Below are 60,948 nucleotides of genomic sequence, written 5' to 3'. Positions count from 1 at the left end.
TACACAAATTTAAATAAGCCTTCATATTCTGCTGCTGATAAAAAGGAAGTTTTAAAATAACCAAGTTTGAGATTAACTCTTTGGCTCTGCACAGCAGAGCAGTGACAAATCTTTTTGATGCAACTGGCAACCTGTTTTGATTTACCTGTTTTAACCAGATCACAGTTGTTTGCAGTTTATCTAGGCACTTTTCAAATACAGACTTCTTTAAATTTCAGAATGCTTTCAATAATCGACTGTTACTAGGGCTGTCTTTAGAAACACACAGAAGAAGAAACTAGAGGAGGTGCCAGTTCTGCTACTGACATAGCTGCTGCCTAGAGAACAATGTTGTGATTCCCTTAGCAGCAAAGGCACACTTGTCCTGATTTTTCTCAGAGAGACCCGAAATGCAGGTGTAAGTGGAGATGTGGGTAGGGTGGAGCACTTTCAGCCTCAGCTTATGGTATAACCAGTGCAGATGGAGAATATAATTTGAAACAACCTGTAACTAAGTTGTGCAGAGGGGCTGTTTTAGCTCCTACCAACCATGTATTGAGGGAAGCATGGAAGTATGTTAACTATTCAGGCTCCAGTTTAGAAAAAGTAACATTTAGATTTTCCAATAGTAGAATTTATGTGATTGTAGCTCTTTCTAATTCTATTTTTTTTTTTACCTTAGCAGTGGGTTATGCTGGTGGCATTTTTTTTTTTTTCTGCTAGATGCTTTGTCTGTTGTGGTATGTAAGTTGTTTCTGAAGAATTCACAGAATCATAGAACAGTTTGGGTTGGAAGGGACCTTAAAGATCATCCAGTTCTAACCACCCTGCCATGGGCAGGGACACCTCCCACCAGCCCAGGCTGCCGAAGGCCCCATCCAACCTGGCCTTGAACACCTCCAGGGATGGGGCAGCCACAGCTTCCCTGGGCAACCTGTGCCAGTGCCTCACCACTCTCATGGTGATGAAATTCTTCCTTATATCAAACCTAAGTCTGCCTCTCTCCAGTTTATACCCGTTCCCCTTCATCCTATCACCACAAGCCTTTATGAGTAGCCCATCTCAGCATCTTTTGTAGCCCCTTTCAGGGACTGGAAGGTCGCTATAAGGCCTCCTCAGAGCCTTCTCTTCTCCAGGCTGAACAAACACAACTCTCTCAGCCTGTCCTGGTAGGGAAGGTGCTCCAGCCCGCTGATGATCTTTGTAGCCCTCCTTTGGACCTGTTCCAACAGCTCCATGTCCTTCTTAAGTTGAAGATTGCAGAACTGGGCACAGTACTCCAGGTGAGGTCTCACAAGAAAGGAATATCCAAACAAGTTTCACTGCGTGTGAGATATCTTTAACCACGCTTCCCTCACAGTGCTGTTGCCTGGCACACACAGTGCTAATGTCTGGCTTTCAGAAAGTTTGGAAACGGGGACCGTGTCTCAGCTGGTGCTGTTCAGCACAGTGCCACAGGGGTCTAAATGAGAACCTGTTCCAAAATACCACAGCTCTTTAAAAACAGGTAAAAGAAATGTTGTAAGACACAGTTACAGAATAACTTGTTAACGGTAGAAGTCTCTGCTGAGCCAGAGTTGCTGCTCCACAGCTGCTGTCCTGAAACGGGAGGGTTTTTATCTAAATTGCTTTAGCCACAGCCTCTTGTGAGCTATCAACAATTTCCTCTGTTTGTTAAAAAGTATGCATTAAATAATATGCTTTTTTTTTGGTGCATTAAGCCTTCCTAAGAAGGCAGACTTGGCACAAATCGGTGTGTCAGCCTGCTGGGCGGGAGGGGGCCGAGAGAAGCGCGTTGCCTAGGTGGCTGCCCATGGCTCATTCCAAGGTCCAGGTGCCTGTGCTGGAGGTGCTGCCGGCGAGGTGTGTGCGGCGGGCACGTCCCTGCCCGCGCTCCCGGGGTGGACCTTGGCCTCGGCTGTGCCGCTTGGACCTCAGCAGGTCACAGCCCGTGGGACAGCGGGGACAGGGGCTGCCTGGGGGCTGCGGAGAGGGGGCCGGGCAGAGCGCAGCAGGGACACCTGTGCCCTTGGGGCAGCGCGGGAAACACCCTGTGCCTCCATGGACGTGCATGATGGGTGTGTGACCCCTTGCTCCTCGCCAGGGCGCGGGGCAAGCAGCTTTGTAGCCTCCTCCTGTGCACACGAGCGGGGCCGCATCCGTGCTGGTCAGGGCTCGGGACAACCACGACTTTTGCAGCCTCCCTTGTGCCCACGCGCGGGGCTGCATCTGTCCTGGCCACGGCCCGGGACAAGCAGGAGTTTGGCAGTTTCCCCCTCTGCCCACGAGTGGAGCTGCATCCAAGGCTCGGAACAAACACTTCTGCAGCTTTCCCCTCTGCCAGCGTCTGGGATCCCCTCTGTGCTGGCCCGGGCTCGGGACAACCACGACTTTTGAAACCTCCCCCTGTGCCCACGAGTGGGGCTGCACCCCTGCCAGGGCTCGGGACACCCACTTGCGCAGCCTCCGCGGTGCCAGCGCTGGGGACCGCTCGGCGCAGACTCCGCCGCGGGACGCCCCGCTCCCCGGAGCCTCCTCGGGCCCCGACGCCTCTCCCGGGGCCGCGGGGGCGCCGCCGCCCGCCCCGTCTCTCCCCACTACGCCCCCCGGGGAGGGGCCGAGCCGCGCCAGAGCCGCTCCCGCCGCGCCGAGCGCTGGGGCAGAGGCGGCGGCTCGGAGGGGGCTGCGCCGCGCTGGGTCGCACCGGGAGCGTCCCGCAAGGGCTGGGAAGATGCTCCGGGGCGTCGCGCCCGCGGTCGCCTTCGCCGACGACATCCTGGGCGCCTTCGGCTCCAACAGCAGCCTATCGGCCGGGCAGCTCTCGGCGCTGCTGCAGCGGCTGGGAGCCGCGCCGGGAGCAGAGCTGCCGCTCACCCACCTGCACCACAACCAGGTACCAGGGCTGGGCTGGGAGCGCACGTCCAGGGCGGCTCCGCAACTTCCTAAATCCAGTCGCTTTCGTGCCTCCTTACGCTGAAACGGGGAGGGAGAGGGAGCAAAGGTCTCCCGAGGCGCCGGGCAAAGGTACCGGTCCACGGGGAGAGCGGCTTGCGGCAGGGGAGACGCTGCCATCCATCCGGGAGCTGCTGCCGGCGGGGTCAGCTCTGCCTCCTCGTTGCTCAGCTGTTAAACCGGCCCTTTTCCTGCGCAAATAGCATCTGGGTAACAGCGAGAAGTATTTTGATAGTCAGCTAGTGTTTTCCACCCAAAGCTGTAGAAGCAAACGTTCGGGACTTGTTCAAACACAAGCTGTGTCATAGACGGGTCTGCTTGCGTAAAGAAACTTCGGTGAATGTTCACGTCTTCCATCAAAGCTGAGTGCAAAGTGTACGCTCATCAATTCCATCTACTGACAGCTGTTTAAAGTGGTGTTTAATTTATTATTAGAATGCCGCTTTTCGTGAAAATATTTTGTTCTGGTTAGTGTCTCCACGCAACACTCGGATCTCATTGCTACTTGTAAAGTATATAACTTTAAATCTCTGTAGTGTTCTAGACTAAGTTTGCTTCCTTGAAGGGTACTCTTGAGGGTGGTAGAGATTTCCCGAAGCTCGGGAATCATGGACACAAAGTCAGTCAGGAAAATGAAGGGCAGAGATGACTGCTGTGGTTTGGTTCAACTCCCTAAGAAACAGAAGACCTTGAGGAACTTTTTTTTACACTGGGAGTAGTAGCTCTTTTGCTTGTTCTCTGAAGGAGACAAACCTTGGATAAGCTCCTTTTATTTTACAAACAGTGCAATTCTGATGTCTTTACCCTTAGCAGAGGTTTAATTGGGAGTTAACGCCACTGAAATCAATGTAGTATTCAGTATGAGCATGGCAATATTTGCCAGAGTTACAGCTTTCAAATCTCACAAATCAAACACTGTTCTGACACAGCATGTTGAAAACATAAACATTCCCAGCCACACACACTAAATACAAGTTTGCAATGTTTAACATGGCTATGAAAAGGAGCTTTCATTAAAAAGGCATAGAAATGGGTAGATTCTTCATTCCTTCAGGTTTTCCCTCTGCAAAATCACGTCGCCCTCGTACACAGACTTTGGCACAGGTTACAGACGGAAAAAAAAGTAGTGATTTCTTGTTACTGTAAAAGCATGTTCCTCATGAGTCATTTAAAGTTTAACTGAAACAAATTTTTTTTGCAGGCTTGTTCTAGTGAAACACATACTTTTTTGCTGAGTTACTTGTGTTCTTTCTTAGAATTGGTCTTAGGGCTGCTCCCATCAGCTTGTACCATTTAAACAAGTGCCTTTTACCTCTTGGCTTTTGATTTCTTGTGGGTGTTAGGTATACCGATGACTTCAGGCTGGTGATGCGTGCAAATACATACACATACCAAGTTAATCCTATGTGATCATTTTCAAATATTGTGACTCTTTGTGCTTACAAGTTGAGATTATCTGCTGGTTATGGCAGAAGACATAAAATGGCCTAAGCTAACTTAGGGAGGGAAGTAAATATCTCTGGAGAGTGATTCAGGCCTTTCTCGGGTAGGATGAATCCATTAAGGCTGCATAAATATGTGACTGCAGGAGGAAACAAGGTTTATCTGAGACTTTTTAAGTTCTTAACTTAAGTGTCCAGAGCTAGTGGGATGACTCCCAGGCCATTCTTCCAGTTAAGATAACACACTCCTGCTCTATCCAAGCCTGAAGTAAGTTTTAGTGGAGAGCTTATCTGTAAGAGACAGGTGATATAGCACTTCAGAAACTGGCAGGAAGGAACAGTGTCTTAGTTTTATCTCAGTATTAGTGTTTAGTTTTAATGTTTCGTTCATAACAATTTTGGTAAGCTACTTAATCCTACAAGGGAAGATCCACCAGAAGCTGATCAATTTTCTTACAAACTGAAAGAGTTTGGATGTGTGAGCCAGAAGGAGATGGATGCTTGATTTCTGTTTTACTTTGATACCAGGCTGACTTGAAAAGATAAGGAAGAAGAAAAATGATTTAATTCGTTGATGATGGTGTTTGAACGAATATTCTTTTATACACATTTATGGTAACATGTCCTATCATGTCCATGAAGAAGCTAATTTTTTTCCCTGTAGTACACCATCCCCCAGCACCTCACATTTTTTGAGTACTGTTTTGGAATTTTTGATTGAACTGTTTCTGTTTACTTGCTCTTGGACTCCTATTTCTTTTTTTACTTTTTTTTTTTTTTTAATTCATCATGCACTTTTAAAATTCTCTTTATTTTGTGTTTGTATTTCTTCTGGTCTTCAACTTTTCTGCTATCACCTTTCTTTGATACATAAGCTAAGGCTTCCTGTCAGAAAAATAAGTAGTAACTGAGCAAACTCAAATGCTGGTTGCTGCTGTTTTTTCACATTTTACTGTGGAATTTCAACACTTTTTGTTTCTACTACTAGGGATAAAATTAGCAATTTCAGTGTAATAAACGATAACGTGTTTATTCACTCTGTATTTTACACTATTAGCATGATATAAAGACTTGGAACTGTACTTGATCTGTCATTGGGCTCATTGTAGTATGGTAGCTGTATATTTGTGCTGGAGGATTGAGTTACATGATCAAACTTCTTGGTCAAAAAATACATCTAAGTATTAGGCATTGGGAAGAAAACTTGTTAACACCACTTTTAGTTTGTGCTTAGACATGATCAGTAGGTGATAAAATCATACTCCAATTTCCTTCTTTGACTTTTCTAGATCTGTATTTATGCTAGTCTATATGTTATGCCCAAATACTATGTCTTAATGTAATGCACTTGCATTTTTAAACAAAACATTTGGACAAAAGTAAGTTGAAATCTTTATTTAACTTCACGATCTAATATAATTAATTTTCACCTTAAGATAAATTGAAACACCAGTAACTTCAGTGTTTCAGATAGGCTAGAAAAAGGCTGATATCTGCTTTGATTTTGGTTTTTTTTTTTTTTTTGGTAGTGTTTCACTAGTTACAACTTGTGCTTTTTGAAAGGAGGAGGAATGGGGTGACAGATTGTGGTTTGTGGTCTTGATCTAACACTGTGATCTGATGTTGCCTGGCCAGCAAAAAGATAGATAAGTGTATTTGTTCTGCCCTCTAAGTGTCTTACTTCTACAATATCTTCAGTGAATTTCAGTATTCATGAACACTTTTCAGCTCTCAGCATGAACGTCTGCCTTGAACATGCTGGTATGTGTGAAATCCCTAAAGCACACAAGTGCATTCAAGCAGCTTCATCTGCTTTGACTCTTCTCTCATAGAGTGCTGCTCATTAAAGGCATGGTCATCTCCTAGCATACAGTTCTTGCCTGTGCTGAGTGACAAAAAGGTGTCACCACCATCAGTTTTAGATGCTTTAATTTCTTATGAGTAAGCTGTCTCTATTTTGCCTGATTCAGGCTCAGGTTAGGTGAAAAAAATGCTGGTCAGATAGGTGTTGACTGCATTCTTCTTTTGCTGTCGCTGCCGTGTGACCCACTGCTCAGCCCTGGCATGGCTAGGCTAGTATTTAATCTGGCAGCACCGAGAAACTGCAGGCAAGGTTGCCATGGAGTGTCTTAGTACTTCACATATGGAATTTTGCAGATAAAACAAAGGGATAGCAAAGATAAGAACATGACAGAAGATCTGAAAATGGACTGAAACTTTTTCAGGACAGTTGATACTGTAGCATCTTTTGCTAATTTTCCAGTTACAGGTATCTCTGCATTATTTTTGTCTGAGCAATTACCCCATCCTTTCCTTCAGAGGATGTGGTGAGCTAGCATCATTTATAAAGATACTTGATAATTTGTAAAGAGATTGTAGATGGTTAGGCATCACTTTGTTTACTTTACCATATTAAAAAAATGTCCCATACTGGTCAGTCAGTTTTGGGAGAGGCTTACGAGGAGAAAAGTAATATCTGTTTGAATAACCCAATTGATAGTTTAATTTTTTTAAAGTCTAAATACTTTGTAATTGTATAAATAATACGGATTTAAGTCTTTCCTAATTTTGATGAAAATAGTTTTTAAAATTATTTTTTAACAATTCAGGGATTTGATCCATTATGTCATATCTTTGCAATTATTTGTTAAAACATGGAGTGATGCTCATGTTACAGACAGTCCCCTCACCGAAGTGCTATGACAAGGCTTGCTGAATAGCAGGGAACAGACATAACAGAAGTCTCGTTGAGCCAGGACACCATCCTCAGTCTGCTATTCCATAGGCTAAATTTCCTTTCTGCTGAGATCATCTGTCAGTCTTACAAAAAAAAATAGCTTATGTTTTTAGAGCAGTGTGGCTGTCTTAATGTATTTATCCTCCAAATATACATGCAACGTGAGTTGCTCCAATCCAAGGCTTCTAATAGATTTTATCTTTTAATTAATCCTCTAATTGTCCCAGTGAACTGATGCAAGCGTGCTTTTTAGCTCTTAGATATATGTAGGAATTTACTGAGAGGATGAAGTAACTTAAAACAATGAATAATTTATAGGAATCATTATCCTCTGGGTTTGTCCCTGATCTAATTACTAATAACAGTAATTAAATAAAATGCTGTTTCTCATCCTTACATAAAAGGGCTTTTGTATTTCTGGCTTCCTTGTTTGTATGTAACCGAAGTTACAAGTCTCAAGTTTACTAGTTCATGCTGTGTCTGATTTATTTTCTCTCCATAATCTGTTATTCTGCCAACAGCATGGTTTGGTTTGGATTTTTGTAAAGTAATGGTAATACAAATATATTAGTATTTTACAACACTGGTAATCCATTCTGTATTTCTAGGAATGCGATAAAGATGATTTCTCTTAGAGATAGTTGTGTTACAAGTTCTCAACTCCTACTGACTTGTTTTTCTAAGGTCTTTTTATTGCAAACTTCCAGAAATGCCTCTATGATCCACTAGTTCAAGAAGCACCATGTAGGAGCTCTTCCTGTGAATCACAGCTATCTTCTCTTTCTTTGACTCTGGACACGTTAGCCATGTATTTTGCATTATTCCATAATGCAGAGTTAATGGTAAGATGATGAGGCACATAACCAGTTTAGAAAGCTCCAGAGGTTCATCTATTGGGTTGTATTAGCAGTGATGATTTCTGTGTGCAGTACTTCCACTGAGATTAAATGGAGCAACGTAGTTCAAATCAAAAAAATACATTTTCCATTATCCAGCTATATTTATTTTGTATATGATTGACATTAGCATTGACATTGAAAGATGAAAGTATACGCCCATTGCTTGTATATAGTTGAGTCTTCAAGATCTCATGGCCTTTACAAAATTTGGACTTCTCTTTAAGTTCAAACATGTACTTCAGTGCTTTGCTAGACTGGGTCACTAAAGAGGAAGGGCAGAAACATCCTGGATGTGATTTAGCTGAAGCTGGTGGAATTGCTTGCATGTTTTCATCCTCCAAGCTAAATCAGTAGTAGTTGCATTCAAATGATATGTGCATGCCTTTCACCTTTTGAACAGTATTAAAAGAATATTTATTAATGGAAGTGGAAGCAGCTCTGTTGAAGTAAATGACTTGCAGTTGTTTTGTTTTATCTCTTGAAATAAAGAATTTGCTTTGTGAATAATAATCTTGAATTATTAGAGAAGTGCAGTGGAATCCGAAGGCTAGAAAAACTGAAAAGAGGAAGGAGTGACTGTTTATTTTTATTTTGCTAAGGCTTCCAGTGCTGAGCTTTTGCAACCACACTGAGATTTGCTACAGGGAGAGTTACATTCTAACTTGATGTCTCATATACAACAAAAATGTTTGACTTTTGTTTTGTCTTGAGACTAAACCTTCATATGTGTTTCTTATACAGCAGTAAGCCAAAACACTTTTGTTTACACTAAAACGCCAACATGCTTTCCTTATTGCTCATCGTAGGAAATAATGAATGTGAATAAATAGAAAGCGTTAGGTAAAACTCTTCATTGGTATAGAACATTTCATATAAAATACTCACTTTTTTTCTGGAGATATATATTTTAAGATATTGCATGGTTTGTCCTTTATCTTTTTGGTTGAAAATAATGAACAGAGCAACCAGCCCTGACCCTGGCCTTGTTTAGCATTAGCATTTAGCATATTAGTAAGTAATATACGTTTATCCTTGACCTGTTAAGTACTGTTATGTCCTGAGCTGAAGGCAAAGTGGAGATCCAGAGTAAGAGTTTGTCTTGTAGTATTGGATGGTTTCACAAAACAATGTTTGCTGTCAAGTGCTATAAAAGGAATAAAAAGGGTTGCATGTCACTAATGTTTGGGTCATTTTTAAACAGCTAATTTGGGGAAATAATTAAAAAGCATTGTCATAAATTAGAAGTGGTCACTTACATGAATAAGCAGTCATTGAACTAACAATAATTTTCTGACATACTCTGTCACTGAGTTTTTAACTGTGCCTGGTCTGCCCTTTGATTTAATTATTTTGCGGTTACATGAGATTTTAATTACATTGAAGCTATTTTTCCAAATATATTGTAAGATTTAACTGCCCTGGTTCATATGACATATGATTTGCAAAAGTCTATTAAAAAATGTTTCATTGATTTTATGATTTATCTTAGAATACTTTGAGTCACTTCTGCTTCACATTAAGCAAACGCAGTATTTTCATGTGTGCAAACACTGCGTACACATCTTTGAAAACGCAATACAGTATTTTCATGTTGTAATTCTTGGCTTTCTCAGCGTATTTGATCTTTTTTAGTTTGCATTAATGTATTAAGTTGGCAATATCCCTTTTTGTTCCAGTGCTTGACTGGTGAAGAGATTTTTTCTTTGCATGGGATACCGAACAACAGTTATATATCAAATTCAGACTTCTCTACAATATGTCCTGCTGTTTTGCAACAGCTGATTTTTCACCCATGTGATCACCAGGAAAACTCTGTGGATACATCTAAACCACATTCTTTGCAAGGTTAGTTAATATTAATTGCCTTAATGGGGTTTGGAACGGGTTTTCTTGGTAGAACAGTAAGCATTTATCTATACTTAACAGGAGTGTCTTGTTTGGGAGGGTACAGTTGTAAAGTGGGAACATAAAATTAAAACGGTGTTTCAGGTCAGCAGATTATCAAGCAAACATCCTATCTCTTAACAGTGATCTATCCAATTGTTTTAGCGAAAGGTGAAAGAATCTTTCTGACCTGTTGTATTTGGATAATAGTTTATGCCTTGAAGCATAAGAACTGTCGCTAATAGGTAGCTAGTAGGAGAGAAGATGTGAGTACAGAAGGGAAGCTTTGCAGGTGATTTGCAGTGGGAAAACAGATTTAGTGGCATGTGCATGTACCAAGGCAACTCAAGGTAAAATTATTAGGGGACTGCATTGATTATTTGCAAGTGGGAGTCATGGCATTAGGGGAGCCGGTAACTATTTTATTGAGGAAAAATACTATTCTTTCCAAACTTTTAACTCCTGCTTTTATGTTATATTCTGTGCTGACTCCTCCACATAGATCATTGTCACGTGGCTGAGTAGCCTAATCTTCCTTCCTCCTATTTTTCTTACTATTATTTCAGTATGTATTATGCACAGAGCTGTACAGTGCAGTAAAAAATGTAGGGCAGGGAAGATTCAGCTGGTTAATGAAGTCAGTCGTTGCACTGACAAGGATCAAATACGTAATGGTCTATTTATTTGATTCAATACTCCAAATAAATTTATTTTTCCAAGGGAACCAGCTAAATTGAAGTTAAAAGTTAGGATGTTGGATGAGCAGGTGCCTAATGGCAGTATTTGTGAGCAAAGATACAGCAGTGTTTCTTATAACTTTTGAAATATTAGTATTAATAATTTTCTGATTAATATAGATGATATTTATGAAGAATTATAGATAATTCATAAAACTTCGCTGTGTCAATGAATAATTAGATTTATATTTGATTAATCACTGAAACCGTGGCAGCAATTTACCATGGTTATTCTAGATTGCTTATACCATATGAGGGCACATATTGTTCAAGAAGTCCGTAATATCGGCACTGGAGGCCAGGATCTGTCTCTCTCTCTTTTTCTGTATTATTTTTATTTTGTTTGTTTGTGGCTGTTTAAGTAGGTTGCACATGGGAAGCTTGACCTATTTACACCACTGAAAAAGCTATTTAGACCGCCTCTCTTGTTTTTCTTTTATCCTGCCAGCTCAGAAGCCATGTCCAGTAGCCAGATAAGCAAGGCAGCCTTATCCCTGACCCTCCCACACAAGAAATCTGCAAAGCCTATGGTTAGGGTATTTTAAAATGACAAGAGTATGAGACTGTGACACATAGCGGTGCTTGTTTTGAAGTGAGATTCACAGAAAGACTCAGTGTCAAATACGGGTTTTGATTTATACGTACCCCAGCCCAATCACCAAATGAATGTCTATTGTGTCAGCATTGCAGCCAGCTGATTTCAGTTATTGCCCATGAAGTGAAATCCTCTGTGCATGTCTCCAGCTGTGCTTGTGTGAATTTTCTACCCAGGGTTTCCCACAGACTGAACGATATTCTGTCTTTTAAAATACAAACAGACAAGACATACGGAAGAAATTAGTATAATAAGCTTTATAGGACTGCTACTTGCAATACAAAAAAAAGTGCCGCCAGAGCAGAGTAAAACTTAAAAGGCAGCATGTAGCATGCCTTTTTCCTTGGGGTTTGTATAACTCACCTCTAACCTAGCTGTCCTTAGGGGCACATTCATGTCCTTCCCTTTCTTGCTTCTCTGGAAGGTAATAGGGAGGTGTATAGAGCTGCATGAAATAACTGGAAATACCCAGTGATGAACAGGTTCTTTGTTTTCTAGTTGACTGCTTTAGAAAGGTATTTATACCCTTAAGTTGTCTTTATCCCAGGGCAGGGCTAAAGGAGAGGCTGAGCCTGCCTCAGGAAGACTCAGAGCAGTCATCCTGACTTCTTGTAAGGAATAATGTTGAGCGATGGTGTTCTAAGGAGAGCATCTTACTTGCACTCTTGCTGTTTCTTTTTTCTTGTGGCTTTGGGTATCTTGGCTATCTCTTTGTTGGGTCTACAGTTCTAGAGACAGAAAGAATAATGGTAGTTAGCAAAGCCTGGCCGTGCCACCAGTTTCAGGGGAAGAGAGTGTGTGTCCTAAGCAGAATGTGCTGCTCTGATACATGAAGTCAGACTAGCCAGCTTTCTTGGATACATGGACTCTGAAAAACCTTAGTGTGGCTAAAGTCCTAGTGAACAAAACTGATTTTAAGACAACAGTGCATACCTGCTATTGTGAAATAGAGTTCATATGCAGTGACTTTGGCAACACTGATTATCTTGGAATTTTATCACCTTTTTTTTTTTTTTTTTTCCTCCCCAGTTTGTGGTCTTTTTCTTGACGTACCAGTTCCTGTAATTGTGTAATTATGGAGTAATATTTTTCTTTTGTTTTTCTTTCCAATTACACTTCAGGTCTTTCTTTCTGAACTCAAAGAAAAGCTTGCCACAAGACTCAGCAGCACTTTCCCGGAGAATGCATCAGAAAAATCTTAGATTTATTTTATTCCTTTAAAGATTTCATTAGTTTAAACTTGTCCTCATTCTACTGAGGCTCATTGCAAGATCTGTGGGATACCCAGAATGAATAATACTTAATTTATTCTTTCATAGTCTTACATTATTTAGTGCTTATTTTTGTGTTTCCTTATTCTTCCACTTTGGATGAGTTAATCAGAAAATATCACTTTGTAAAATCCCAGGTTCTTTGGGCCATGCATATCTAGGACAGAATTTTCAAAGTAAAACCACATCTTTCTTCTATCACCCCTAATTTCTGCTAAATCAGGAAGGAGAAAGGCTTTTCTTTTTACATTTTTTTGGTGACAGAAGTGGTTATTACAAACCAGTCGATTAGGGTATATCCTTACTCATGAGCACAGGCCCTTTAGTGTATTATGAGACATCTTCCATTGTATTGAGTATACAAACTTGTGACAGTTGTTTCATTTATAGCGTGTAATTCAAGTTAAATATCCCAGTGTGTTTTGCTGTTCTGATCAATGACTACTGGCAAGAAAGTGAGATCATTTGTTAGTGAAGCTTGTAGTATTGTGAGAACTTCTTTCACAATTTGGCAATAAACAATTTTTCAATTTTTCTTTTTTTTTAAGTTTCATTTTTGTTTTATTTTGTCATCCACTGATTCACACACAATTTGTAAATTTATCACCTTTTTCTTTTGTTGTAGAAAGTTTGTATTGTTACTGGCTGTTTTTATTGTTATTTTTGAAACTTGTAATTCCTGTGTCTGCTAAAGTAATTTAGGCAAGTCCACTTCGTATCAGATAAATGGGTGCTTTAATTTGTTAAATCAGTTTAAAATGTGTGTTTTGCACAGAATAATGTGTACGAGTAGTCCATATACTAAATTGAGAGAGACTCGTGCTTCTATGGTAATCCCAAACTGCAAACAATGGTGACTCATGATGGCATTGGAAACCCTTTTATTTATTATAGACTTTATTTTAAAAAGTTACTTAACAAGCTTAGCTGTAATTTATTTTAATGGAAATTAGTACATCTTAGTACATCTTCTTACACTATTCTGCTTGAGAAACTGGCTGCCAATGGCCTGCAGTCATCCCCTCTGCTGGGTAAAAAAACCTGACCGGATGGCTGGGCCCAAAGAGTGGTGGTAAATGAAGTTAAATTCAATTGGAGGCCAGTCACAAGTGGTGTTCCCCAGGGCTCAGTGTTTTGTTCAGTTCTGTTAAATATCTTTATCAATGATATGGATGAGGGGATTGAATGTACCCTTAGTAAGTTTGTGGATGACGCTAAGCTGAGAGGAAGTGTTGATCTGCTTGAGGGTAGGGAGGCTCTACAGAGAAATCTGAACAGGCTGGACTGATGGGCTGTGACCAGTGGTATGACATTCAACAAGGCCAAGTACTAGGTCCTGCACCTGGGACACCACAACCCCATGCAGCGCTACAGGCTTGGGGAAGAGTGGCTAGAAAGCTGCCTGGAGAAGGACCTGGGGGTGTTGGTTGACAGCTGACTGAACATGAGCCAGCAGTGTGCCCAGGTGGCCAAGAAGGTCAATGGCATCTTGGCTTGTATCTGAAATGGTGTGGCCAGCAGGTCCAGGGAAGTGAGTGTGCCCCTGTACTTGGTGCTGGTGAGGCTGCACCTTGAATACTATGTTAAGTTTTGCACCCCTCACTACAAGAAGGAGATTGAGGTGCTGGAGCGTGTGAAGGGCAGTGAAGCTGGGGAAGGATCTGGAGAACAAGTCTTATGAGGAACGGCTGGGAGAACTGGGGTTGTTTAGCCTTGAGAAAATGAGGCTGAGGGAAGACCATCTCTCTCTCTACAACTACCTGACAGGAGGTTGTCATGAGGTGAGTGTTGGTCTCTTCTCCCAAGTAACAAGTGGTAGGATGAGAGAAAATGGCCTCAAGTTGCATGAGGGGAGGTTCAGATTAGATATCAGGAAAAAAATGCCTCACTGAAAGGGTTATCAGGCACTGGGGCAGGCTGAGTCACCATCCCTGGAGGTATTTACAAGACAGGTAGATGAGGTGCTCAGGAATATGGTTTAGTAGTGGGCAGGTATGTTTGGACTCGATGATCTTGAAGGTCATTTCCAACCAAGTGATTCTATGATCTACCCATATCAAGTTGTGTGTTTTTTTTCTCTCTCTCTCTGTCTGTCTCTCTCTCAAAAGTGGCAAATGAATCTTGTAACTGGCATCAATTTACCTTTTGCAAATGCTTCTAATGCTTTCTGTGCTTGACATAATATTAGATTCATTACATATAAAAATTGTGACACTACGCAAAGTAGAGCCATCCCAGTTGAGTATGAGGAATCTAGCTTAGTATGTTTGCAAGAAAGTTGAGCTGCAGATGATGATCTGGTTGCTTAGGTTTTGCTGTGCAAAGAAGAATTTATGGTAATTTCTCTACATACATAGTGTAAAGCCTATAGTGATGCAACTTTCTGGCTTATACCAAACTCTTCTCATATAGCAAACAGTGTGTTGGCTTTGATTATTATCTGTGGTTATAGACAAACAGTTTTATAGAGATATAAACAGATATATATATATATATGTTTTATAGACAAAGCCACTGCCTCTGTGGATAACTGTGTGGTTCTTCGGTGCCACTTGAGGCAATGTTGTTGACCTTTTCAGTGCAACCTTTAAAGCTTTTCTCTGTATTCACAGGGAACTTGAGATGTCAGTGGGTAAAAGAGTAATCAGGCAATAGAGGCACCACTTTGGGATACTTGTGAACAGCAGCAACAACCAACCCCCATCCTGCCCTCTCCTTCTCCTGCTCCCCGATTCAGACTTGGAATAATTATTGTATGGCTTTGTACAAGTCCTGGTCTCTGAACTCAGCATATCTGACGCTATGCTTATGATGAAGGAAGCTAAATTATGGTCAACCCTGGTGCATTGCCACTTCTTAGGAAAGATTTTCTCCATTGTGCGCCTAAATCACATGCCCATATTTTTGAACCTAGAACCCCTTTTTAATGTGCTTTCTTTTCTGCTTATCAGCTTGTCTTTCGTATCAGTTATCTGCCACCTCACCTGTTTGATAAGCAGTGTTTTCAGCCACTGGAATGACTTTGAATTAGAAGAAAAGAGAGAACATTAGGAAAAGAAGATTACCACCTCAGGATGATTTGAAGGAGTCATCATTTATCAGGAAGGATTTTGGGATCTAGTACAGCCAAGACGGCAGACTTTCTGTTTTGGAGTTCCTTGGGAGTAAATGACAATTGGATCTAACCCTGGGACTAGTAGGAAGTTTTGTCTTATGTCATTGCTATAGCTACTTTAACTGTTGGACTAAGCCTTAATTTTTGCTCTTCGCTGACTGTAGTGAGATCTGATTTATACTGGCAACAGATAGGCTATCCTAGATCTTATACTAGCACAGTTTCCATAGTCCCAGACAATGCTTCCAGATACTTCCATTCTGAAGGTATGCATCTTAAATATCTATACATTTTATTTTTTTTTAATATTCGTGAAGTATAATTTCAACCAGGGAACCACCCTTTTTTCCAATTCCATGCCAATTTATCTGTTAGAAAAATTGCAAAAAACCTGAAGTAAGTGTTATACTAAAGTATTTTATATTTGTTTGTTTGTTTACAGTTTGGGGATTTGGGTTCCTGGCTGTGACTATCATTAACTTGGCATCACTCCTGGGATTGATCTTAACCCCCCTCTTAAAGAAGTCATATTTCCCCAAGGTTTTAACCTACTTTGTGGGCTTGGCCATTGGTACTCTCTTTTCTAATGCAATTTTCCAGCTCATTCCTGAGGTAAGCAAGGGGAATCATTATTTGTTTTTGAATACTAATTTCTAAAGCATATTGATTTCAGAAGCATGCTGCACTGGGGTTCTGTGTGTGGGTTGCAGTCTCCAGACTTGTGGGTAGGCTTCTGTGCCATTAGCTACCATCTCTTTCTGGCTTGTTGAGCAAAACCGTCAAGCTCTATGTCTTGTTATGCCGTGGGAAAGACCAAGGGCTACACTGCCTGTAGATAGAGAAATGCTTTGGATAAAATTCGAGTGAAGTATAATGGGTTACAGGTTAGACTCTCCTCATCTTGGGCTTTACTTCTGCATTCTGCATGCAAAGTTGTCCTGAATTAAATCATTGTTAACATTTAATCCAAGTTAAAAAAGTATGAAAGATCCTGATCTTTTTATAATTTCAGCCTCATGAAAACTCGTGATTGGTAGGGAGACAGTCTGTATTTCAGAGGAGTATCTGTATGTGTGTGGCGTTTGTTTGTTTGTTTCTCTGGAAATGTGCTAATATTACAGACTAATTTGCATTGCTTTTTCTTTCACTGTTAGGCATTTGGGTTTGACCCCAAAGTAGATAACTATACTGAGAAGGCAGTCGCTGTGTTTGGTGGATTCTATATTCTCTTCTTTGTGGAAAGGATTCTTAAAGTGATACTGAAGATCTATAATCAGGTAATGAAACATATTGCTAACAGAATGAGGCTTGCCTTTAAGTACCTGTTATATTTCATGAGATACTTGATAGCTTAATAAAGTGTGAGGAATTTTCCATTTTATTCAAGGAATTCAGCCTTACCGTGTGTTCCATCTGTTTAAAATCCATATAGATAGGGGAAGCAGTCTCACTTTTTTGAGGGAGTTACAAGCAGAGCTGGGAATCGAATCCAGATGTGAGCATGATCTGCTTTTACTGCCACATGCTCTAGTTGCTCTCAAGAGCCAGGTTGTTACCATGCTAAGTACATCAGAAAAATAGTGGAAGAGATGCTGAAAATACACTCTGCCCCTGGAGTGTATTTGGGCAAGAAAAATCAGTGTGACACATATAGCTTTTTAGTCATCTGTAAAGTTTAACTGATGACAGTGCCTGAATCTTCCCCTCAGTAACTTCAGCTCTGAGTTTCCCCACGCTCTGCTACACAGACCTGCTTTAGTGACACCACAGTTATCCGTATTGCACAGGGCTCTGCTTTCTTCCTGTGTGTCAGAGTATTTGTTTTTTGTGTAACCACATGAGTGAGGCTGACTTTAGCTCATAGAAGGGTCTCTCAAAGCTTTTGATCCTCTCTGCTCTGTTCTGTTCATATCTTACCAAGGAGACACCTGCCTTTCTACTCTTACCTCACTTAAGGTTCCCTCTCCCAAGCTGTTGCAGATATTTGTGGTTAGGAAGATCACGGTTCCTCATTTGTAATAACTACACAAAAAAAACCCAACCCAAAATAATTGCCTTTTTCTGGGGAACAGTTGAAAGAGTGTAGTAAGCTCTATTTTGTAGGCAGCCGTGAATAACTAGTGAATGTTGATCATTTTTAGTCAGATGTTTAGCTTGGGACGTTCTATATGAGGGCATAAAAATGAAAATTCAGCACATATTTTCTGATTAGCTAAAAATAAGAGATAATTTAGGAACTTAGATATGTTTAGAGGTCCTTTAAACAGTGAAATATTTACTACTGCTAATTTAAACATCGACTTGGTGTTGAAAGCAAGGCAGCGTGAATATGATGCCTCTACTTTTAATTTTTTGGTCTCTTTTATTTTCGTTATTTTGCTTTTGTTTTAATTCACTGCCTACTTATTTATTTGTCACCTAGACTGGCCATAATGACTCAGAAAATGGCGAAAAGAATTGTTCTCAGGATAAGAGTAACCTTCCCAAACCACTACCATCCAGCAATGGGGGTGCGTGTTATGCAAACTCAGCTGTCATAGAGAGCAATGGAAATCTTGGTTTTGATAGCATCAGTGTGGTCTCAGCACAGGTATGAAAATTGTGTCTACTTATTTATTTTATGCCTGCCAATTACATAAGCATATCTGAGTGGAGAGATAATATGAATTTTTTGTTTTGTTTAAAAAGTGACAGTGTGTGTTAGTGTTGCAGGATCTATATTGTCTTCCTGAGTACAGAAAGCTCTGTGAGAGTGGCTGGTGTGTGTGAGAACCTGGTTCATCTGAATCAATGACTAATGAGAAAAACTAATACAGTAACTTTTGAAATATAAATATATTTCATGAAATATATCGTGAGTACTGCTTTTGCTAGCCCAGTATGTTTGGATACTTTGAGAACTGTGGAGGTAATATGTTGAGACAGAAGCCGTTTTGCCTTGTTTAAGTATTATTCTCTTTCATATTTGTTCTCTATATTTCTCTGTTTGTTTTCATACTACAAATATGACTCCCTTCTCTCTGAGAAGAAAATGGAAGCAGGAGGAGAAAGTTGGTGTGCTTCTGTACTCTTTTCCTTGTACACAGACAAGCAGTACTGTCCCTTATTTTAAAAACCAGAAAACCACATAGGAACAATTCTCTGCCTAAGGAAGATTTTTTTCATAGTAGAGATTTCTGGTTTACCACTGATGTTCTTTAGCCAGTAACTTGGTTGTGGGGAGCAGTGAGGGACAGGAGGGGAAATCAGAGGTAGATCCTAACAGCTATTATGGAGAATCTGAGTTCTGCACTGACCCTGCAGGCTCACAGGGCAGTTGAGGCACACAGGTTCAAGTACCAATATTGTACTTTTTCTTACTGTAGAAGCATTCTGAAGTGTGGCGGATACTGGGCATTTTAAAAACTAGGAGAAACATGCTTAATTAAAATTGCATGGACAGCAAGAGGGAAGTAGTATTATGAGTGTCCCTAAATTGTGTTTTGTAGATTTATAAAACAAACAAAAGAACCCTCCATTATCCGTGGAGTCATTTCCAGTGGCATGGGTGTTGTTTTTCTGCCCTGTTTACCAGAAGTTTTATCTGGACCTATTTTGACTATCCATCTGTTTACATAGAACATAAACATAACAAAATCATACCATAAATTATTATAATAAAAGGTAACTGTGTAGCATTTATTTCTAGCAACTGATTTAGATGCAGGACTCATGATCATAGCTGCAGGTCACCCCAGGATACTTTGTGGAATACTCATACCTCTCTTTTTCCATGCAGTCTTGATGTAAGAACTTAAAATGCCACAAAGGTTCTTCTCCTCAACTTATTGTTCATATGAAAATTCATGCTTTCCATTCTTTCTTCCTGTCTATTTCTCCAAAACCAGGAAGAGAATATGTTGTATTAAAACCTCCTGTTTTAATACAACAAGGAAATTCCAGAGGGAAAGAGCCCACTGTTGGAGGTAGCAACAATAAAAGCCATCATGACTCTTCTCCTCATCTGGGCAGGTTCAAAGCGGCCAGGTGGCCTTCGGAGTTGTTAGGGTTGGGGGAGGAACAGTGTGGCTGAAGGGTTTCAGGGCAGCTAGGGTAGTGCCGTGAGGGCAGGTATGCATTCAACTTTATAGACATTTGGTATATATGAGGGAACCATTTGGTATAAGCCAACAGGTATCTTGTAGATTTTAATGTGTCCTCATAATATAAAGTTTATTAGAGAGGGCAAACACAACATAAGCAGAAATCATCGTCTGGACTTTAAGGAGGGAATCTGAAGTCTGAATGTCCCAAAGTGTGATGGCTGTTTTCATCCACGAGGATCAAGCCATATTCACTCTTTTAAGGCCAGAACAGGCTGACTGCCAGTGTAAATATAAATGTTTAATTAGTCAAATACTTTCAGATTTCACTTGCAGCAGCAATTGCAACCTCTTTTGTACTGACCCCAAATTAGTATCTACTATGTTTTAAAATTATGCAGTTTCACAATGGTAACTTTGAAGAAAATGTTTTTCGGAAACAAATTGCTGAAATGTCTGTATCCTCAAGAGCACAATGTTAGAGTATTGTAACAGAACTTTACAGTGACTTTTATTTAAGCCCTGGAGACAATGTCAAGATTTCTTCTTGGTCTTATGGGTACTTCCAGGGGACCCAAAAGGACATGTCTGGCTCATGTCTGAGAGAGTCAGAGGTGCATTAGAAATAGCAATAGTAATCTGATAAGATATTGTATAAAATTGGATAAAATAAGATATAATTTCTGAAGTTTGGGAACAAAGGAGAGGATATTGCTTTTAAAGAAAAAAATTGTTTTCAGAAGAGCAAAAATGCCAGGGATATTTTTGGTTTATCGTCAACTGTGGAGATACAAGTAAAACAACTGTGGTAATAATTAAAGTCAGACCTGATAGTCCACCTGGATATTACAGAGCTCCTTAGCTGGCACCTCTTCTGTGACATCTGCTGAACTACTGTGGTAAACTGGGAACAGTCCAGCAGAGACAGTCATTGTACATTTTCACCTTGGGATCCAATGTAATTATGGGGTAAATTTGTCGCTAGTCTGCCTTACCTTAAACATTAAGAATATGTATTGGTCGTTCATCTATGTCTATTGGACATGTAAAAGTTCAGAATGTAAACCCAGTCAGGCAATATCATTGTAATTTAAGTAGCTTGTGAAATAAGTGAAGACATTATAGAAAATAGATTACAGGCAAGAATTATTATACTTCAAAGCTACACAGAAGACTGCAGATAGCTATATATATATATTACAGAAGCCTCTCTCGGAAAGCAATTCCAAAATGGCAGTTGTTTCTATGTTGTGAAAGATTGGATCAAGAAAGTAATTTTTAGAAGTAAATCAACCCTGTTCTCCTAAATTAATTGTAATCATGTAAAAAAAGAAAAAGCCCATTAAAAACCAAACCAAACTTGAGCAAATTTCTAGTCGGTTCCATTCTTGACAAGTTCAGCAGCAAATTCTTAATAGCATCTTCTTACTCGATGTTTATTTTCTTCTTACATACGTAGAAAGTTCAGCATGCATATTTGTAAATTATTTATTTCAAAAAAAACCCCCTTGAGATCAGATTTTTTATGATTGACATACATATATGCAATGCTTTGGATTGCCATTGGAATTCTCAGTCGTGCAACTGGTACCATAAAATGGGTCCTTTACTTAATTCTGTGGCTAAGCCAGTTAATCCTCTACAGCCCTTAGAAAACTGTAGTCCTCTACATGGTTCTGGCATGAAAACAAATGTCCTTTGATGGGAACAAGCATAAATAACTATGTATAAGTGATGGTTTTTCCCGTTTATATTATTTGCTCAATGTTTTAATTGCTACCCCTCATTTGAAGTTGCTAATACACCCTTTCAAAATACAGTCCCCTGATATTAGTGTTGTTGCCTTATCAGAAAGTACATGCTGCTGCTCTTAGGGGTTTTGTGTGTCTGTGGTTTCCAAAAGATGTTCTTTTTTTAGCAGAAAAAAAGTATAGAATCATAGAATCATCAGGTTGGAAAGGACCCACTGGATCATCGAGTCCAACAATTCCTAACGCTCGCTTAAACTATATCCCTAAGCATTTCATCAGCCTGTTCCTTAAACACATCCAGGGAAGGTGACTCGACCACCTCCCTGGGCAGCCTGTTCCAGTGCCTGATGACTCTTTCCCTGAAGAATTTTCTTCTGATATCCAGCCTGAACCTCCCCTGGAGGAGCTTCAGGCCATTCCCCCTTTTCCTGTCCTCTGTCACTTGGGAGAAGAGGCCAGCTCCCTCCTCTCCACAACCTCCTTTCAAGTAGTTGTAGAGAGTAATAAGGTCTCCCCTCAGCCTCCTCTTCTCCAGGCTAAACAACCCTACTCTCTCAGCTGCTCCTCATAAGACTTGTTCTCCAGCCCCTTCACCAGCTTTGTTGCTCTTCTGTGGACACGCTCCAGAGCCTCAACATCCTTCTTGTGGTGAGGGGCCCAGAACTGAACACAGTACTCAAGGTGCGGTCTCACCAGTGCCGAGTACAGAGGGAGGATCACCTCCCTGGACCTGCTGGTCGCACTGTTTCTGATACAAGCCAAGATGCCGTTGGCCTTCTTGGCCACCTGGGCACACTGCTGGCTCATGTTCAGTCGGCTGTCAACCAGCACCCCCAGGTCCTTCTCCTCCGTGCAGCTCTCCAGCCACTCTTCCCCCAGTCCGTAGCACTGTATAGGGTTGTTGTGCCCCAAGTGCAGGACCCGGCATTTGGCCTTGTTGAACCTCATGCCATTGGCCTCGGCCCAGTGGTCCAGCCTGTTCAGATCCCTTTGCAGAGCCTCCCTACCCTCCAGCAGATCGACACTTCCTCCCAGCTTAGTGTCATCTGCAAACTTGCTGAGGGTGCACTCAATGCCTTCATCCAGGTCATTGATAAAGACATTGAACAGGGCTGGACCCAGTACCGAGCCCCGAGGAACCCCACTTGTGACTGGCCTCCAGCTGGAGTTAACTCCATTGACCACCACTCTCTGGGCCCGGCCATCCAACCAGTTTTCAACCCAGGAGAGTGTGCGCCTGTCCAGGCCAGAGGCTGACAGTTTCTGAAGCAGAATGCTGTGAGAAACTGTGTCAAAAGCTTTACTGAAGTCCAAGGAGACTACATCCACAGCCTTTCCCCCATCCAGTAGTCGAGTCATTTTGTCATAGAAGGTGATCAGGTTAGTTTGGCAAGATCTGCCTTTTGTAAACCCATGTTGACTGGGCCTGATCACCCGGTTCTCTTGCATGTGCTTCATGATAGCACTCAAGATTACCTGTTCCATGACTTTCCCTGGCACTGAGGTGAGAGTGACAGGCCTGTAGTTCCCCGGATCCTCCCTGCAACCCTTCTTGTAGATGGGCACAACATCAGCCAGCCTCCAGTCTAGTGGAACTTCCCCAGCCAGCCAGGACCGCTGGAAGATGATGGAAATGGGTTTGGAAAGGACATCTGTCAGCTCCTTCAATACTCTTGGGTGGATCCCATCCGGCCCCATAGACTTGTGAGTGTGTATGAATTATTCAAAATGAAAGACTTTCTATTGTCTCAAACTCCCTTTCCTCAGTGAAGGTAGAAACTTGGTTGGACTTGATGATCTCAGAAGTCTTTTCCAACCTGGTGATTCTGTGATTCTATATGCCCAAGAAAGAAGATGTGCTTTTGGCAGAAATCAGAACAATCTAGAAAGCAATGCGTCCATATGTTCTAAGGCAGAAAAAAACATAGGGCAGCAGAACTTCAGCTCAGGGAGCTGGGAGAATAGGTGGAAGAACTTAGCTAATTGTATTTGGGTTTTCTCATACTCATGTTTCTTTTTACTTCCAGTCACCTAATATGTGTATTTTTGTAATATTTTGTTCTTAAAGTGAGGTTCAAGTTGTCTTTGTGCATTAAGAGAGAGGTTCATTAGTTGTGTTTCTGTCTTAGAGAGAATTAATAAAGGTACAAATTGATCATCCCAAAAATATGATTTGCATTGCTTGTATGTTAGATGAAAAGTTGAGTGGAAAACCTCCAAAGACTGAAGGCAAGCCTGTAGTACCAGTCTAAAATCTATGTGATTGAGTTGGCAGGGAAACTCCCAATTTGTGGATACTGTTGCTCATTTTCAAATCATAAAATTTTTATGTCAGGCCTTCCTGTGCACTGATTAGGAGTGTGCTTTGTGGCAGTTGTGGTACTACTGAACTAAGGCTCTGTTAGCTATGAGTTCCAAGTAGTGAAATATGTATCTGATTTGGAAATTCCTGAGCTGTACTTTTGTCCTGTCCCAAGGCAGCTCCTCCATACAAGTATGTAGTATGTCAGATAGTAGTCTGGTGAGCAAATCATGAGACAGATGTTACTGCTCTGTCATTAAAGATTTATAAGAATTTATTAATAATCATATTTCCAAGAAGTTCAAAATTCAGTTGCCTGGTAGCATTTGCACGTGATATAGCAGAACTAAAACAATTTCTAGTGTTCCGTTCCAAGAAATTTTCCTTAGTTATTAAAAAAATCTGTGACCTTTTCCTAAGGAGTAAGAGGCATACCTCTACGTCCTTCAACAAGAGCAGTAGAGGTATATAAATACATCTGTGGGTGCACAGCTGTATATGTTGCTATATATATTGCTGCTTATGCATTCTAGTAAGTAAGCACAAATTAATGCCTTATATGCAAATCTCTTTTTGGGGGAAGGAAAATACTAGAATGCTTGCAAATATTATTTAACTACAATATATGTGTGTAAAGAAATTTATCAGAATGGGTCATCTAGAATTTTTTAGGGAAGGTTAGTTTGTGCTTCTAATTAAAATGGCAGTTCCTTATATCAGCTTTGAGTTTGTCATTATTTCATGGCACTGTATATCTAAATTACTTCCACTTCTAGGAGCCTTGTCACTCTCAATCTGTCACAGATTCCAGAGAGACATTGAGACCACTATGGTCTACACCGCTTTCTGTCTCAATGGGAGGGCATTCAAATAAAGCTTTGTAGTCAGAAGGGTGATTGGGCCCTGTGTGTTAACTTGTTGAAGCTGAAAACACTTGCTGGCTGTTACCTGTGCTTTTTGCTTCTTGGACCAAGCATTTTCAAACCCATATACAGTAGTGCTATATTTTATATTTAGCATTCATTTAAAGGTAGAAGCATGATTCATTGGTTTCTTGATTCAGTATTTTGTGTAATTGCTTTATCATGTTTTTTTTCTCCAGGAAGAAGCCACCCAAGGCAGGTTATGCAAGTGTCTCAGTGAGCGTCCACTGTCAAAGATTGGGACCATTGCTTGGATGGTAACACTGAGTGATGCCGTACATAATTTCATAGATGGTTTGGCTATTGGGGCTTCTTTCACTTTGTCTCTACTTCAAGGGCTTAGTACCTCCATAGCCATCCTGTGTGAAGAGTTTCCTCATGAACTGGGTAAGGAGCTTCATTCAACACGTTGTTTACTGTGGAATCACCATTGTAGGAGGTAGTGCTGGCCAAAAGTTGGCATAGATTGAAAGAAAGGTTAGACAAAATTCATCGAAAACTTTCCAAGCTCCAAAGTACACATCTAGCACAAGAAGTTCCCAAGGGCGGGTGGGTAGAAGCTGGGAATGTATATTAGAGAGGTGTTAATTGTCCTGCTCATATATGCTGCATATGCTGTTTGCTTTAGAATATTTGCTTTAGACTATTTGCTTTAGAATATTTCAGTTACCATAGTATTGGAAATCCTCATTATTTACTTGAATGAATAAAAACAGCAGGAAGTTACAATTTATGTACTAATCATGTCTTTTCTTCAGACTTCGAGATCAGAAAAAAAATCACAGTATTGTTTTCTAAAGATGGTTTTATTTTTATTTTCTTTTTTTTTTCACTTTCTTTCTTTTAGGGGATTTTGTCATCTTACTTAATGCAGGAATGAGTACTCGACAGGCTCTGTTTTTCAACTTTCTGTCTGCATGTTCCTGTTATATTGGTTTGGCTTTTGGTATATTAGTAGGGAACAACTTTGCTCCTAACATCATCTTTGCCGTAGCTGGTGGAATGTTCCTGTACATCTCTCTGGCAGACATGGTGAGATATAATTTTGTTTCAGTTATTTATTTTTCTGCAAGAAAACAAAGACTGCACTCTGTCTCCAGCAAAATTTAGTATTTTTTTCCTTCTTAAGCCAGTGTCATCTACTAATTATTATTAGATGTTAAATTGTTGATTATACTCTTAATGGAGGCACACAAATTATTAAGCTTATTCATGAAACACAAAGGCTTTTCACTTCACAGATAGGGTTGATCAGATTATTACTAAAAAGGAGTTTTAGAGAGACACAAGCTTTTCATGAATTTGTGGTAGTTTCGTCAAAGAGTAAAAAATGTATAAATACTTTGATTTGACATTTTGAAGTGGCAAGGTATTTTATCTAAAAGAAAAGCAGAAAAAAAGGGTGAACAACATGAAACTAAGTGTTTAGTTTTGTGTTGAGTGAAAGGTATTGTGTAACCACAGAGATAATTTTTGGGTTATTTCGGTGAAAAAGCTGACTTAAATTATTTTCTGGTTTTAATTAAAGAGTGCCAGCCCCAGTTTCTTGGTTCAGACTAAAAAAATTGCAACAGATAGACAGTCTGTTTATCATTTATTTTTTAAAGTGTGCTGGAAGATATAAGCCAAAGAAATTGTGCCAAAATCTGGATTAGATGTAGATGATGGGAAATAAAATCTAGGTTCACAGGCAGTCAGCAATATTCCATAAGTTACACTTATGATGATGTTTTATCTCAAAATGGGAAAGATCTTTCAAGAATTTTAAGTTTTATTATGTTTAATTCATTGTTGTAAGAACAGATGTATCTGCAAAGGTATTTAAACCTGCTACATGAGAATCTATTTGAACGGAGAACTGGAAGAGCGAGGCCTGAATATGAAAAGATTTGAGACCCTAGTTTTCTTCTGTATGCATTTAAGAACTGTCGTATAGTTATAGCGGCTATTCTATTAAATACTGTTCTGGTTTAGGTAATAAGTAATAATGTTAGTGTTAAATGAACAATATAAATTGTTTTACAAGCCTGTAGTACGTTAATTGCTAATGCTTTTCATTTAGTTTCACTCATATAATGAATAGTAATGTACTCATGGCATAAATTGAGAGTGGCTCAACTTGAATTTGTTATTAAATCAATCAAAGATGGTAACATTCTTTTCTTTGTATCTGTTGTTCTGTTCCCTCTGTTTTTCTCTCTTTCTCCTTCCTCCCTCTTCCCCAATCTCTCTATCTTTTTATAGGTTATTGGACTGTATCAGTTACCTATCTGAATTTTTCTTCCCTCTGAAAAGTCTGTACAGAGATCTGACTCTCCGCTTTCTGTTAGGATTTTCACACACTTCTGGTTTGCTTTTCCAGAACCAGGTAGGATTAACTAGAATGTCATCCTTTCCTTCTCTCTTTTTGCTGTTCTCTTTTATTTATCTCCAGTGTTTGCATAGTCCAGCCTCTGCCAGTAAGATCATTGTGTGGTGAGGCTGTGGGCATGTGAGGATGTGTACACACAGGTGTGTGCGCAAATGAGCCTTGCTGTATGGCATGAAGATTATCTGGTTTGTTGTCTTTGCCTCTTGTGCAAGAGGATTACGAAGCTCTGGAATGATTTCTGGGAAGGTTTGGCCACTTCTCAATAATCTTAGACTTTTATTCAAGAATTGCATTACACAAGTTGTTACTACCTTGTGAGATCAAAGAAAGATACAGCTTCTGACTCACCCAACCTGGAGGTTTCTAAATTAACACTGACATTTACAGTGTGCGTTACATTCTGGCTGTCCTGCTCTCGAAACAGCAGGAGAGGAGTTTAAAGCTTATTTGAATATGCTTGTCAAAATCAAGTGAAGTCGACTTTATCTGCAGAAAACACATACCCTGAATCATCCCATTTGGGGGGCTTTATCATCAGTCTTCATCTGCCATCACGTCCATTGGCCCTCAGAGGGACGTAGCTTTATTCCTTCAGTTAACAGCAGATCAGTCATCCTTTGCTGTTAGGTTCCCTCTAAGATGTGTATTGCAGAATTACACTGTAATGTTAAATTCTTCTTTCTTTCTCACTTTGCCATTACCTCAGCAGCACGCCAGACCTTCTATTTGTAACAGGTTTCTCATTTCTGAGGAGTTGTCTACATTTTCAGCTTCACTTCATTTGCTTATAAAGAAGACGAATCCTAATCTTCCATTTCCTGAACAAGGATTTCTCTGTCCATCCTAGTGAACGAAGAAACAAAATGTTTAGCAATACAAGGGCGGCTGCTCCTAGCAACGTATAGACCAACAGTTGGACCCTAGGAGACTGCTGGAAGCGAAAAGAAGAAATTAACAAAAGAGACAAACTGCTGAAATCTCAGTAGTGGGGAACAGAATACCATTTCGTTTTACAGTCCTTGGAGAAGTGTTTTTTCAGGGAAACTAGGGTAACCTGTACTTCTGATTGCCTTCAGCCTCTGTTAGTTCTGTACTTAGTCCAAAGTAGCAGTGTGGTTGGTTTCTTAATGCCTTAAGTTATGCATGCTACCACGAGATGGCAATACTTACCTAAAAATATCCCTTTTTTTTCAGTTCCCAGAGATGAATGATATGCTGCGAGAGAAAGTGACAGGAAGAAAGGTGGATCTCACATTCTTCCTTATTCAGAATGCTGGTTTGCTAACGGGGTTTACTGCTATACTGTTGATTACCTTGTATGCAGAAGATATTCAGCTGTGATAATGCAGGTGAAAATGGAATCAGTACTGAAGACATCAAGTAAATTACAAATGGAAGACACTTGAAATCTATAAAGGGACATTGGTTTTTTCTACTGGTTTTGAAATAATGACAAATTGTCTTGCCCCCCTTGGTCCAAATACAAGAAATTCTTCTTTAGGAGTCAACTGAAATAGTAGGAGCTGTCAACTTCTGTACTATGCCAAAGAAAAAGTTCTAGTATTTTTATTTTTACTTAAAATTATCAGATGTGTCTGAGCTGTCATAGACAAAGGATGTTATGTGGCCAGTAGAATTATGCAACACATGCAACTACGTGCAACTCAAGACCAAATGAAATCTGAGGTCTTCAAGGAAGGTGCTTATTTAAACAAAAAAATGGAGTCTCATATCCTTTTTTAACTGTGATGAAGGGAAGCAGTTTAAAAGCTGGTTAATTTTCATTACTTTTGTTGCAGGATTTGTCTGTGTAACATCCCCTTCCCCCACTCTCTGAGAATAATAATAATAAAAAAAAATCAAACTATTTCAGAGTAGGTACTAATGAAGCTAAGATTTTCAATTACTAATTAACACTGAAAGGAAAGGGACCCGTTACTGCTTTTGATCTGTTCTTTTTATAAGTGCACTAGGGAATTGATGATTTATTTTGAGAACCACTTTTTTTTAATTAGAGGGAACCTGTGTTCAATTTATGACAATTTATCAGCTCCATAATAGAAACGTTGAGTATTTTGAAAATGTTCAAGTATTTTATATTTTATGAAAATAATTATGTTTTATATTTAAGTTCCACAGATATCCCTTTTAAAAATCAGTATTTTGAGCTAAAATTTTGGAAGATTTATTGTTAGTTTTAGAAAGTGGAATTTAGGAAAATCTTGCTAAAATCAACATTCCAATAAGTATTTATGTGATTTGAATAATTTTCTTGCGTGCAGTTGGGTGAAAGTAAGAGATAATAAAATACATAAACTCCTATCACAATCAGTTGTACGTGAACTTTCCAAATTAGTGTTTATATGTATGGGTTCTTCTGGAATAAAGAATTCAACAGCTCTGGTGTGTGCAAGGAAATTAATAAAAAATATATTCTGTTTCAGTTACTGCTAAGCTTTGAAGGAAGTGTTATTATTCTTTAGTAAGTTACTGCTTTGATTGATATTTAGGCAGGCTTTACAACTCAAAAGAAAATACTGTTTCTTGACATATTTCCTGGCTGTAGGGCGGGACATATCTTTTATTTTCAATTCGTTATTAAAATATGTTTTCTATCAAGTAAAGGATTTATTTAAATATTTTCTTTGAATCTCAGCTGTAATTATATTAGAAAAAATGATTTCTGGGTGTCTAGTTGATAAAAAAGACAAACTGCCCAGGAGCTGTAAATTATACTTTTGAAAAATATGTTAGAAATGTTAAAATTTAATTATAGTAGTCTTTGTTTGCTGTATGGGAAAAGCATTTATTAGTCACTTTATGCCACTGAGTTTCTGTGAAGAAGAGCCCACCTACTCCATGTTCTTTCCTTTGTTAATTCCTTGGATATAAGCTGTTTCTAAATGCTACTCTTGTGTATGACAGGAACGTATTATAGTAATAGACTTTTTAAAATCATTTGACCATTCCTAGTTCATCAGATTATTATGATAATATGCCTGCATGGTACTTTTCACCTTTAAATCCAAACATTTGCAGGGGAGCATTGATGTTTGTTATGTCCCTAAGGAGGAAAAACTGAGACAAATGGATCATTGAAATAACCTACTTTTTGATCACAGAACAGACTAGAGCTGCAACAAAGTCTGTTTTTCAAGGTAGTGCTTTAGTCACAGACTGAATTGTCTTTCCTGTTAGTGGAATATTAAGTTCATAAGGAAGTTTTTTGATTTCTGTGTGAGCTGGTTTGTCTGTATAATCTTTGCTATTATGTTTGTCCAGTACATATAATTATTCCCGTTCTAGGACTGCCAGTTATTTCCTAGATTTTGCTGATATGTCCAGGTTGGAAGAGGCATAAACAAAGACTCAAAAAATTTTGTTTAGTGACAAATAAGACTGCATTAAGTTACTTCCTAAAAGTTTGGGAATTAATAGAGGGAAAGATTTTCATATTCTTACTCATGTTAATGTCATCTGTAACACTGTATATCTTGTGCTGTTGCTTCAGCCTGTTCTTTTCAACAATTTTGCAAATTCTGTATGTAATGTAATTTCAGAGGGCTCTTATATGCTTTCGAATTTATTATTCTCTTAGGGCAAATTGGAAGATACACTTGGGAAGATATTCTGTGTTAACAATACTATTGTAGATAGTGTATTGTTGTAATCAGGTCGTTGTTGTAAAGTTTCCTCTGTTTTTCATGATGTGGTTCATGACCCAAGACACACCTCAGTAAATTTCACCAGAAACGGGGGAAAAATCCAACACCTCAAACCCCCTCCACCTTTAAAAGACACTGAAAAGGGAAGAAAAATTCATTTGGGAGCCAAAAGCATATGAAGAGCAACGTGGACAAAAGATAAACCCTAGAGTTCTGATCTCTTGAAGAAGGAATATGCAGAAAAATGAAATGGTTTATAGAGAAACTTGTCAAAAATGTGATACATAATTACTCTCCATGATTTCAGGAAAAATTAATTGAAAAATTAAATTGCTTCTTGAAGTTGAGGGTTATTACTTTTGAAATTTTGATAAGTCCTTTACTGAGTAAGGATTTAAAGCATCACAATAAAAATTCCATCTGAGCTATAACCAGCTAAATTAAATATCAAACCCTGAACTCATGAACATGAATTCAGAACAATGTCTTCTGTACATTGAAGTATTGGCCGTGTGGCTCCATCAGGTTTTGCAGTCTGCCTGAAGCTTTGCGTTGCATTAGTTAAAAGAGCTACAAAACCTGATGTACGTAGTTTAAAGATGACTTCAACGTGGATAAATTACGTTTAGGTATGCTTTTGATAGCAGTGGAAACATCTATTTGATACACACAGAGAATCAATTATTTTTGCTGATTTTTGTATCCCAATCTTTTTTAAAGATAACCACTGGGTTTATCTGTACATAGTGAGCAGATTTAAATATTTGTGTGCTGTTTTGTCTTACTGTAGCATTTCATCTGTGTAAATTTGAAAGTGGCCACGATTTGGGGAGAAAACAGTCTTAGATGACTGGTTTGCTACTCCATGCAATTTTTATGAAGTTTTAGCTTCTCTGAACATGTGATATTGCTAAATTTAGAACATAGATTGAAGATGCATTTCGTTTAATTCTAGACAATAATGCTAAGTGGTAGAATTCAAAAAATCCTTCAGATCCCTTAAAACTTAAAAAAAAAAAATCCTACAAAGAGTTTTAGTCATGTGGAAACTACTTATATAGAAATCTGATTGTAAGAACAACAACATATAATGAGACAGAAGAGTCCCACTTTCCTCACTGCAGTTATGGGAGCTAGTAAGCTCTGGCTGATCCCTTGAGTGTGTTGCAACAGCTTCAGATTTCTGAGCTTCCATCCTATGTGATAGGTGCAAGAAAGCACAGATGTTGTGAGGCCACTTCCAAAAGGTGGAATTGTTCAGAATTCCTCAGTGAAAGTTTGACTCTAGAAATACATGTTTTATTTTAGAAAACAGAACTTCATTTGGAAGAGGGCACTAACTTGGATTATCCTTCTGGTAGTGGTTATTCTGTATAGATTGGTATTTGCCACTTAGTGTATACATATGCACCAGATGCATATTGTAGCTCTCAACTCTGGTTTTACTATAATATCCCAAAGTTTCTGGGAGTGCTGTAGCTTCTATGTCAGCTCTTAAATTAACTCGATGCACAAGTTATCTCTCTCAGATTTGAGAAGAAACTTCTCTATCTTGCAGTTCATTTAAAACTGTACAGGTGTGACAAGCTAACAAAGATTGCTAAAAATGAAAACTAGACAGAAGGCCACAAGTCTGCTAGCAGTAGTTATAATGCACCTGTCAAAGATAAGGTTGAATTGTAGTGTGAGAGCTTAATCCCCCAATACATTTATTTCTTTACCCAATATATTGTCTTTTTTTTTTACTTATTACAGTACTTCTGAAGAAGAGAATGGTTTTACATCTTTTGTAGTCTCTATTATGATCATAACACTTTATTCTAGTTTTAGAAATCCTCAACAAACATCATTTTCCATTTTAAAGTTAAGTGTTACAGTATTTAAGGGTTGATGTAAAAATAGGAGATATTGAATGGCAGAGGAAGTGAACTGCAGGGAACATGTAGTTTGAATTTATGCATTTGAATTTAGGAGATAATGTGATTCTCCATAATGTAGCTATTAACTGCTGCTCTGGGTGAATGCACTATGTGAAAGATTCATAGGACCCAAATTTGGTTTCCTTTAGAGAGATAACAGTTCCTGACTCCTAAGAACAAACAACTTCCAGTAATGATTGTTATGTTCTTAAAGCTAGAAAACCAAATAAAAAAAACAGAGCGTAGGCAACTACAGTATCCAGAGAGGGACCTGGATCTCTGTACCACACTCAAAAACCTATTTTGTCTCCTATGTCATTTGCAGTCTTTGTATGTAACAGAAGACTTGGGAGAATCATCGACACAAATGAGTAATAGCACCTGTAAAAGGTGAACTCCATGGTCCTCGGTATTCCACCTGCTCTTTCCCCTGTCTCTGGACATTAAGAGGACTAGTGGGTCAATATATTCTGGGAGAGGGCTTTTTTGGTATGTTCATTATGTATAAGAAAATAAAGATGTTAGACTTGATGCTCTTAAAGGTCTTTTCCAACCTAAATGATTCTATGATATTCTATGAGTCTAAAAACACATCAGGAGCACTGTGCTCGTGAAGATGCTCCAAGAAGTAATTCTTTATACAGGACACTTGCAAGGAAGGAATATAAAGTAGAATTGATTCGCGAGAAAGATGCTTCTTTTCTTACCAAAGCTGCTTAGTAAAACTCTTAGACCACTGCTTCTTTAGACCAAACTCCAGATCAAAGAATTTGGAAAATATTTCTTCTGAACTTTTATTTCTATTTTGCTTCTCTGAACCACAAACAAGTCATTTATGTCTGGAAGGCTTACACAGATGTGCAAAGCCTTCCAATTATTTCACTCTCTTTAATTCCAGTCCAGTACTGTTTTTCCTGATCTTGACTACTTCCATGGATAGTTGATAATTTCCTACTAATTACTAGCTAGCTTGCTCAGTCTTTTAACTAGCAATCTTAGCTTGTATTAGGGGAAAATAAAGCTGTTATTTTTACTTAATGTAAGAATAACAACGCACCCTCACTGTGATGTACTGGCCTTGTGTGCTTAACTGGATTGTTCTATGGGTTTTGAATACAAAATATTTCTATTGTGATTGTGACTATAAAATCCAATGTGTACTAAGTTGTTGTGCTGACTTCAGATCAAACTGTTTAGTTCTCATATACTCATTTCAGATCTACATCTCAAATTGTCACATAAAAGGGGATCTGTGTAAATAGCACAGTTTATAGGTAAGGAAAGTAAGTCAATAACGTGAAATAGCTATGCAGAAGACGTCAAGAAACAGTAAGGAGTAGAATATGAGCCCTCTGTCTATATTTGTTAGTTATCCTTTAAACCATTTGAGAAGATTGATAACATCCCAAAAGCTAATATAATCAGAAACTCCTTGATAATTTATTGCCGTCTTTTAAGATGTATTGATTACAATCTCTTTGTCATTTTCAATAGCTTATGTGTATGTACAGTTGTTAATGGCACTGGGAGCAACAAATGCAAAATTGTGGTTTAGTTTAAAGGAGAAAAATATGCAATAAAGCCCAGACCTTGCATACATGGGGAAATATAACTTTTATGAATGGCTATTGCCTGTGATAAAAAACAGGTTGCTTCTCAGAAACTCCAGCATTTAATCAACTCAATTCTGCTATCTCTGTTTTGTGAGGGCTTTATCTCATCATTCACAGCAAATATCTCCTGATGTCAGCTACATATATCCCCTCCTGAATTACTTTTGTACCCTCTTGGCAAGTGCTGAGGAGAAGGCCATCATGACTTGGTTTGCTAAGAAAATATAGTTGGAAATATGAAGCTGCTGTAATTAGCGACATGGTGTTATGTGGAGTTGGTCTTCCCAATGCCTCAGTTACTAAACAGAAAATAATAAAACCTAGTAATTCTGTTCAATAAAAGCATCTAGTTATTAGACAAGATATTTTATTATGTAGAACGGGAATGGTATACGTAATCAAAGACAAGAATATCCTTAGTCACTTGGAAAGGCCACAGCAGTCATCTCTGGATAGGCTGGTGCTTGGGAAGAAAACATGCACAGTAGCACTTCCCTATTGCTAAAGAGTGGGAAAACCAGTCTATTTAGAAGAAAAATGAAACAAACTGATAAAGTCAAGTGTATTTACTTAAAGAATACCAAATGGCTTTGATGTTGTTGGCCTAAAGGATACAGAAATTGAACTGAAATCCACTTTTCCAGTTCATGGTTGAAAATGGAGTTTTTGTCTCAGAGTAAATACAACAAAATATGTCAGAGTGAAAGGTAAATAATTTCCAAATTGTTCTTGAAGACAAATAAATCATTGTTACATCACTGATTTGTGTATTTTTTGCCCTTGCAATGAATTGCACTGAACTGACTTAATTGTAATGGAAACTGTTTTTAGAATTTCCTTTTATCTTTGAGGGAATATTTTTGGTTATGATGCTGAGAAGATTCTGAAATTATTTATCAAGTTTTTATATACTGAAATTAATTACATCTTGTAAAGTGTATCATGGAACTCTTAGTGTCTCTCTTCCTCTCTAATTTTCTATATGCTCCTTACAGCACACAGGAAGCTCTTGACCATTTCAATAATCTATTAGTAAGATAATACAGATCCCCTTTTTGTTGTAAAAATGTTGGTGAACACAGCCGAGTGTTCATTAGAAGTCAGTTATGATGTGGGTTTTTTTGAAATTTCCTTTTACAAACAGCCGACTGAAGTGAAAAAAAATTTATTCTATTATAATTAATGTTCTTGTGTTAAAAAGCATAGTTCTGTATGCCAACAGAGAAATTGTCCTCCATTCAGTAGAGATTTTGTAATTTTTCACCTCATTGGTATATTAGTGAAATCAAAGCTGCAGATTCTGCTGAATTGGTAAGTAATTAGATGAAGTATATAACATTCCCTAAACCTTTTTTTTTTTTTTTTTAAATCCATCCATAAAAATTACTTTTACCTTTTTGCATTTTTATTGCTCTTCTAGTCATAGCTAAATGTGTGGTTACTTGTCTAACCATAAAGAAAAATCACTTAGCAGCTCAAATGAATGGCTTTAATTGATAATAACAAAGGGCCTTATTCACTGAAAGTACTTGTAACAACTTTTTTTCTATGCTTCAAGGAGAGCTTTGGGTATGCAACAGGCATAGAGCTTATTTCTAAATATGACCATACAGTATTTCATACTTGAAAATCTGTGTCATTGAAGATGTCTTCTGCAAGGTTATTTTGTGAACTTGGAAATCAATGAGGTACTGTTGGACTTGCACTCTCTATAACTTCTTGCTTGATATGTTGAACAGATATGTCTGTGCTGCACAGTAAGGAGTTGTGTTGAGAGATTTATAGTAGCTCAGTTAAACAGAACAGTATGTTTTCATAAATAGTCTATGCAGGGAGAAGGACAGTCATATATTGATAAGACAGTCAGCCCTAATAAGAAAGGTGTACTATGTCATAAAATACAAAACAGCGAAAAAGAATGACATGAGGAACTTTTGTACGTTCACTGAGAGTAAAGCTCATAACTTTTGAAAGGCTAACAATGGTCACAGCAAGCAGAACCTGCATTTTGCATCTTCTCTGAAAAATTATAGCCTTTGGTACTTCCAGCACCATGGTGTAATACTGGTTCAACATATTCTCTACGTTACCTTATAAGTCATCAGTTCTTGAAGACTTTGTAATCACTTGTTGGATTGCAGCCTCACTTCTAGCTGGAGTCCCGTTTCTTAGTCTACTTTGCCACACTGAGGAGAAAGCTCATGGAGGAAAAGACAACAGAGGTGTCACTTGTAAGGCAGATCTCACCAGTGCAATTTAAGATTGCTTCTTTGGTAATAACTGGTTAGTGTCTAGATACATGGTATTTGGTGCCATATGAGACCCAGGTAAGTAACATCCTTCCTCCACCCTCTTAACGTCTGTATCCACTCTAATTTCCACTGGAAGGAAAGTGGCTTGACAGGGATAGATATGTAACTCTTTGCTTTAGGCCACTGGCTGACCTGGGACCATAGTTTACTCTTCAGATCATACTTGTCTTGTGATTTAGACACAAACATAGGTATGAACATAGCTGTAGATCAACAAATGGAGCTGTAACCACATTTTACTAGTAATTACTTGTCCTGTGTGGATGTGAAATACCTGCAAATTTCCTAGCCTAAAGGGTTCAGTGAATATTCTCTTGTTTCAGAAACATTATCCTTTAAAGCCTTCAAAGTGGAACTGCATCCCAGTTTGCAGTTTATGAGAAACTTGAATATACTGGTATTGGTAGGAAATTATTTTAATATATAACTGCATAATAGAGGAATCTCCATGAGCCACAAGTCCTACTTTTTGCATAGCTGTATCTATTCTATTTGTCTCCTGAACAGCTAACCCTAAAGAGATTAGTAAATCTGTACTAGCAGATCAGAACAGGATAGTTTGGTCAGGTTGCTGGTAGGTCACGAAATGCTATACATGAAGGAAGACTATTCTTGTTCTTTTTCCCTTTGAGGTTGGGGGGGACTATATAAAGACATAACTGATAGCAGAAACGCAAGTCAGGGCAATCCTGGTTTGAGAGGGCACAATTAGTAATATAATTACACCACAGTAGCAATAATTATTATAATTACTTTTATTTACATAAATTTATTTCTGTCCTAAATGCTGTAATTAATGTTACGGACACACTGTGATTTGTGGCTTGTGAAGTAAAAGATGAGTCAAATACGGCTTTCCCCTTGCATGGTAAACAGAAATATTGTAGTGTTATACTTTAAGTAACAACGATCAATTTCTTTAAGAGACTCAGACAAGGATGGGAGCATACGGAAGGCACTCCTCTAGGCACTGTTCAGTATTTACTAAGAGCAAAGGAGAGAGAGGTCTGCTCAACTAATCATCTGAAGTCTAAATTGATCACTGTGTAAACAGGAATCTGCACACAAGGCAGCACCTGCCAATAACAGGCTCAGGCCAGAGTCTGAAAGTCAAAGTCCCCAGCAGTGAGTACGTGGATGGGAAGAAGATTAATACCAATATAGAAAGAGACTACACAGCACTGTTTCTGTTGAGGGGGGGATTAAGGAGGAGTTGCAACTCTACTGAAAACTGAAGGTTGCTGGAGGGCAGGTGTTAGAACAACTGGTGGGAAACTAAACGAAGAAACAAAGTCTTGGGGCTGGTAGCACTGCTGAGAGAAGAACTTCTTAAGGAAGAGTCAGCTGGAGGGTTTGGGGCATGTATACTGAGAACTCAGGATCGGGTAATGTGGGCGGTGGATGATGTCTTGGGAGAAGACAAATGGAAAAACTGCTGATGTTTTATCTAGACTGGAAAATAGGTGGATGACCAGTCTGTCATGGCTACCTTCTGATTTCTGTTAACCCTGCATGGATTTGGAGTACAGGGTATAAAGAATTGAAGGAAAGTAGCATAAAAGATCCCCTATAGTGTGGGAAAGATGGGCTGGGGCACATGAGAGACTTAGCAAGTTGGAACGTATCAGTGAGGTGAGGTAATTAAATGTATGTATGCTGTGGTATGTGTTGTAATTGTGAACCATATATTAACAGAAGAGGCTCCCATTGGTGTGGACTGCACACACCTGCTGAGGCAGTGCCCTGGCCCAGGTGGTGTGCATCAAGCACACTTCAGATGTAAAAAATAACTTTACAGCTTCTGTCAGCTGGGTTCAGGTGGCTAACAGGGCTGAGTGAGGCTTTTGCAGGGCCGGGAAACAACCTCCTTTAAAAAGCCTCACTTATATAAAACTGATGAAGGTGTGCTGTAGGCGGGTTAAAGAGGCACTCTTTAAGGATATTTATAACAGAACAAATGGATCTTCAAGACCTTACTGATGTCTTATTGCCAGTTGTACTTCTGCTGGGATTAAAGGTGAGTTGAAGAAAAACTTTACTGCCTGAATGCTTTTGAGGAAACAAAGTGCCTTACTTTGAAAAAGAAGTAACTGGAGGCTCCATCACCCTAGGAAACTGTGGAGAGGACCTTGGACTGCTTTGGACTTCTGTGTAGGTTTGAACTGAGGAGGAGGTAAGAGGGGTGGTGGTGCTGCTGTGAAGGATGAACTAGGGAAGCTGAAGAGCCTCTGTTGCCATGCGCGACATGGAGCTGCACTGTGTTTTTTGCTTTTTCTGAAGCTGCACTGGGTGCTCCTATTTCTCAACTGAAGTGCTGAGAATGTTGGCTAGGGAGCTGTTCTTGAACAGAGTATGTGGAAAACCCAAAGGAAGCATGAGGCAAAGGGACTGTAGTGGCAAGTTACAGTAGCAAGTTTCTCCCGGAGCAAGTACACTGTAGTGGTAGCTGCAGCACTGAGTGCTTCTAAGCACTGTTAACAAAGTCTTTATAGAATATTATTCTGAATTGTTCTGAATTATTGCAAAAAGAGCTGTAAGTTATATAATTGCTGTGGGGTATAATTTGTGGGCACCATAAAGATGATGGAGGGAGAAGTAGCTGCAGGTGGCTTGCAGTTGTCCATATCCTTGTGCTCTGCTCTATATCAGTGTACAGCTAAAAAGATGATACTGGATACCCGAGTCTAAGTCTGTTGCCCTGCTTGCTACAGCTGATCTGGGTGCCAGAGAGAGTTGCTGAGTGTTTTCTATGGGGGATTAAGCCACTGGAAGCTGTAGGCATACAAGGGTGCATGCCAGCTGAAACAATTGGGTCTCTTTTAATGTTAGTGTGTTTTGTTTAATTTTAATGGATGTGAATGTACCCTTTTAGAGAGAGAGAGGTTAAGGAGACAACTTTTATCACTTCCTGTCTGCCCACTCTTGGGTGGGGGAGACTGTCAAATCACTGAAAACTAATTAACAAAGAGAACGATTAGTAAGGAAGAGATTGAGTTGAAGATGGGAGAAGCAAGGACTGTTGAGAGCTCTCTGCTTTGTTTTTGATCTGGAAGATGAAAACTTCCTACCTACTGGGAGTGTTATAAGCAAGCTTAAAAAATATGTACATGTCATAGTGACTGCTATGCAGAAAATCATATGTAACACTTATATTTAATGATTTCAAGTGTCACCTGTTTTCCCTTCTGGAAAATTAGCGGTCAAAGAAGAGTAAGACACTGTGGCTTACTACCACTGTGGATAAAGAAATATTTAGCTTAACTTGTAGTAATTCCTGAATAGAAGCATAGGGAACACAATACAGAGATATCTAAGTTTCCTGTGTCTGCAACAGTGTGCCTATAATAAGGCTAACTGTATTGGTGTGGTAGTGCAGCTGGTCTGGTTAAATGGGCTATGAGTTCGTAAGAACTGGGCTATGCTACTCCCTAAATCACACTGGTGAGTCCATGTGATGGCATGTGATCCCACTTGCATATTTGCTGACTTTTAGACAAAGGTAAAATGATGTTTTCAAGTTGGGTCTGAGTTTAGCTGCTGCTGTGATTTTGCTTAGATCACTTGAATCTGCTTTATTCCTTCATTTCCACTGTGTCCCTGGAATGGCAGTAATGGTCTATCTTGTCTGTCATCCTAGAGCATTGCTAATTGCAAGCTGTTAATGTTTATAAAGCACTCAGAAAATGAATAGCCATCGTGGGTAAGATCTAATTTCCACTCTGTTTATCCCACAAATAAAAGGACGTCAGTGTCAATTTGCCTCCGCTTTTGACCTGAGGGCTGACCACAAAGAGCCCTGGGCCTGGGAAGGCAACTTGTGACTCATATGGTGGCAGCAGAGCTATTTGCTCTCTATTCTTCAAAAAACCACACAAATCAAGGAAAAGCATTTCAAACCTTGGAGGTAAAATATTGCTTTGCTTCTGTGTTACTTCTTGGCAGGCATGTTGCAAAAAAAAAAAAAAAAAAGAAAAAAGGTTGAGCACTTTGCGAATTGACTTGGGAACAACAAAACAAAATGCAGTATGCTGGAAGCCAATGGGGAGAAGTGTGTGGGCAGCAGTAAGTAAAGAAGTTCCTATAAAGGATACTGAGTACTGTCATAGTCCTGCCCTTCTAAATTTCTACTAGTGAGTATGAAAAATTCTCTGTTGAAATTCATAAATCTGACTTCTTACAGCTCTCCCTAGCTAGACTAGACAGGAAATTTCCCTCCACAGATGTGGCACAGTTCTGCAAGTCGGAACCCAATGTTTGCTACTTCAGTGAGGAGCCTCAGCTAAATCTTGTGTCCTCCTAGAGGAGCAGGATTTAGCATGGCTGACTGCTGCTAGTAACATTAATTTTTATGGCAAACTAACCAGAAGTGCCTCCTCTAGTTCCGAATGCTAAGATTCAAGATGACAAGGTGGCAACTATCTATTCACATAAGTAAAATTCTTGGCTTCAGCTGGATTTTTAAGCTCTCAATTCTTTCAAACAAGATAAAGAGAACACAGAAACTCTCTAAATGTAAATAGGCAAATGCAGGATTCCTGACTAGATTTGCAGACTTGGAAGGATGTCCAGTCTATCTACATCTGTGTCCAGACTGAAGACTTGGTTCATACCATGGGCAGGGTCAATGAGCTAATGTTCCTTTTTAGCAAGGCGATATATTCCTAGCTGAATTTAGTTGAGTTAAAAATCTCTTTTCATCAAAAATACATAGATTTAAGTTGAAGGCTAGGATTAATGTAATTCCTGTAGGACTTGTAAGAATGTATGTGGTATATCTTCTAGAACAGTTGCTCTTGGTTTTCTTTAACACCTTCTTCATAGAGTAGACAAGACCTTGTTCATACTCTTTTTAGTGGAAGACAGTTGGAGGTCTAGTTTTTCCTGAGTGGCTGTTTATGCCTGCAGACTGGGATAATGGGACTAGCCAGGCCTTTGGCAACAGAATCTGCATGTGTGGGCTGCAGGTCAGAGCAGCTTCTAAGTACTGAACCAAGATAGTAAATGCCAGAGGAGATGTAGGTGTGGGAGAAATGTTTGCTGAGTCACAGAGCAGTGGATAGGAGAAGGGGTGAACATGAATTTTAAGCTATGGAATAAACCACAAAGCTCAGATCCCAGTAAAGATCTATGTGCTGGTATGTTTGTTGTGAAGTACCTGAAAAGGCAGCCTGGACTGAAATAGAACAGGCAACATTAGACCATAGTGCTCCTGTATGAGAATTCAAACTTAGTTTGTAGCAAGTGATTTTAGAGACAGCAAGTTGGAAAAACAGTTTGTCTGGTGAACACTGGAGGATTAAAGGAGAGACAGATTTGACTGCTAGTTTGCTGATGGTTGCTTAGGCTGTTTTCTGGGTAAGAAATGATACCTCCTCTTGTCTTGTCTTAGCAATGGTGTTCAACTGTGCTTTCCTACAGAAGAAACTGAGGATATGTTCAAGCTAAGCCATATTTTGTCAGATTTGTACTGAAAAAAATACATTGCAACCTCCCTTTCTTTTCCCTATCAAAAAAGCTCCTAAAGCTGTATTGAACCTTTGCAAAAAAAATGGAAGCAGATAAAATTGGAATGGGCAATCTCTCATGGAAGACAGGCATATCTGCAGGTATATTTGAGCTGTTAATGTCACTTACCCCTCTAGTAAATTAAATCGTTTTTTTCTTGGCTATTTATTGGTTTGTTCCCTCCATGGCAAGTTTTTTATCTCAATGTCATTACAAGAAGTTTTGCCAAAAATTCACTTTGTTGAAGTTGATAGTGCCATACTCGACCTGTTTGCTCTTAGAATTGAATCACTTAATTGTTTTTTGAAATTAAGGTAAATATCTTCATCTGCCATGGGAATATTTATGCCAGGAAACAGCACTTGTTTGGCAGCTGTCTTGGTGGCAGCTGAAGCTCTTGAAGTTCTTGTTTGTAGCCTGGGCACTAAAAAAAAAAAAAAAAAGGAATTTACAGAAGTGCAAGACCTGAGATTAATTGAAAGAAACTACTGGAGCATCTTAGATATTTCTTCTATCCAAGATATTTTTCATAAAACTCTTCCTTGATAGGATCATCCACACATTCTTCTCAAAAATCAAGGTGCGTGTTTCAAAGACAGGTCCTGTGTTAGTGTTCCCTTTAGCCCAGTAAAAAGAAGGAAAGAAAGGAAACAAATTGTGCTTATGATGACAAACTAAGAAATATAACTCTTGGTATTCTCTTGATAAAATTGGACTGATTCTATTAAGGTAGAAATTTCTTGCTTGTGACACACTCTCTAGCTCAATAGTACAGGATATAAAACCTCCCACTGCTGACCATTTAGTTGTGGTTTCCAAGGAAGGTCAAGAGAAAAGGAGCTGTTATCAACTGTGGTTGAAGCCTTTCAGATTTTGCTGGCTGATATTGCAGCCAGAGAAATTAGTTTCCTAGCCTTGAACTACCTTTTCTTTGTAATTTTCTTCTCTTTGCTACTTACAAAGAGTTATACTTGTCTGTGTTATGGATCAGCTGCTGCTTTTCTAATCTCTGTAGTCTTTTCATTGCTTTTAGTGCTGCTGGCAACTTAGCTGATGATTTCATGGGAGAATTGCCACTGAAATACCTGGTTCATGTCTGTAATGTCTGCTCATCTTGGAATATCACATGAGATATTTTACAGAAAACACTGAGTGTGCAACTGTACATAATATATGGGCAAAGCGAAGGTTACTCATCACTTGGCTTAAATTTGTCTTGGCCTCATAGCTGCTCTGAGTTTCTGTGCAGAGTCCATCCTATAGATACTGCCTGTATTGGAGAGGAATAACACCTTCCCCTCAATTGCATCATCCCAATTATTAATCATAAATATGTTTCATAAACTGAGGCTGAGGGATTTTGTGAGGTTAGACCAGTGTTCTTTATCCTTCTTGCTGGATTGCTGTTTCCATGGGGCTGTAACATATGGGCAGCTTTCATTCTTCCTCTGGCAGATTCTGTCTACTGTGACTATCTCCCTCCCTTCAAAAGACCACCACACACAGAAAAGGAAATTAATTATCTTTGCATCTACAATGACTTCCTGTTAATACCCTGTTAAATATCCTCTGTAGATGACTAGAAATGGAATTGTTGTCATAATTTGCTCCACCTTCCTGAATTTTGAGCAGACAATTTGCCAGCAACTAAAACAATGGTCAGGAAAAATAGTTTTTTATTTTGTAGACTGCAGATGTTTGATGCATACACACTGGCTATTCCTCATGTTGGGAAACAATTTTCCTCTCTGTTGTGAGAGAATTAAGAATAGATGGACAGTACAGAACTTGGAAGACGCTGTAGGTTATTCTGAGGTAAAAAAAAAATTATTGAGGTGTCAGATACTTCTTGGTTGTTAATCCCATCGCTTCCTGTCTCAGCATGGTTATACTGCAGTAATAAGATTCTTGCTGCACAAAACCTGTACTTAATTATACCTTGTATAATTACACATTTGGCTTTAAATTGTGAGGTGGCAGGCCAACTGCTAGTGGCCAGATCCTTTTCTAAATGGAAAAATATTATCTCAGAGTCCAAGACAAATCTTTGAGACAATGAAATAAACTGACTGCGTGGGACTGTGGTAGAACAATTCTGAGGAAGTTTTAGGGTTTGAGGAGTCCACGTTGCTATGGTGAACCTCTGGCTTATGAAGGCGCTCGATATATCTAAGTAATTGTCCAAATCAATAATGACATCTGTATCCTGTTTGGATATAAAATTTATTTTTCATTCCTTAGTGCTAGGTTGCACTTGGCACTCATAGATGTGTATCAATTTCTTACACGAGAGCACTTGATTATTCAAGCTGTCCAATCAAACTTAACTGTAGTTCTTGTGGATGGGGAGAGGTATAGGCTGGTCTCCACTGACTGCACTAGTTATGCCCGTGTTACAGGGTGACCTCTGCCCAATACAGCTTGCAAGTCCAATCCCCCATGGCCTTGCTGCGTATGCCACTTGCTTTTACACTGTATGTGTACAAGACTAAACTATCAGAATTCCCTTCTGGCACATAATCTACTTTGTACACAGTTTGTCATGAAGTATTGGTTTCAGTGTTGCTTATTTGTGTTCACTGGAAATGATCCTGTGTCATCCCCTTGGAGCATGGCTTTAGAGCTGGAATGGTTGATGCAGGACAAATGAGAGTGCTACAAGGGCTTTGCTGAAGAGCTGTCTTCAAACAAGTCGTATAGTTTCCTATCTGTCTAGCTCAGTCATTTCTGTACTTTTCATATAACATAGGTGTTTCAGACAGATCTCTATACTATGGAGAAGGGCTTGAAATCTCTTGAAAACATGAAGCAGTTTTCTTCCAATTATGTGAGAGGAAATCACAGTTTGAGGCTGAAATGAAGTCAAATCACTTTTGAAGTGCTGAATAAATAGCACCAACCTTCAGAAGGACAAAAACTGACAATGTCTGAATCTCTCTGACATACAAAAGACATGTTAGCTACTGGAGAAAAGGGGAGTATTTTTTTTCTTTTTATAATACTTTTCTGCTCTCATCCTTTTCTTCAAATTCCATCCTGCCATAACCTTAAGTTTTTCATATGATAACAAGTATTTTTATTTCTTTGTTTAATTGGACACCATATAGCCAAATAATTCTGAGCAGAAATACCTGGATCCTTTTCTAATCCCTGTAGCATAGAGATTTTTATATAATAAGAATAATAAAATATGGTAGAATCCAGCAACTAGAAAAATCTTCTGTATGTATGTGTGGGCAAACTTTAAATTTGCCTGAGGACTGTAACTTGCTGCTTTTTAATTTGTGCTGCAGATACAGCAAATCTGCAATTAAGCCTTCTAGCAGATCCGTAGGACTGGTAATTGTTTTGTAATTCTTCCGTGGAACACAATAAATGCAAACAGTAATCACAGGTTTAATGAGTATAATCTATCATAAAATACCTAACGAAACAGTATGTACAATATTATCTTCTAGTTCATGCTTCACATATTCCATCTGTATTAAAGGAGTGCAGCAATTGCTGAGTACCTGCCTAGGCAGGAAGGAGAGAACAAACTTCTAAATAAGTAAACAGCATGTATCTGTATGATAAATTTTGAATAAGCTTTCTTGTTTATTTTGCTCTTGTGGAGGTGAGTGAAAGCTTCTTACTGATTGAAGGCACACACCCTGCTGCTACACTAAGGCCTAGTTTATCTGAAACCTTTTTAGAGAGATCACACTGAATATATAACAGGGTATTTAGAAAATGTTGCTGAATCATGAACTCCAAGACTCAATATTTGTCTTAACTGCATGCCTGTAGAAATTCCTATCTGTGTCTTTGTTCTCTTATGTGTTAATCACTTTAGATTACTTCCATGTGCATTTAGCTTTCAAAAAACACATGGAATACTTGGTTTCTGACTTCATGCAAACCAAAGGGAGAGTTACCGTGGAGCTAATTTTATAGGCTCTGGTTCCACAGTGCCCCTACGCTTACTCCTTATTGAAACACATCTTGGACCAATCTGAAACAAGAACTCTAGCTGTGTGATTCTTTTGGGGAAGGTGTTGACACTGAAACAACTGAAATAGTTTTAAACTGAAGTTTCTGGCCAGAGTTACTAAAAGGCTCAAAACTTGTAAACTTGAAATTGAGGGAACCTTTTCAGCCGGAGAATAATCTGAACCTGGCACTACCTGTGACTTCAGGGAGATCTTGCTGACCTTTAGGTTAACTTAACTCTGCTACTTACATTCTCACCACCCTGAAACGTTAGGAGAATTTGTTGCTTGAAGAGCAACTGGTTGAAAAGGAAGTGCAAATATGATTCTCAAGGGATTAACACTTCCTGTCAGGACAAACGCATAACCTTTATATATTTTTCTGGTCTCTTCCTGAGCATATAGAATAGTAGGCTACAGGGAGAGTGTCTTACTTTGTTAGAAGGTTTACTTCTGTGTGTAAAATATGCTCTGTGTACCCAGTTGCTGTGCCTTTTTTGTAGTTACCTTGTGTTGCCACCAGAGAGAAATGCTACTTATTCCACTTATTCAAAACCCATGTGTGGCAACTGTTCCAGGTGGTTTTAGTCTTTCCTTTGGTTTATTTCTGTTAAATTCACTACAGAGTCAACTAAAGGAACTGACTTTTTGAAAAGCTAATGTGAATTTATTTCAGCTGACTTGCGACACAGTGTTGTTTCCAAGCGACCTGCCAGTCAGATATCAGTATTAAATAGAATATCACACCTCATGGGCTAACCATCTGATTCATTGTGACAATTTTTTCCGTCTAATGTCTGAAGTTGTAATTAAAGGAGGAACATGTGGGAGAGAGAATAAAACCCAAGAGATAAAATAAGAAATTGGATTGCAAAGGCAAGGAAAGAACCTTGTAAATTATTACTCTGAAAGAATTGTGGGAGCAATACTAATGACACAAATAATTGTATGTCCTGGTTAAAAAAAAAAACCTAAAAATACTTTTATTCATTTTACTTAAATCTGGAGCATTTAAAACCCTTTTCTTCATGTAGTTATAGAAATTGTGCCAATCAAGTAATAAATGCATGGAGGAATGTTCTTTACCATTGCAATGGATAAAAACTCTAGAGTTGAGTGTGTGTTTGTGCATGCATACGTGTGTTACACCAAGCCGAAACTGTAGAAAAGGCCAAGCATACCAACAGTCTGAGTTTGTACGTGCTGTGCATTAATCTGAATTTTCTAGGCTGGGTTGGCCTCAGTTAGAGCTAGTCTGAAAGTGACATCTGCCGCAAGTTAGCTTGTGTATTGTAGTCACAGGACATTAGTCAGTGCTTGTTACAGACAGATGAATTTTTGGAACAATTTGACTTGCCAAAGAGCAGTGTTGGTGGATTCAGTTTCATTAGACTAAAGGTTAATTTGACTCTGAAAATGAATAATTTCTCTGGAAACGATGGCATTTTCAGTCAATTTTTAAAACCAAAGTGAAGCCATTCCCTGTAAGAATATAGTGAGGTTGTTGAAGACTTGAGTTTAATCATTTATGTTTTTACTTCATTTACTGCTTTGAGACTGAGAAGTTCTGTGCGGTAAGTAGGTTGTGAAGGAGGCGATAGGAGACTTCTGGCAGACAATACTTTTCATCATTTATAGCTTTGTGTAAGGCAACAGTGTACTGTTGAACAAACTAATTTGGCTTTTAATGGCAGCTGCAGCCTGTGTGTGGTTTGCATCAGAGATACTTAGACCTTTTGACTGCTGTAGCAATAGATTCAATAGCCACCTTCCTATTCCTGCCTGGCATGACTCAGACCCTGTGATGTGGATCGCTTTGAATCATTACTATGAAGTACATGAAATCCACCTCTCCAATTTCTAAGTCTTCTAAATATAAACATTTATCGAGTATAGCGATTTTTCTTGGTAAGAAAGTTTGGCATTGGAACTCTGTCTTCACTGAAGTCCTTGTTAAAAGCCAGTTGTAGCCTGGTGCATCCCATACTCTTACTTGGCTGTGTGAGGAGGACTGGCGTGAGTTGCACCCCAGATAGGTCCCAAGGGTCCTGGGACAGATGTTCAGCATGTTTGCTCATTGCTGTCTACAATATCCCAAGTGACATGCTGTTGGGGAATTGGCCATTTTCTCATGTGAATCTTTTGAAGCACTGCCTTCTGCTGTATGACTTACTTTTTGATAGGATGCTAAATGCTGTGGCAGGTTGCTTAGGGTAAATTGTGGAATAAGATTGACTCCTTGATAATCTTGCAAGAGTTGGTTGCCTTCGTTTTTGAGCAGAGCTGTGTGGATAACTGAGCCCTAGTCTGCCTAGGGGGACAGTTCTGGTTTTTTGTGTTCTCAGTGTATTGAGCTCATGTAGCAGTGAAGATCCTGGGAAAGAGAACTTGTCTGAGAATTGCCTTTTCTTGTGGCATCATCTTCTCATTACGCCTACCATTATTTCTCCCAACCCTTCTTTCCCACCTTTGTCAGTGGCTTCTGTTATCAACTAGTTTAGACAGGCTTGGAAAACCATAACGGGAGAAGAAATTAGTATGATTTAAGACCGTTCATTCCTACTTCCCTTTCACCCAGGGGTGCCTAGTAAGTGGGGAGAAACCCATTTGAGACCTCAGTACTATGACGTGGCCTCCTCTAGTTCCTGGCTAGCCCAAATCTCTGAAATGCAGCCAGCAAATCTGCTGCCTCTGAGAAGATGGTTGTGCAACAACTTTATAGATTTACAGCACACTGTCTGTTGCTTGGTAGTTATTCTGTGTGGGTTTTACTGCTTGGCAAATGAAAGATACTTGTTCCTCAGTTACTGCTGGGTAAGAGCTGGCACACAGCAAGTACCCTGGCTTTGGCTGAAGGGCCATGAATGTAAATGAGATGCCTTGCACTCAGGACTGCATCCTATAATCTCAAACAAGCAAGGCATATTCATACAATACAGGCATTTTTCTGACTTTTCCAGACAGGGATTTTTATATTAAATAAAACTTGCTATCAGTTATGCTTCCAGCACGGAGAGTTTTTGTCATTTTTTCCTGATGGGAAATTAGGTGTGCTTGATTTGAAATCTGCTGTGATTTTACTTCTTACTTTGAGAAAATATAAATTGTGAAAGAAATAAGACGACTAGTTGCAAAATTAAATACATATTGAAAACGGACTTAAGCCTTTAACCCATAAAACATGGAACACATTCTGACAGCTTATGTATCTACATTTGCAGAAATAGCCTGTGTTTTGATTATTGTATAGATCATATAAATAAATGCTGTGTTATTTGTCTATCTTTGCTCACTTTTTTCCTTAAAGTGCTAACATGAATACAGAAATAGCACCTCCTTTCTCCTTTGTAAATTGCTTTAGGCCCAGACAATCTTGATTTGGAAGCACAACTCTGTTCAATGGAGTCTGATCACAGTAGTAACACGTCTCTAGTACAAATAACTGCTTTCATATCAAATACCTACACCACTTATGGAATGGTGCTGAGGCTTTTGTCATTTGCTTAGGTAAAAAAACCCCAGCCTCTAACAGGGATTCTGGAAAGAAATCTGTCTCTTTGGCAGGTTATTCCAGAAGAATCTTCTGAGTCTTTTATTAACACAGTTAATACTGACAAGTAGAAGAACAGTTTTTGGGCTGAAAAGATATTTGAGGTCTGGACCATTCCATCCCAGCCAGTGTTTTGGAACTTTGGCTTTTGCCCTTGTTGGCTTTTTCCTTTTTTAAAGAGAAGCTCCAGATCTTATTTTTGTTTCTTTAGAGTAATGACAGAATATCTTGGGGAAAGGTGGTTCAGGGTTTTGCATGGTGCAACGTGCTGAAAAATGTTTGTTTCTTTGTTATATCTATGGAATGAATGCAGGCATAAGACAGTAGCTTTTCTTGTGTCTGGCGTAAATGCCTTTCCATAACGTCTGGAAACTGCATCTCTTGACTAGAAAAGGCAATTCACTGAGCTGACTTTTAGGACATGGGAGGAGAAGGAAGAGAGTGTAATGAAACTAAATACTTTTTTTTTTTTGCCTAAAAATTGCTTCAGGGCACCTTGTGCCACCAGCATAATCTGTATAACTGAAATTCTTTTTTTCCCCATCTTCATACAGCTCTAGATTATAATAAATATTTCTTATATTACATTGTATTGCATGTTATTCTCACTTCTCAGGGTAAGTAAAATGACTACATCTGTAGGTAATAACTTGTGATAGCAACAGCACAATTGCTTTCAGTGAAACTGGTTATATCCTGTTTCCGAAGCCACTCTGAGGTAATGTAATAGAATCTGCTTGCACTTTGAGTGGATGGCTTTTCTCCAAATAGGCTTTCATTCTAGTACTGTTAAATAGCGGGATGTTCCCTCCCTTCTCCACAAAAAGATTTGAAAAGTGTGCATACCAAAATGCACCCCGTCTTGAACTGGGAAGGTAAGTGAATGGGAAAAAGTGGTTCTGGTATTTCAGTATTGGAGAGCAGGGCTAAGAAGGGGGAACAGAAGAAACGAGAAGAATCTCGTAGGCTCTCTGCACGTGGTGAGACTTGATTTGCCCCCAACTGAAGCAGAAGTTAAGAACTGTGAATTTGCTGAAGAGAAGCATGACAGTCACTCTTTGTGAGTTTCATTTCCAACAAGCAGCTCTAGTATCAACTCCAGGTAGTCCTTGAAGATCTGAGTTTTCATGTTATCAAAGCCAAATGCTGTAGGACCATCTCCTTACAAACCTTGTCCTAGTGCTAAAATCCAAAATTGCCACTGAAATTGGGCAAATTCCCCCAACTTGTCATCTTCATTTAGAAGGAAGAAAGACCACTGCCTCACTGTTCATATACAGTACTGAAATGAAAGGAAAATAGCGGTATTTTTATGCCAGACTGGATAACTACGAATGAATATACAAAGTGCAAGATGGGAATGTCTAGTCTCCAGTTACACGCTTTCATGGATGTACTAGCTAGTGTTTGATGGACTCTTTTATAAGTCAAACGTGCTTGCAATCTGTCTTCTAATACTATGTTGCCGTAAGATACAAATAATAAATATAACAACATAAATAAAAAAGCAGAGGTTGCAGATATGCTGGGATTAATCTAGTTGCAAAAGCTCAATGGGAGGAACAAAAATGAAAAATTTGGGGGTGGGATAGTTAAATATATCTTAATACTTTAAAAATCACACAAACAGAACTGTGTTTATGTATACTGCTTGATTTAAAAGCCGTTTGTCAAAGGGCGATAAAATGAATATGAATTATGTCAGCTTTTGCTGAAAGCACTTTTACATGAGTAGTGTAACTTTGTTTTGTACACAAACAACCAGATTCTGTATTACAAAGAGGACAACATTTACTGAACTAGCCTAACTTCCTGTTGAAGATCTCGTTGGACTTTTGGCATAACAGATGTGATTTGGGGATGTAGAGTAAAACAGTTAATTTCTTCAATGCCTCCCTACTAAAACAAATTACATTCATCTGTTGGCTAACCTCTGTTTAATGGATTGTTTAGAAGATCTCTCACCCTTTTCTGTATGTATATTTTTTGAACAGTGATCATTAAATACCCAAAAACCTTAATAAAACTAATTGCAGTTGAAAGGGAAGTTAATAACAGTTTCGGTATATATAACAGATATTTGGAGCTGTCTTCCAGTCCTGAAGCGAAAACAATGTAATGTTTCCTGTAGTTTTAGTGGAGGGAGTGGGATGGAGATGAAGCATGTCAAAGCAAATAGAACATCTGTCAACAACAGTTATATTTACTGTGGGTAAAAATGTTCCTTTTCCAAACTTGTTTAAGGGAGAAGCAGCATGAGTACAGCTTCCTGAGGTCATGTAGTCCTGGAGAGCGAGGTATGACTAAGAATGCATCACTTAAATGTGTATAGTCAATTCAGAAGAAACAGAAGTCTTAATATTTAATAGGCAGACATTGCAACTCTTAATTTGCTTCACTGTAATAATTTATCAATTTCGTTTGCTTCTGGGGCACAACCCAGAAAATTAGATGGCAAAGAAATTCCAAAGTAGACATCTTCTGACCATGAGCCTTGCAAAGTAACCTTGCAAATCTATATTTGCTTTGAGTGGGAAGTGCTTGTGCTGTTCTGCTGAGCGTTTTCTTTGGCTTCCAATCAATTGCTCTCATTATTTTTGAGAGATTTAGTAGCCAAAGCATTATTTCCAAAGTGCAGAGGTGGGCATTCTGGAGCCCTCTGTGGTACAATGCCACCACAGTGCTTCTTTTTCCGTGCTAGTTCAGCAGGGGCAGGAGATCTATGGCCTTGCGCTCCTGTTTTCAAAATGTCTTTCCCAGCACTACTAATACTTGGTAACAAAGCTTCTTACATTCTTCTTACATTACTTCCTACATTCCAATGGATTCCAAAAGAGTATGTGACTGCTTGCATTTGTTACCAGGGCTTGTAGTGTTCTTTTTATCTGGTTAGGCTCTTAAATAGAGCTTTAAACTAGATGTGAAGGGGGAAGGGGAGGAGACCAGGCTAGTTGGGAATGAGCCTGGAAGTGGGAAACCAGCGGCTGAGAAATGGTGTGCTGGAGAGGACCACCAGTACACCACAATAGGGCAAGTGAGGGCGAGTATAAGTGGGGACAGTAAGGATAAAACTGGGTCTGTGGAATTAGTTATTCCAAGGACCAGTCAATCGAGAATAAACTCTCTTCCCTTTATGAGGGCTGAAGGTTCATCAGCCCAGCTGAAGTGCATTTACACCAATGCACGCAGCATGGGCAATAAGAAGGATGAGCTGGAAGCTGTTGTAGGGCAAGGTGACTATGATGTCATTGCCATCACAGAAACGTGGTGGGATGACTCACATAACTGGACTACAGCTATGTTGGGATATAAACTCTTCAGGCGGGACAGGAAGGGTAGGAAAGGAGGCGGGGTAGCCCTCTATGTCAAAGAGTGCTTTGAAACTCTCGAACTGGATTACGGTGAGGACGGGATCGAGTGCCTATGGGTTAAAATCAGAGGAGCCCACAAGAAAGGGGACTTTGTGATAGGAGTCTGTTACAGACCACCCAGCCAAGAAGAAGCTGCTGATGAACTCTTCTATAAACAGCTGGGGACAGTCTCTAAATCTCTGCCTCTTGTCCTTGTGGGAGACTTTAACTTTCCGGATGTCTGCTGGGAGTACAATACAGCAGAAAGGAAACAGTCTAGGAGGTTCCTGGAGTGCATCGAAGACAACTTCCTTGCACAATTGGTTAGCGAACCAACAAGGGAGGGTGCCTTCCTAGACCTGCTGTTTGTGAATAGGGAAGGTCTTGTTGGGGATTTGACGGTTGGAGGACGCCTGGGATTAAGTGATCATGAGATGATAGGGTTTTCAGTTCTAGGTGGGATTAAGAAGGGGGTTAGCAAAGCAGTCACATTAAACTTCCAGAGGGCAGACTTTGGCCTGTTCAGAAGGTTGATTAGCAAAGTCCCGTGGGAAACAGTCCTTCAGGGCAAGGGAGCCCATGAGGGTTGGGCGCTCTTGAAAAATGAAATCCTATCAGCTCAAGAGCAGGCCATCCCTGTGTTCCGGAAAAGGAGTCGGCGGGGGGAAAAGCCAGCTTGGTGGAGCAGGGTGATCTCAAGATGCGTCAATAAGAAAAAGAAGCTCTATGTGCTCTGGAGGAAAGGACAGGCATCTTGGGTGGACTACAGGGACGAAGTGAGATCGTGCAGGGAAAAAATCAGGAGGGCCAAGGCCCAACTAGAATTAAAACTCGCTAAGTCTGTGAAAGACAACAAAAAGTCTTTCTACAAGTACATTAACAGGAAAAGGAGGACGAGGGAGAATATCCAGTCTCTAGTGGATGCAGAAGGAATAACAGTGACAGGGGATAAGGACAAGGCTGAGGTACTTAATGCCTTCTTCGCCTCAGTCTTTAATAGCAAAGAAAGTTGTTCCTTCTGTTTACAAATCCAAGAGTTAGAGGGGCAGATTGAGGCTCCCGTGATCCAAGAGGAGGCGGTTAGAGACTTGCTTGCCCAGCTAGACGTCCACAAGTCTATGGGGCCGGATGGGATCCACCCAAGAGTATTGAAGGAACTGGCGGATGTCCTTTCCAAACCCCTATCCATCATCTTCCAGAGGTCCTGGCTGACTGGGGAAGTTCCACTAGACTGGAGGCTGGCTGATGTTGTGCCCATATACAAGAAGGGTTGCAGAGAGGATCCGGGGAACTACAGGCCTGTCAGTCTCACCTCAGTGCCAGGGAAAGTCATGGAACAGGTAATCTTGAGTGCTATCATGAAGCACACGCAAGAGAACCGGGTGATCAGGCCCAGTCAACATGGGTTTACAAAAGGCAGATCTTGCCAAACTAACCTGATCACCTTCTATGACAAAATCACTCAACTACTGGATGGGGGAAAGGCTGTGGATGTAGTCTTCTTGGACTTCAGTAAAGCCTTTGACACAGTTTCTCACAGCATTCTGCTTCAGAAACTGTCAGCCTCTGGCCTGGACAGGCGCACACTCTCCTGGGTTGAAAACTGGTTGGATGGCCGGGCCCAGAGAGTGGTGGTCAATGGAGTTAACTCCAGCTGGAGGCCAGTCACAAGTGGAGTTCCTCAGGGCTCAGTACTGGGTCCAGCTCTGTTCAATGTCTTTATCAATGACCTGGATGAAGGCATTGAGTGCACCCTCAGCAAGTTTGCAGATGACACTAAGCTGGGAGGAAGTGTCGACCTGCTGGAGGGTAGGGAGGCTCTGCAAAGGGATCTGAACAGGCTGGACTGCTGGGCCGAGACCAATGGGATGAGGTTTAACAAGACCAAATGCCGGGTCCTGCACTTGGGGCACAACAACCCTATGCAGCGCTACAGACTGGGGGAAGAATGGCTGGAGAGCTGCACGGAAGAGAAGGACCTGGGGGTGCTGGTTGACAGCCGACTGAACATGAGCCAGCAGTGTGCCCAGGTGGCCAAGAAGGCCAATGGCATCTTGGCTTGTATCAGAAATGGGGTCACCAGCAGGTCCAGGGAGGTTATTCTCCCTCTGTACTCGGCACTGGTGAGACCGCACCTCGAATACTGTGTTCAGTTCTGGGCCCCTCACCACAAGAAGGATGTTGAGGCTCTGGAGCGTGTCCAGAGAAGAGCAACAAAGCTGGTGAGGGGGCTGGAGAACAAGTCTTATGAGGAGCGGCTGAGAGAGCTGGGGTTGTTTAGCCTTGAGAAGAGGAGGCTGAGGGGAGACCTTATTACTCTCTACAACTACCTGAAAGGAGGTTGTGGAGAGGAGGGAGCTGGCCTCTTCTCCCAAGTGACAGGGGACAGGACTAGAGGGAATGGCCTGAAGCTCCGTCAGGGGAGGTTCAGGTTGGATATCAGAAAAAAATTCTTCACAGTAAGAGTCATTGGGTACTGGAACAGGCTGCCCAGGGAGGTGGTCGAGTCGCCTTCCCTGGAGGTGTTTAAGGAACGGGTGGATGAAGTGCTGAGGGACATGGTTTAGGGAGTGTTAGGAACGGTTGGACTCGATGATCCAATGGGTCCTTTCCAACCTTGTGTGATTCTGATTCTGATTCTGATTTTCTCTCTCTCTTTTTTTTTTTTTTAAAATAATTTTACTTTAATCTAGAAATGCACTTTCCCTTATCTTTAAGAAATTGGGCTGAACTGTTATGCATGTTATAAAAAATCCTGTGGTTGAATTTAAGAAAGATTCGGAATAAACAATTTTTAATTGTTTTCTTGAGTACATCTGGCTCCAGAATAAAATGAGAACAGAATACAGCAGTCTCTATTAATGAGATAAGTGTCTTTATCCTGTTGTTAGCTGGTGGTTATAGCATGCTGTGAGGTAGGATGATAACCAGAGGCTAATCTCATTGCTGCTGTAAAAAATATGCAGGAACACAAGAATTGTGATGCAAATAGGTATAAAACATCCATTTTAGACCCCCTACCCCCAAATCCAGTGGCTGAGGTGTGTCCTGAGGTATGTTTTATGAATGTGTAATTCTTATTACCTATGAATGTCAAACATTCTTTTAAACTGGTGAGTTCCTGGCGTCAACTATATTTTTAGCAACAATTACTGTGACTAATTTATATGTATTTTCTTTCCATTAAGCTTGCCTTTTGGGTTCACCGTTTTGTATATTTGAAGGTACAGTTAGTAGACATATCAAGTTTGTGCTTTCTGTATCTTTACATGTATTCCAGTGTTACCTTTTAGAATTTGACTCTCTGATGTTAGGAGTAGCCAACTCTCCCCAGTCTTTCAGAATTATGCATAGTGCAAATAATTTGCATATGAAAGACATGGAAAAGAAAAACAGATTTGAAGAACTGGGTATGTGGAGGTGGTTTAAAGCATGCTACCCAAAGAGGAAACAATGGTGGGGGTTTTTATATATATAAATAGTAATGCGTTTTCAGCTTTATCCTCCATCATTACTTCAGTGTGAGGTTTTCTTGATGCTTTAGAAAAAGCTGCAGATTTAGCAGAATCTCTCATTGACCTGCTCAGGGTGATTGCCAAGTGTTTCTCCCAAGTTATTACTTCGAGCTCCTGGAGAATGTATATTCTAACTGGAAAGCGAAATGTGCCTGATTTCAGAACATGAACTCAACCTGGCATCTCATTACCTTCTGACTTCAGTCCTGAAACCTGTCAGGCTTTTTCTTCTAGGCTTACTGGCAGACTTGGTTTATCAACACATCACACCTCAGTGCTGGTCAGAAGTTACCTGAGCTGGCTAGGGCTCTGGAATCAGTATTGCTAGGCTGCTTCACACAGTTCGACTAGCTCTACCCATGTTTAATATATATGGAATAATACATTTAATATGTGTGTCTTAGCCACACTTACCTGCAGATGACATCTGGACAAGCAGCGAAGTGCCTGTATTTTGCATTCTAGGCAGGCAGTGCAAGAACTTTGGGAAAGAGTTGTAACTGAAGGAGCTCTCCATTCCAACACAAATCTGACAAGAAGGTGAAGCTATGCTGTGTTGCCAAATAAGAAGTTTCCTATTAGAGAGAATAGTATTGATCAAAAACAATTTGCTCAAATTGAAAAAGAATGTTAAGCAGACATATTCTTTGCTAGTCTTAATATTCATCCAAATAATGTATCAGTTAAAACGTTAATCGTAAATTATGCTTCCACAACCAGTGTCAGGACTGACGGGTGTAGATATATCTGCCGAGTTGAACATTCTCCATTTCTTTATAATTTAAGTATTTTCTAGACTTTAGCTTGCAGACCTTAAGAGTGGGAGACCTTCTTGCATCATCCATCCTGCTTTTTGCTCCCACTGCTGGAGCACTACGCTTGCCAATATTTAAAAAAATGAGAAAACAAACTCTCAAACTCTGCCCCCACTCTCCAAAACCCTGCCTGAATATTGCATACATCTGAGTTCTCCTGATACAACCACTAAAATGGCCTTCAATGGCACAGTCTCCTGTGACAAGGCAAGCCTCTGCCAGTTTTACTCCAATGCAATTGTGTGAATAAAATAATTTGCTAGCACAGCTACTGATGTTGCTCTGTTAATTCACATTTTGCTGAGAGAACAATGAGAAGCCACTTCATCTAATGCAAGCTTGTGCTCCTTATCCTTAGCTTATGGATATTTAAGAAAAACCAACATATGCTGGTTCTCAAGTGACTGCTGTGTCCTAGAGTAACGTGTGAAGTATCAGTTTAAAAATTATGAACAAACAGAGTAGGTTAAAGTAGCGTTCTTTGTCTGCCCAAAGAAAATAACACAAGGCTAAGCTGTTAGAACATGCTAATTACTGGCAACAGTGGTTTCAAAATAAAGAACTTTCAAGCCTCATTTATTTAAATATCTTAAAGCATCTGGTCCACTGCTACTGCTAAGAAATAGCTAATATTTGCTAGATGCATTTCACAGTGAAAAGCTAGGCTCCAGGAGTTAGACTCAAGGAGCCTTGCAGTAGTTGCGGATTATGAGTCCACCCATCCTTGCAATGCGGCTGGCTGTGGAGCTGAAGTTCCACACACTTCAGCAACAAGTAAGTGATTTAAGGTACAATAGCCAAAAAAAAAGGAGCTTTTAAGCCACTTTGCTAAAGCTCTCTGATACTCTCTATTGTGAACAAGACATCTGGCATATGCTGTAATGCTCTTAAGTCTTAGCCTTGCAAATATTTGCGCCCTATTTTAGCAGCATTATGCTTTTTAGAAGTTAGGTGAAAACAGCTAATTGTTGAATAAGGCCTGCAAAGGCTGGATTTCCAAACTATTTTGGGCCTTACAACAGTCGGCTTCTCAGCTCGTAACTTGTAGGTGTTGCATCTCTAACCCCTTGCAATTGGGCATTTGGTCCTTCCTACAATGCACCCAGGGTGTGATGCCATGGAGCTTGCCTGAATTGCTGGTATGTGATTAAAGCACTCAAGTTAGAGGACAGCCACGTCCTTTGGGCTCCAAGTGCATTGCTTAGATTTGGAATGAATCTCTGAGCTTAACCTTCTCATCCCCTGGGATAACACTAATAACAAGGAAAAAATATTCAAGGATGTTACATGCATACACCTGTATCAAGGTGATGGAAGCCACACTGCCTTCCCTGCTATCCGTCCTAAAAAATGCACTTGGCAGCTTACAACCACGATATATAAACCACGTGCAAGAGTTAACAGACTGGGTTCTGCTGCCCAGGTCTTGGCTGGTGCTTTAACAGCAGGAGCATCCTTCTCTTTCCTCCTCAGTATTTAATGGTCTCTAGAATGTAGAAGCTTGGTTTCATGCATTTGGTGTTGAAAGCCATCATGATTTTTCCATGCTTTCTGTATAATGTTTCTATACAGTCTTCATGTTCTGTGCCGGTTATCGAGCAGAGTCATAATCCAGCACCCCTGCTACACTGAGGTACTATGATTCATAAGAAACTAACATCTACCAAAAAAACAAATGGATTGAAACTTCCATTTTAAATCTGTAGCAGCATCGGAGGTTGTTACAGTCTTGTTGCTGGAGAGTTTACTGTAGTCTGTGTCACTGCAATCAACTGAGCACATCAGCTGATGAGAGATTGTGGGTTTCATCCTGAAGAGGTAATAAACTGTCAAATAATGAAGATAAAGTAAGAGAGTTATGGCATTCCTGCCATTATGCTCCATGTCTGTGCTCCATTATATCTTCCCTTTGCCGTTGCATATATCATTTCATGCTGGTAATGCCCGAGTTCATGAAATGGGTTTTTGAGAGCTTGAAATACTACTTGCAGGGCTATTTGTGTAGCTCACAGCTGGGTTAGGCTAGATTCTTTGCTATATGAGGTAGAACTGTACAGTCTTGAAATTTGTCTTGAACCCTAAGGGGAAAAATAAACTCTGCCAGAAAAATGAGGAAAAAAAAGAGTGGGCTTGGATGTGCCCAGGTGTCATAATTCTCCTGGTGTCTGTAGAAGATGATTGCGTTGTCTCCTAAAAATTTGTTGTATTGGACTTCTTTAGTGATGACCTTCTATTACGATATGAAGTGGATTGCATGGAGATGGGAATGACTCAGCCTAAGCCTCCTTCTTAAATAAGAATAAATAATTTTTTTTTTCTTTTCTTCCTGAATAGGGTAGGAGGCTGTCCTCGGTTTGCATGGCAAGGTTTTGGTAGCAGTGGGGCTACAGAGGAGGCTTCTGTGAGAAGTTGCTAGAAACTTCCCTTCTTCTGACAGAGCCAATGCCAGCAGGTTCCAGGACAGACCTGCTGCTGGCCAAGGCTGAACCAGTTGGTGATGGTGGTAGCAGATCTGAGGTAACATATCTAAGAGGAGAGAAAAACCCCTTGTGCAGTAGCAATTGCAGCTGGAGAAGAGAGGAGTGACAATACGTGAGAGAAATAACTCTGCAGACACTGAGGTCGGTGAAGAAGGGGGAGGAGGTGTTCCAAGCATCAGAGCAGAGATTCACCTGCAGCCCATAGTGAAGACCATGGTGAGGCAGGCTAACCCCCTGCAGGAGGTGCACAGGGAAGCAGATATCCATCCCGCAGCTCATGGAGGACCCCATGCTGAAGCAGGTAGATGCACCTGAAGGAGACTGTGGCCCAGTGGGAAGCCCATGCTGGAGCAAATTTGCTGGCAAGACTTATGGTCCTGTTGGGGATCCATGCTGGAGCAGTCTGTTCCTTTGCCTGTCCCTGGCCATGCACTTGGGCTGTAGCTGGCCTGTGGAACAACAAAATCCCTGAAGCAGGAGTGGAGGCGCTGTCAGCACATGTCTGCCCTAGGAAGACCAAGGTGTTCAGTGCGTGTCTCAGCTCAGCAGTGGAAATCTTGTCTTCTGTGCAATGCTGGTGAGGCCAACGGCAGTGCTGGCCTGCAGCTGAGCACACAGAACCTGTCAGCTGCCTTTGCCCCATGGAGGGTCGGTGTAGTTTGTCCCAGCATTCCTGTACGATGATTCTTCTGGGTGAGCAGGGGTACCTCTGAATTAGAAACTGTGATGGGGAACTGTCTTTTCCATGGCTATTAAGGCTGAACTCTTCAAGCTCTTGAATTTCACCTGTCTTCAGCTTCTTTCAATACCCCATTTTCCATATTTGATGGCTACTAATGCTGCCTCCAGATCTAGAATTAGTAACTACTTGTTCTTGCAAATAGCCCTGGGGGCTGTTTCGGTGGCTTGGCATCAGTTAGCTTGAACACTGGCACATCACACGTGTGTGAGGTGAACGTGCTACGATCTATCTTGTACCTCCTTTCAGAGCCTGCTCCCCCCTGCTTCTCTTATTCTCTCAATACTAGAATCACAAAAGCCATTACTGTAATTCTGAATGCGTATGTGCAGCTGGGCTGTCAGCAAGGAGTATGTGTGGGTGAATGACTGAGGGAGCATGAATGAATGATTGAACAGAGGTAAATGCAACAAAAGCTGTGGGTGGAAAGAGAAGGCTTGAAATTGGCTCACCCACTACTTTAATATGTTCCTT

The 60,948-nt window shown here is 39.9% G+C and overlaps 1 protein-coding gene across 1 annotated transcript; it reads left to right on the top strand.

Moving 5' to 3' along the window:
* Window positions 1-2,122: 2,122 nt before the first annotated feature.
* On the top strand, window positions 2,123-31,384 carry SLC39A8 (solute carrier family 39 member 8). Its single transcript, XM_054066196.1, has 8 exons — window positions 2,123-2,872; window positions 9,686-9,854; window positions 16,054-16,223; window positions 16,766-16,888; window positions 18,034-18,201; window positions 24,849-25,056; window positions 25,517-25,701; window positions 28,235-31,384. The coding sequence occupies exons 1-8, from the start codon at window positions 2,711-2,713 to the stop codon at window positions 28,379-28,381; spliced, it is 1,332 nt and encodes a 443-aa protein (XP_053922171.1). The 5' UTR covers window positions 2,123-2,710; the 3' UTR covers window positions 28,382-31,384.
* Window positions 31,385-60,948: the final 29,564 nt, after the last annotated feature.

Source organism: Cuculus canorus, chromosome 4 (assembly GCF_017976375.1).
Source record: "Cuculus canorus isolate bCucCan1 chromosome 4, bCucCan1.pri, whole genome shotgun sequence".
Lineage (NCBI taxonomy): Eukaryota > Metazoa > Chordata > Aves > Cuculiformes > Cuculidae > Cuculus > Cuculus canorus.
This window is presented reverse-complemented; position numbering and strand designations above follow the sequence as displayed.

What these genes read in the sequence shown, in the direction of transcription:
- SLC39A8 (XM_054066196.1), top strand. Translation starts at nt 2,711, where the DNA reads ATGCTCCGGGGCGTCGCGCCCGCGGTCGCCTTCGCCGACGACATCCTG. An exon ending in TACTGAAGATCTATAATCAG is followed by an intron (nt 16,889 to 18,033) that starts GTAATGAAACAT and finishes TTTGTCACCTAG; the next exon opens with ACTGGCCATAATGACTCAGA. An exon ending in TCAGTGTGGTCTCAGCACAG is followed by an intron (nt 18,202 to 24,848) that starts GTATGAAAATTG and finishes TTTTTTCTCCAG; the next exon opens with GAAGAAGCCACCCAAGGCAG.